This window comes from Monodelphis domestica, chromosome 4, assembly GCF_027887165.1.
Source record: "Monodelphis domestica isolate mMonDom1 chromosome 4, mMonDom1.pri, whole genome shotgun sequence".
Classification (NCBI taxonomy): Eukaryota; Metazoa; Chordata; class Mammalia; order Didelphimorphia; family Didelphidae; genus Monodelphis; species Monodelphis domestica.
Window position 1 is genome coordinate 450625967 of NC_077230.1, and position 72089 is coordinate 450698055.

Sequence of the window (72089 nt, forward strand, 5' to 3'; positions counted from 1 at the left end):
AAGCTTATTATGATAGTCTCATGAGATAACACATGTAAAATGTTTTGCAAATCTTTAAGTGCTTCGCTCTTATTATTGTTATGTCCTAACTTGAAATTCTGAGTGGGTGACAGACCGCTTTTCCCGGCAACAGTATGATTTGTGGTCTGACCATATAGCACTTTTATTCTTATCTTCTTTGGCAGTGGTCGAGGGGTTTTGAGGCTCTTTTGAGTGGTCTCCAGGCTTTCCCGAGGAATTCGCTTATTTGTGTGTTGGACAGTTCACGTTCTTGGGTGCTCGTCTTTAAGTGCTCCCTTCGTAACAGCCACCACAATAAGAGCTTGCAGGTTGAGGCGACTGCAGAACGTGATGCATTTCAGGTACCAGCCTCGGAGGGACAAAAATCTTTTAGATTTATAGCGAGCGTTTCTGACTCCTGGCCACAGAAAGAGAAAAGACACTTAAGTGGTTTTCATGGAGTTATACTCTGGAAACGAGGGTGGAGGAACTGGAGAGAAAAGAGGATTATGATTGGCTGACGGAAGTGAGCCTTCTGATTGGCGGCGGAAAGGCTACCTTCTGATTGGTAGAGGAAAACCCTTTGATTGACGGGAGAACAGCGAGCCCTCTGGCAGCGGAGGGATCGTCCTTCGCTCTACCTCTGCTCTCCCTGGCCTGCTACTGGAAACGAGTTTGAGTGTAATGGTTGTACGCAGTTTGAAGGGCCAGAGCCCTGGGACCCAGGCTCTGCGGGTAACCAGTTTGTGGCCAGTCAGAAACTTTGGGAGAATACCCCCTCCCTCTTGAACTTGGGGCAGAAGGAAGGGTGGAGTTGAGAAGGCTCCTTAAGAATTCTGGGAAACGTTAGTCTGGCACTGCTTGCGCGCATGCGTGCTTCCTCGACCTTTCAAGGTGCGCGCGTGCGCAGGGCCTACGTCCTCAAACGCAGAAAAGGTCCCAGAGCTAATGAGTTGTTCTGCATACGGTTCCGCGTGATCTGGTCCTCTAGGCTCGAGGTTGTCACTGGTGCTGGGGGCCTCCGCTGTTACGGCCGGGAGGGTAGACTTGGAAGGGTGGGGCAGGGAACAGCGGGTCTGACTGGAGAAGGGGAGAGGGTGAGTGACTACCCGAATGGGGGAAGGGATATTCGCAGCGTGGAGACTCCTTGGCCGTGGAAAGAGAGATTGGGAAGGGGACTGGAGTAGGAGGGGCGAGGTGGGGCTAAGGGGAATGCTGCATTCTCATTGGAGGAGCAGATTCGATTGGAAGAGCGGGACCCCCCTCAAAGCGGGTGGCAGGGAGGAGTCTTGATCTCCCAAGTTCTACCCAGTTCTACTGTAAGTCGTTTTCGTCTTCCTTGACCTTTGTATGACGTTTTGCCGGTTGCAGAACTCTTTAAAAATATCTTATTTTTCATTTAATTACAGAGTATTTCAAAAAGGCAGAAATAGGGTGGAAAGAGAGGAGTATTTATTGCCATATTGATGTTTCCATGCAAGTTTAATGTTTACTAAGTGATTTTCTAGTACCAGGCCTGTGAGATAGATAATTCTTTTATTATTTTTGCCTATTTTACAGATAAGGACTCTGCAGCTCAGAGGAGGTCCAAGGTGAAGCACCTAGTGATTGTCAGCACCAGGATTCAAATCTAGGGCTTTCCTGCTATACACTCCTCCATCTTAGAAGAGAGGAAATGAAGAGAATAGAATTGAACATTTTTAATTCTGTTTGACTTTGTAAACTGCTTTGGGAGAGATGGCTTTGGGTGACGGGGTTTGTTGACTCAGAGCTGGAAGTGACTGGCAAAGGTGACTGGGCCTTTACTGGCGTTTTCACTTAGGGATCTGGGGATTCAAACATTATGAAGCCTGGTTCTTTTAAAATTACTTTAATATTTATGTCCCTCCTGGCTGCTGTCTCACCAACATGGCTAGCCTTTCAATGCACTCAGATATATACCATCTTTAACATGCAGAGCAAATTAGACATTTCACATTTGAAAATATGACATCAATTTGATTTTTTATACCAACATTAGATACTGTTTTTAATGGAACTTTAAAAAAAGTTTCAGTTAAATATTTAACTATTTAATGAATTTGTGCAATAACTTCCAATTCCTTGATTCAAAGTCCTGTTTGCCATACCCAGCTTTTCATGTGTGCTTGTCATTAGGCCCATCTGTAAGGCCCATCCCATTCTGCAAGGAGAGGTTGGGGGACTAAGGGTCTTTATGTTTTTCAGTGCCTGCATTTGTTTGTGAATGTCTATATCACCATATATCTGAGCCTATTCCAGGAACTCTTTTTACAACTCCCTAAAGAAGTCTTCCTGATACTCAGTTTGTGGGCCATTTGTATTTCTAAGAACTCTTCACAGTTCTTCTATGGTCCATGGTTCAGACTATGCATGATATTGAGGCTATTGGGGTCATCTCTATCCTTTTTTGCTCACAATTCCCCTTTGTAATGTACAAGTGTCCATTTTGGGTCTGTAAAAAGTTAGTCGCCTGCAGGGCATAGTTTTGAATTTCTCAGTGAAGATTTCAGCTGGAGAAATAATGCCCCTGAAGAAGGTGACAGTTGTGTATCCAGACCCCTACATTCCCACTGCACAAGATCAAGATAGTGTCTTGGGAACGGATGTCCTTTGGGATCAAGAAACCCTCCAAGAAGAAGAGAAACTTGATCTTGAGACTTCTCGACAGTGTTTCAGGTGTTTTCGATACACAGAAGGGGTTGGGCCCATTGAAGTTCTGAACCAACTTCAGGCACTTTGTCTTCAGTGGCTGAGGCCAGAAATTCATACAAAGGAGCAAATCCTGGAGCTAGTGGTGCTGGAACAATTCCTGACCATCCTGCCTGGGGAAATCAGGACTTGGGTAAAATCACATAATCCGAAGAAGAGTGAGGAGGTGGTGGCTTTGGTAGAGGATTTGGCCCAAATGCTAGAGGAAGGAGGTGAGAATTACAACATGGTGGGCTGACTAAGGGAAAAACTAAGCACCCTAGAGTGGCCCTTCCATAGAGAACAAGTTAGGAGTATGGGAAATGAATAATAATTAAGGGTTCATGGTGGTTCCTTTAGGAGAGGAGAGACAATTCTCTCACCTCCATCAAAATCTTTAAGAAGCTCCTCCACCAAGGTTTTATGCTTTTTCATGTATACTCTTCTGGTTGGACATTTAATCTCAGCTGGAGTTCCATGGATTATCAAATGCAGCATCAGTATATTTATGCTATATTTAATTTCCTTCCTTCCAAGCTCTTTATAGAATCTTGCGAATATGGTTATAATCATTTACAATGAGAGAACTGAGTAAGTGTTCATGCTCCTTGTCCAAGGTCATAGATGACAAGCCTGACCTAACATGAGTTTCCTAATTTTCATTCCATGAATTGTTTTTAGACCATATTATCTTTCTGATAGCCAGGTAAATGTCTTTCATGTAGAAAACTTCACAAAATAAGCACATTTTCCTCCTTATATGTCTGAAAAAATAAGAAAAGTCCTCAAAAAGATAATACTTTTTGTTAAATGAGAATCATTGGCAAAGAAGTTGATTTTATGTATTCTATATTACTTAGCAGTTTTAGGATCAAACTACATATCCAATTCATGTCTCTTTGATTCTTAAGCTCACTTCTGTGCCTTAAAACAACCACTCTTCACAAAGATTGAGATGGCCACTTAAGCCACCATGTCATATCCTTGTGATTAGTTCTTGGGAGCTGTTAGGGCTTGTATCTCCACTCACTCTAGTCTGTTCCTCTGTGATTAGGATGGGAGCCATACTCATCTGGGTTGTGTGACAGTCAATTAATATTCATTAAGTGCCTTCTATGTGCTGAGATACTGTCCTAAGCTCTAGGCATAAAAAGGCAAGACTGCTCTCAAGGAGCTCATGGTCTCTTGGGAGAAACAATATGAGAACAATTGCATGAAAAAATATATACAGGATAAATTGAAAAGAGTCAACAAAGGTTCTAAAATTAAAGGTGATTAGGAAGGACTTCCTATAGGAGGTGAGATTTAACTGTGACCTGAAAGGAAGCTGGGGAAACAGGAGGCAGAGATGAGGAAGGAGAAAATTCCAGGCATGGAATTTTCCAGTGAAAGTGCCTAGTCAGGTAATAGAGTGTCTTGAGGACAGCAAGGAGGCCACTGTCTCTGGATCACAGTATGGAGTTTGGGGAGGGAAGAATAAAGTATAAGAAAACTAGAAAGGAAGGGGTGGAGGCAAAGTCTGAAGGACTTGAATGTGAAACAGGATTGTGTATTTGATCCTAGTGATAGGGAGTTATTGGAGTTTATTGATTGCATGTGGGGAGGGACATAGTCAGACCTGGGCTTCAAAAAGATCATTAGTTCTACTCCACTGAGTGAAGGATGGACTGAAGGGGATAGAGACTTGAAGAGGGAGGAGAGAACCAGCCCACTATTTCAGTAGTCTAGGTGAAATAATGAGGGTCTTTTCTCTTGAGTGGTAGCAGTGTCAGAAGAGTTCTGGTTCCACAATTCTTTCTGGATGTGAATAGCGTTCTTTCTCACAAGTTCCCTTGGATTGTCCTGAGTCATTGCATTGCTGCTAGTAAAGAAGTCCATTACATTTGATTGTGCCATAGTCTCTCTGTGTACAATGTTCTGGTTCTGCTCCTTTCACTCTGCATCAGTTCCTGTAGATCTTTCCAGTTCATGTGGAATTCTTCCAATTCATTATTCCTTTCTGCACAATAGTATTCCATCACCATCATATACCACAACTTGTTCAGCCATTCCTCAATCAAGAGGCACCCCCTCATTTTCCAATTTTTTGCCACCACAAAGAGCACAGCTATGAATATTTTTGAACAACCATTTTTAATTATTTTTTTGGATATAAACCTAGTAGTGGTTTTGCTGGATCAATCCAGCTTAGTTCAGCAGTATATTTGTATGAGTAAAAGCAGCAAATAGTAGGAGTGATTCAAGGCTGAGGCTTGACCCAATTAATGATAAAATAAAAGTGCAAGGGATTTAAAAGAAGAGGACAGTGTAGAGTTGAACTGGTTAACCTAGGGGTCAAGATCAGAAATGAGGGAGAGTATAGCAAACCTAGAAGAAGGAAGGCAGAAAAGGGGAAAAAATGAGCATTTATATAGTACCTATTATGTTTGAAGTACTATGCAAATATATTTGATCCTCACCACAACCCTACAAATTATCCCCATTTCAAAATTGAGGAAAACAAGATCAATAGAGGTTAAGTGAATTCCTCAAGATCACACATCTAGTAAGCATATTGAAGCCAGATTTTAACTTCAGTCTTTCAGATCTAGGTCCAGAATTCTATCCATTGTGCCTCCTAACAGTTGTGGAGGGTTTGGAGGTTGAAGATTTAGATGATGAACAGGATTTGGGTTTGCAAGCTTGAGGGAGAAGTAAAATAATAGATTATGGTCAGATAAAGGAATTTCAGAGTTGATGAAATAGACATAGTACATTTGTATGTGATAGCAAGATCAAAGTCATGAACATCTGTACTAAAGTGGGGTGAAATGAGTACTTATGTGAAATAGGAGGAAGTGGAATATAAACATTCTTGGAGTATGTATAATGAAATCCCCTGTGGAGGAGCAAAGGCACTGTCTGAGCCAGGCACTGAACTATTGAGGAAAAAGTGGACTGGCGGTTGATGACAATAGCTACTGGAATTTTGACTGAGTATAGATATAGAATGAATGAACCTTAAAGGAGGAAAGGTTACCCACTGATGGTGGTAGAAGGAGAACCTTGAAGTGGCAGTGGGGAGCAAGGAATATTGAAGTTTCTCTACCTTAACCAATGAACTGGGGGAAATGAAAGTGCACCCAATGTGGCATCTCAAGGGAGACAGTGATCATCAGAAGATGAAAGGAATGGGAAAGGAAACAATTTAAGATGAAATCAAAGTTTGTTGACTGTAGTAGGTATTCCAGAGCCAGTGGAAGGATCTGGTAGCTTTAAAGTGGGACATTAGTGGATTTGGATTGAGGGGAATGGGAATGTGAGATTGATCTGGCAATTGGGAACAGGGTAGAGTAATGAGGCAAGGTAGATTTAAATTTTCCTTACAAGTTTAGTCTCAGGGTTGAGTCCCTTCAGAGCCTTTGTTACTTTAGGGGAGAGGACAAATGCTTGGGCCAAAGGAATGCTGTTACTTCCCTTCTCCCAAGGAAGGAAATGGGTAGGGAGAAGAGGAGGTATCTGGGAGTTATAAGATAATACTGATCTTCCTATTTTCCTTCCTAGCTCTGCCTTCTAAGGACTTTGCACTTGCCCAAGAAGGAAACACTGAGGAGGGACACAGTTCTATATTTTTAATGGACAGGGCCCAGGTAAGTTGGAATTTCTGTATCCTTTAAATGCTAGATCATTTCTTAGAGCTGATAGAGCTTTTCTTGTATAACTTATTGCCCCAGTATAATCCCTTTTAGAGAACTGAGCTCTAGTTGCCTGTCACTCGGGTGACTAACTGCACCTTCCTGGAAGAAGCACTCCCTACGGCAGGGACCCCCAAACTTTTTACACAGTGGGCCAGTTCACTGTCCTGTGTACCCTTGGAGGGCTGGACCTAACCCTAAATTCGTGCAGTATTCACAGTGTGGAATCCCCTCCCCCAGATTGCTGCTCACCATGCTGATAGCTTCCATTGTGTAGCCACATAATCCTTTGCGTGGCGCCTAGCTCAGAACTAGACGTCATGCAAAGGATTATATCACCAGAAGTAGTACTTGTAGTATGTGAAGTAGTATGTGAGCGATGCCTCGATTTGTGGTGCTGCCACATACAATGTTCCTCTCACTGACCACCAATGAAAGAGGCGCCCCTTTCAGAAGTGCGATGGGGGCCATATACATGGCCTCAGGGGCCCGCAGTTTGGGGACCCCTGCCCTATGGGATGGCTCTACTTGATCAGTGCTTCTTCCTTTATTTTTTTCCTCCCCTCTTTCCAACACTTACTCATTCTGTAACTCCTTCAAGCCTTATCAGTGATCATTGTACTGTGCCAAATACTATGATATTTGTAAAGTTGGCATCAGGAGAGAGCCTTTTTTATTCTTTGAGCTCCATGTAATTGGGAGATACATGTGAAGTGGAGAGAAAACCAATGCAGAGTAACACAAATGAAACCTTTTAAAAAGGATACAGGGAAATGTCTGGGTAAGAGCCAAAATGAGCAACAAGAAATAAATTCTCCATTTGTTTATCAAGAGAGAAATCAATTTAGGACAGAATGAATAGAGAAGATTCATGAAACATGAAAGATAATTAGCAGAGGAGATTGGTTGGAGAAGTATTATAGTTGGGAGGGAAGATTGGCAAAATCCAGTGCAAATAATAGCCCAAGTGTATCACATGGTTCATGTTAAGGAGTATTAATACATTTGGCTAGAATAAGACTACAAGACTATAAGAAGCCTTCAGTGCTTCATATGGAGTTTGAACTGTTTGATTTTTGTTTTTTATTTCCCCAGCAATGGGAGACATTGCTAAGAGGTGAGCCCTTTTTGTGTGGAAAGATTTGCCAACAGATACCTGCAAGTAGACTAGGCTGCATTGGGAACTATTGGGTTTCCCATTATTGGACATCTTTGGTCAGAGGTCAAAGCTGGAGGAACACTCCTCAGGTCTACTATAGTGGAGGATGGGGTGGGAGTGCTTGTTTGGGCATGGCTAGATTAAATGGGTTTTTAGGTGTCCTCCAGTTTTGAGATTCTGAGACTGAAAGTCTAATTTCTCCCATAAAATCTTCCATTATTATTCTAACGGGTTCCTGTCTATCTTCTTTGAATTCTTGTTTGTCTTCTTTGATGGATCCGGGGTATTCTTTCCATTGTTGCAGATCATAACCCAGCCATACTTTCTCATTCCTTGTAGTTCTTGTCCAGGTCTTTATAGAAGTCTTCTATGCAGTGTCCTTCCTACATACACAAAGTCTTCCTCTAAAGTTCTTGACATTTGGTAAATTCCAGTGGAATATGTAGTCTGTCTGTTAGTTGGCCCTTGCTCTTGAAAGCTGAAAGACCAACTTCCTTTTTCAGTCATACATTTCTTTTATCATTCTTTGCATTTGGTAATATTTACTCTTCAACTGGTGCCTCTCCATTGCTTTGGGGATGACATAGAATTAATACTTTAGAGACTTTGATTTTCTGTGGCTCACAGCCATATAACATCCCCTGAAGAATATGGATGTTATAAAGGTGTGAGGGAGACCAATGGTTCATGATAATTTTCACAGTTTCCCAAGTGCAAACCAACCTGATCTCTTCCCCATTCCTCTTTAGGCCCTGTTCATTATCTGTCCACAGGGTCTATCCAAGACATATGTACTGATGGAATAGTTTTATGGGTTATCTTTAAAGTTGTGTGTCATGATCTGGACATTGGGCTTTCTTCTACTTGGATTTTCCTGTGTGGGTCTTATTGGGAGGCTCTATAGAGTTCAGGGGTTTAATGAAATTAGTACATCATGTACAGAGAAGATCATCAGAAGTTCCTCAGTATCAGGAAGTCATTGCTGGATGATCTCTGTATTAGTGCACATATTTTGGGTAAATATCAGTCTCCTTGTTGATTGGACGATATTAATAACTGGAGGGCAAAACAATGTTTTCTCTTCTATCTTTCATAGAATTTCATGTCATTTTGATGTAGACATCATCAGTGCTTGTTAGAGGAGATCTCAGAAAGTGACATTTTGTCCTATTGAATGAAATGCAATATTATAGTCAATCTGCAAGAAGCAAAGTGGGATTTTCTATTTTTTATACCTTTCATGCACTTGCATGACTATAAAGATGTGACCTGTTATGTAGTCTGCAGTATAATCTATAATTTATGGAAGCCTATTGTGGGTTTTAAAATTAATAATAACTAAATATTAGATTTTATAAAGTTTTATTAATAATAACTAGCACAAAAGAACTGCTTGACTTCAATCTTGCAAAATGTGGGGATGCAGGAAAATGGAATTTTGGGAAATACTAAGGGATTTCTGGGGGATGAAGTCCAAAGGCTCAAAATCTCCATTTATACACTATCCGTTACCATCTTATATCTTTAATGGTGGCCTTGATACATCTGGTGGTTATTTTTATAAATATTTGCTTTTCAGAAGGCATGTAAGTTGGTAGTTAATTTGCACATACAGGTTTATTGAAATTTCTGCTTCTCTGGTTTCCTCCAGAGAGCTGTCTCATAACATTTTTCTAAAATTAGGAAAAAAAGGAAAAAATGTTCCACTGTAATGATTGGAATTCTGGAGAGGCAACATTTCTTAATTTTACAATTATTTTATAATTGAATGGCCAAGACATCCTAACCTGGTTACCTGACTCTCTCTACAACCTAGCAGGGTCAGAAAGGAGTTCTTTCATACATTGGCATAGGTTTATGTATCATGTGTGAGCCCACTTCTCAGTTGTTCCCCTCAACATCCCAAGACATCTCTCATTGGTAAATAACCACTGAGGAGGTGGCTATAGGGACCTCAACTCCTTCCTCATTTCTTCATCACAAGAGGAGGTGGGTCTTTGTCTATACAAGGAAGACTCCAGGACAGACCTCCCCACCATGTGGCTGGGTCAACTTACTTTTCAAAATGGGTCAAACTACAACTTGGCTTTAAGCTTTTTAAGATCTTAACAAAAGAAAGGAGATCCTAACCCAGTTTCATAGTCTGGGGGAGAAACTATTTCCACCTGACCTTAGAATCAGGCTGTTCTTTGGGGGATAAAGGGAAAATTATTTCACAAAATGTCATAATTCAGTATTAATTTTCCATACCATAAAAGTCAACAGTCAAAAAAGAGTCTGATGTTTTGTACAGTTTTCAACACTTATGGTCCCCCATTTTTTCAAAGAAGGTAGAAAGGTGTTTTCTGACTCAGTAAGTCATTTAAGTGTGGTTCCTTCCCTGGTGATATAAAATGGCAAAAAACTATGAGCCTTGTTCTTAAAGAGCTATTCTAATGGAGGTAAAACATGGTGGACCTATAAGATATACAGTGTAAACTATTGTTGAAGCCCTTGGAAGCTGCAAAGCATCTTAGTGATGGCTTGTTGGCTCATTCCCATCATAAATGCTGGGATTCTGAGAGAATTTCAGGGACTGTGAAATGATATATATATATATTTGCCTTTGAATGTGTAATTGATAAAGTAACTTCAGCAAATCTTTTATTTTCTTCTCAAAGGAGAGTCTATGAACTATCCTTCCACTTAGCTACAAATCCTTTTTATCTTATGATTTCCCTTGCTTCAAGAATTTCAAAATGACATTCATTTTCTCTAGTAGAATGTCCCATCATTGGTCACAAGACAAGGACCTCCCATGTAGAGTTCCAGCTGTGAAGTTAATGTTTGAAATACTCTAATGACTGATTCTTAGTACCTTTTGTCCTTGTTAAAGTAGCAGGCAGTGTAGTGTTCCCTGAACACTTCATATCGCCCTTACAAGCTCTACTTAAGAGATATTGTTGTGGTGTCATTTGGTTTGAGTTATCTGCCTGATTTATGTTCCCAGAATTATCATTCCTGAAATTGCAATTCCTGAAAGTATTCCTGTTATTCTGATAGTTGTTATTCCTGAAATTATTGTTTCTGTAGTTGTTATTCCTGAAATCAGTATTATTATTATTCTAGTAGGTGCCTGGAGTAGATTTCTACAATTCATCATTACATGACCCTTCTCACAGAAGTGGCAGGTCAAGGATCGAAAATTAGATTCTTGGAGAGGGGCAAGTGTTATTAGTTGTAAAAATGGAGATTTGAACCCCAGACTTCAATCCCTAGAAGTCCTTTGTACTTCCCAGAATTCCCTATAATTTCATCTGAGTGTGAGAACACAATTTGTATTTAAACTGGCTGTAATGCCTACTTTGGGCTCTTCCTGTACCCAGGTGAGGACTCAGATGAGATTATGGTTTTGCTGTCTCTCTCTCTCCTCTATTTCCCCCTTATCTATAACTATTGTAGTTTTCCTCTTAGAGGGTAAAATTTTGTATACACCTGCAGTTAGAAATTTTTGGGGTGCAGGATGCTTATGTTTAGTGATCAGTTGGGGAGACCAGTTCCCCCATCATCATCAGGGGGGATTGTGATTTTTAAATTCTCTCCATCTTGCTTGGTCTAGCACCCAGGAATGCGCACACCCACACTACACAGGCATGTGCTAGCTAATGACAAATCAGAAACAACTAACTGCCCCCCTGGGCTGTCCTAAGCCAAGTTTGAATTGTTTGCGTGCTTACTGAGGCAGTATGGGTAGAAACCGGTATGATAGGAGTATGAAGTTTCCTTGGGGCTGGTGTTGGTCATGGGCTGGGAGAAGGGACAGGAGAGGATGGGGTGTTGTGAGAGGGAGCAGGGGAGTTGTGAGAAAGAGCAGGGGAGGGAGGGTTGGCCAGGAGGTGCACAACATGAGAGAGAAGTTTCTCTACTTGAGATATATGAGAAGGATCCATCTCTATTTTAGGAGAAATAGGATTTTCTTCTCTCAGTAATTTGAGAACCGGTTTGCAAAAATTTGAGTTAGAATTAGACATTTCAGGAACAGGCATGCAAAAATTTGAATTAAAATTAGATATTTCAGGAATTTGAATGGGATCCTCCTCTTCTTCTGAACCATGCAAAAAGTGTTTGAAATTTCCTAATTGAATGTGTACTGATGCTTGTATTTTTGCTTGCATTTTCCGATTTGCAGCCTTTTGTGTTTTAATATTAAGAATTAGGAATAACAGATTTCCTAGCAGCATTAGGAAAAGGAGGCACTTGGAAACCTTAAAGGTTTCCAATTTGGCAAAAGCCATATCGTGTTGCATGTATTTATTCATTTATTTAACTGTCTATTTATTTGTTTATTTACATATTTATTTGTAATGGTGTAGGAAAAAAATTTTTTTTTGCTATGTATATTGGGCAGAAAGACAGCACTGCAACTCAGCAGAAAGGGAGAAAACAAACTTAGTGCTCAGTGTTGGCCTCTGGTGGCTAGAGGAGCAAGTTGCTAATGGGGAATGGGCGTTGGAAAGGGAATTGTGGGTAAGGGGGTGGAGTTAAGGCATTGGGTGGTGCCAACCAGAATGGAGGAAGGGGGTGGAGTTAAAGCACTCCTGGGTGCCTTGGTCTAGAGGTAAATTGGGTTTGGGGACTTGAGAGTTGCCTATTTAATGGCAATTTTGCTCCAGAGGGAGAGCTAGGCAGTTAAGGTTGGGGGCAGTCAGGGAGTTTTTGAAGCAAGCTGGGGTGGGTGGAAGAGGAAGAAAGACCTGGATCCCTGCTGTTTTCTTTAGTCAGACTCCCTGCTGGGTCTTAGCTTTTTCTTTATGTATAATTAGGCTAGGGAATGAAATTAAATCAAGCCAGACTTTAGGGATAGTTAGATAGATTTATTTGGGCTAGGAAAACAAAGGTTTGGGAAAGCTAGAGAAAATTAGATCTCCAGCGCCAATGTAGGGGCAAAAGGCTCTCCTCTTGTTCTCCAGAAAGGTCACCGAAACCGTGCTTCCCTCTTCTTTTATACTTTCTCAGACACCTCCCACAAAGGAAGTGGGATGTGTCTGATGAAGTTGGGGTAGAGAGTCCTGGGAAATGTAGTCTCCCAGGGTTCAGACCCATTTTAAAATGCACACTTACAAGCACAAAGATGTGGGTTCAAGTCCTACCCATGACATACTGGCTGAGGGACCCTGGACAAAATCCCTTAACCTCTCAGTGCCCTAGACAGCTCTATTAAAGACTTTTAAGTTTCAGGGATAGTGCTGACCAACATTCATAAAGGGTATCCCAGTACTAATGAAATCACAAATCCAGTCTCTCTCCCCTATACAAATGCTATTTGTTCTTATGAAAAGATTCCTGGCAAGAGTATTTCTTATTCATTAGTAATGGAGAGTGAGTCCTATGCTGTATGCTCCTACAGAGGTCTTCGGTGTCATGGAAAGAGCCTTGAACTTTTAGTCTAGAGACTCAAGTTCAGGGTCTGCTTCGCATCCAGACTAAGTGACCCTGGGCAATTCCCTTAACCTCTAAGTGCTTCAAGAGATTCTCTCATTAGAAATTTCAGAGCATTGGCTAACAGCACTGGTAGAAGTAGTTTCAACTCTAAGGAACTCAGAGGACCACAACAATAACAAATAATTACAATATCTCCCTTGCAGTTTGCTACCTTTAGAGCATTTTATACTTGAGTCTATTGTTGCAGCTACTTGGAAATGAATATTCAGAGTGGGATTTCTGATCCCAAGACTGTATCACAAAGTAGGAGACATGCATGTTGTCTGTGGTTTGGAGGTCTGAGCCTCACTCGGGTAGATATTGTTTGAGGGGAAGCTTTATTACTAAGTCAGGAGTGTGCACAGCCCCTAAAATCTCCTATTAAGTCAAACCTGGAGTCTGTTGTGCCCATGTGACTGGGAGTGCTCTGGGATCCCTTCAGAATGGAGCCCCACTTTCTGTGCATGCCATAATCCTGGCTTTCCGTGCAATGACCAAGTGAGGAATGATGTCTGATGGGTAATCAGGAACTTCTTTGGTGCTTCAGGAAGCACCAACTTTCCAGGATGTAGCTGTGGATTTTACCTGGGAAGAATGGAGGCAACTGGACCCTGCTCAGAGAGATCTCTACAGGGATGTGATGCTGGAGAACTATCAGAACTTGGTATCTCTAGGTAAGGAGAGCTTCCCCCATAACTCACAATGAGTATACAAAGTGCTCAGCTCAACTGAATTTTGACATGAGGTGTAGGGAAAGAAGACTCTTACACCCCTGGTATAGATGTCTGTTTCCATGGGGAAAGTCTATGTAAAACTGAAATTAGGACTACCATTGTGCTATCCATGACATAGATCCTTCCTGGTCTTCTTCCCCATGTTCCAAGTTTTCTTCTTCAAAATTCCAATGTCTTAAGGCATAAAAAACTTCCTATATAGAGAGGCAGTTGATGGAACTTTGATTCAGATGATTTGGATTCAAATTTCAGCTCTCCTACTGAAGAACTGTGTGACCTAAGCAGTCCCTTCACTTCTGAGCCTCAGTTTCTTCTTCTGAAAAATGTGTAATATTTGCATTACCTCAAAAAGTCTCAGAAATTTTTGTGATGCACAAATGAGATACTTTTTAAGTGCTTTGTAAATGAAAAAGTGCTATATAAATAAAAGGTGGTATAATTGCTTATTATGAATACTATTATTATTTCTGACCCCAAATCCATGTTGTGATCACACACACACACACACACAATTTAGAGGGGCTTTCCATACTAGGGTCTCTTGAAGCTCTGGGCCCCTTTGGCAGTTTGGTGAAGTCTCGGGATCCCTTCTCAGAATAATGTTTTAAAATGCAGAAAGGATTCCTGTGCCTCAGGTGAAGGGCTCTTGCCTTAGACCTTCGCAGCTCCTGTTCTTTGCCTGCATCAGAAGGGGTGAGAGTGGCCTGAGCTGGCTCTGTATTTCTGTCTCTTAATGCCGCTCCCCTTTCTTTCTTCATGGCCAGGTCTTCCTGTCTCCAAACCAGACATAATCTCCCAGCTGGAGCAAGAGGCACCGTGGAGCCTGAAGAGAGATGTTGCCAACGGTTCCTGTCTAGGTGAGTGAGTGAGATCTGGGCAGGGGGAAGCAGGGGCTCAGCAGATTGGCCACGGATGAAGCCCTCTTGAGATGATGAAGAAGGAGCCTCCCTCACAGTGGCCTGGGAATTTAGCCAAAGCCTGAGAGAGTTGTTTCTTTCGCTGCTCTTAGGGGAGAAAACATTCCCTGCCTCACTTCTCTGAGCATGCAGCGAGTGCATACAGATGGGCCAATATGGGTGTGACCTCTGCTTCAGAGCACGAATTTGGTTACTGCCCTTGGGATGTTTCAGTGTGGTTGGAAAGAAAAGTATCTTGTGTGAAACTTAAATAGTTTTGTGTGATGGGAGAGAGGGATTAGAGGATTCATTTCAACAGCTCAATTCAGCCATGAAGTTCCTCCTCCATGTAAGGCACTGTGCTAGGTACATAGACTCAAAAATCAAGCAGGCTGGGTGGAATAACACGAGGACATAGACACCTGTGTCATAGTAGGACACTGAGGAGGAAGAAAAATAACCTCTGAGGGGATCAGAAAAACGTGGGAGTATCTGAGCCGAGCTTTGGAGGAAAGGTGGGATTTTGGCAGCTGTGTGGAAGAGGGCCGGCGCATTTCAGACAAGGAGAGGGCTTGAGGCACAGCACAGGGACAGGTGGTGGAATGCTAAAGTCAAGAACTAGTTTCCAGGCCATAGAACCATTGCGATTTAGAATTAGAAAGAATCCAGCCCATGTAATATCGTAATAAATGGCAATACATTCTATCCCATCTCCTCTAACAGATTGCTACCTCCCATTCCCCATTATCCTTGCTCATTCACGTGTATTCCTTCTTTCTGTCCACTGGCTTATTCCCTATTATATTACCTATATACATTTCCATATCTTCCCTCTCCTGAAAAAATGTTCACTTGTTCCTTCCATCCCCACTATTGTCCTATATCTCTTCTACTCTTGGCTAAACTCCTTCAAAAGACATTCTACAATAGATGCCTCCACTTTCTCTCCTCTCGCTCCTTAACCCCTTAAAATATGACTTTTGACCTTATTCCACTGAATCTGCTATCTCCAAAATTACTAATGCCCTCTTGGTTGCCAAATTTAATTGCTTTTTTCAGTCCTCTTTCACCTTGAACTTTCAGCAGCCTTTCACACTGTCAGTCATCCTCTTCTCCTTAAGATTGTCTTCTAAGTTTTGAGTTCACAACCCTCCTGGTTTTCCTCCTGACCACCCATTCTCTGTCTCCTTTGCTAGATTGTTTTCCAGATCACTTCCTCTAAAATATATGTTTACACACATACATCTAAATATATATATGGATATATACATATATACCCACATCTCTATATATTTGCACATATACATATACATACATGTATGTGCAATTTTTATTTTAGTTATATATTTTTAATATGTATCACAGGTATACCTTAAGATAATATCCTGAGCCCTCTTCCTCTTCTACATTATTTCTGCTTCCATGAATTTAACTATCATCTCTATGATTTCTTGTCCCATTCTCAATGCAGACTCCAGTCTTGTGTTTTCAATTGCATTTTGCATTTCTTGAACTAGATGTCCAGTAGATATCTTAAATTCAATATGTTCAAAATAGAACTCACTGTTTCCCTTCCTGAACTCTCCTCCTGCTTCCTACCTTCGCTATTACTATAGAGAGCATCACCATCCTTCCAGGTGTAAAAAATAGACTCGAATACAGGACTACAATCCCCATGAGCCTTTGCTCCACTTCCCCAGAATGCCTTGTAATCTCACCTGGGCCGAGATCGAGAAGATATTTAAGTTGATTCAAAGGCTTTTGAGAGGCTGGGCTCTTTTTGGACTTCCGTTTTGGAGCAGACATGGCTCTTTCCATAATGTAGGTGAGGTCTAGGCCTCTGGCCTAGACACGTGTTTTTTCTTATCCTGTATTTTCTTTTAATCCTTAATTTTAATAAACCTCTAAAAAATATAATACTCCTTGCAGAGAGAAACTAATTTCTACCTGCCTCAGATGCCTCAGTCTCCCCATCTCCCCTAAATTTTAATCTTTACACAGGCCATCAGTCTCAGAACTTGGGTGTCATCCTGTATTCCTCACTATCTCTCAGCCCAACACCCACATATACAAGTAATTGCCAAAGCCTGAAGGTTTCATCTTTGCAACCCCTCTTGAATATGTTCCTTCTCTTATAATGTCACCACTCTCATACAGGCCTTCATCATCTCATTCCTTGATGTTCCATGAATAAGATACTTTATCTCTTGGTTTTAGGTGTTTTCTCTGGCTGTCCCCCCTGGAATGCTTTCCTTCCTCCCATCTCCTATAAGAAGCCTTTCCAATCCCTTTTCATTCTAATGTCTTTTTTCTTTTAATTATTTCCCATTTATCGTATATTTATTTTGTACATATGTGTTGCTTCTTGGCTCCTCCAATTAGATTGTAAGATTTTAGAGGGTAGGAAATGTTTTCCCCTTCTTTTTTGTATTCCTTCACTTAGCACAGTACCTGGCACATAGCAGGTGCTTAGTAAATACTTATTGACAGGGAAGATATAAAGATAAATGAGACAATTCCTGTTGTGAAGGAGCAGATATGATATGGTGGTTTAAAAATAAACAAAAATCATAATGCAAAATAGATAATGAGGAAATAGAGGTACAGGTAATGTATTCTTTGTAGATTGAGCACTATTGTAAGTTCTTGTGGTCATTTAGTTACTTCATAATTTACATAGAAAGGAATTTTGAGTTTGCATCCTTGTGATTGTTAAATTTATTATGGTTGGACTTAATATATTAATTGATTGTCGCCAGGTATTTAATTTCTAAGTCCCAAAATGAATTACTAAAGTAGAATGGAACTTATGGTAGTTTATTTTCAATAGAGGGAAGATATTAAGGATGAGAGAAAAGGGGAGAGAGAGAGGCAGAGCTCCACCTGCCTCTGAACCAAGTAGAAATTCTAAATCACCAACCAGAGAAAAGGAGTCTCAAGATGATGGGCCTTTCTCCAAGGTTCATACCTCCAGAAAGGGCAAGAAAACCAAGTCAACCTTTATACTCACCACAGTAACCGTCTAAAAGGAAAACAGTCTGAGGTCTCCTGCATGAGCTCCTCCAGGGGTCCAGTTCCACAGCCAAGTGTCTTCACTCCAAGTCTGAGTATCTGTCTTCCATCTCTCCTCAAGTGTCTGTCTTCCAGTCTCTCCTCTGAGTGACTCTTCTTCATTCTTGATTCTTCCCTGTGTGCCTCTGTTTCCTCTATTTAAAGATCTTTTTCTCTTGTGTCACCTCCCCTAAATTTTACATCTACAAATCACAGCAGATGCTCCTCCCCACAACTGCCCACTCAATGAATGAAGTGGGTGTTTGCACCTTTTTTAGTTAGTTATACCTTTTGTTGTTAGTTAACCCCTTTTTTGGTTAGTTCACCTTTTTGTAGTTAGTTAACACCTTTTTGTAGTTAAAATGGGTAGATCTACTTTAAATACTGAGTTAACCCTTTGGGAGTTAAAATCTAAAAATAGACAGAGGATTACAAGTTAATCTTCCCAATAAAGGAAGAGCTAAGTACCTTTCTGGTTACAATCACGAGATAGCCAAATCCAATCTTCACACAATTCATATTTTGCGTATGAATTAGCTGTCTCCATTTGTTCTTTTATGTGTCATATGTGAAGGTACATAGATGTAAGCTTGGAACCCTACAGAAGAATAAGTAACAGTGAGTTGTAAAAATAGGCAAAGCCTTCTCAGGAAATGTGATAGATGGGTGAGGTGGGTATAGGACCTTGGTGGCAAACCTATGGCAGATGTGCCAGAGGGATCACTCATAATCCTCTGTGAGCATGTTCACCATTGCCCTCACCCCAGCATAGAGTTTGCCAGAGTTCATTACTAGAAAACCAGTGAGGCTGGAATGCTCCCCTCCCCCTCATGCTTGAGTCAACTGCCCCTCTGCCCACCAGTCCCATGGGAGTGCTTCTTCCTTCCCCTGTCTGGGGCAAGATGGGGAGGCCTCACCTGTAGTGTCAGGGTTGCAGTTTGGGCGCTTGGTTTCTAAAAGGTTTGCCATCACTGGTATAGGAGAACTGTTCCTTACCTGTTTTCTTTCTTTTTTTAAAAACCTTTCCTTCTGTCTTAGAATCATTATTCAGCATCTGTTTTAAAGTAGAATGGTGGTAAGGGCTGGGCAGATGGAGTGAAGTGACTTGCCCAGGATCACATAGTTAGGAAGTGTCTGAGGGCAGGTTTGAACCCAGGACCTCCCATCTCTAGGCCTAGCTCTTAATACAATGAGTCACCTAGCTGCCTTTTGTCCTCTGTTTTCTAACCACAATAAGAAGATATTCCTTTTTTTGGTTGGTATCCAGGGAATCTTTTTTTTTCTTTCAGATTGGGGAACTAGACATCAGACCAAGGAATCATATTCAAAGAAAGATTTATCTGGTGAAAAGTCATCCCAGGAAAGACTGACAAAAGGTCGTCCTGAGGAGATGGTAAAAGATTGCGAGTATGGTGGCAGATTTAAGACAAAACATCAGAGGAACCTGGAAAGAGATTCAAGGCAAGTACTAATCATCCACAATACAGTGAAAGACCATGAGTTTAATACATTGCAGAGAAATTGCAGTCCGAGGCCAATTCTTGCGACACAACGAACTGTGCCTACAGAAAATATTTTCTGTCAACATAACACACGGGAAAAGACCCTCAAGAAGTTGTCTGACCTAATTAAACGTAATAGAATTGCCTCAGGGAAGGAATCTTATAAATATACTGAATGCAATAAAGCCTTTATTTACCAATCAGATATTCAGTATCCTACAATACCCAATGAAGAGAAATCCCACACATGTAATGAATATGGAGAAGACTTTAGTCAAAGGGAATACCTGATTCAACCACAGAAAAGTCATATTGGAGAGACTGATAATTATAATGAGTGTAGGAACGTCTTCAGCCAAATGGCATACTTTACTAACCTGGAGGCAATTGATACTGGAGAAGAACCCTGTAAATACAGTGACTGTGGGAAAACCTTCTCTGATGATTCATCTCTTACTAAACCTCAGAGGATTTGTATAGGAGAGAAGTCCCACAAATGTGATGAGTGTGTGAAAACTTTCAGTAACAAGTCATCTCTTATTCAACATCAGATAATTCATAGTGGGAAAAAATCCTATATATGTAATTCATTTGGAAAAACATTTCACCAGAGCACAAATCTTATAAACCATCAGAAAATTCATATAGGAAACAAACTTGATAAGCACGATGAATGTGAGAAAGCCTTTGGTCAAAATTCATCCCTTTCTGAACATGAAAGAAATCATACAAGAGGGAGAGGTTACAGTTGTAATGAACTTGGGAAAAACTTTAGCCAGAGAGGATGTCTTAGTAAACAGAGAATTAATACTGGAAAAAGCCCATGCATATTTAATGTAGGTGGAAAAGTCTTTAGCACCAGTTCATCCCTTATTCAGCATCAGGTCTCCCATACTGGGGCTAATCCTAAATGTAATACAGGTGGAAATGTTTTTGGACAGAGTGCTAGTCTTATTAAGCATCAGAAACGGGTTATAGGAGAGAAGCCTTATCATTGTGATGAATGTGGGAAAACTTTTAGCCAAGGTAGGTGCCTTATTCAACACCAGAGAATTCACACTGGAGAAAAACCGTATATTTGTAATATATGTGAGAGAGCCTTTACCCAAAGGGGAAACCTTATTAAACACAGGAGAATTCACACTGGAGAGAAACCCTATAAATGTAATGAATGTGGACAGGCCTTCAGCCAGAGTTCGTCCCTTACGGAACACCAGAGAGTTCACACTGGTGAGAAACCCTATCAATGTAATGTGTGTGGAAAAGCTTTTAGTCAAGGTAGGAGCCTTACTCAACATCAGAGAATTCATACTGGAGAGAAACCCTATAAATGTACCAAGTGTGGTAGAGCCTTTAGTCAGGGTAGGAACCTTGCCAGACACTGGAGAATTCATACTGGAGAGAAACCCTTTAAATGTAATGAATGTGGGAAAGCCTTTAATCAGAGGGAGCATCTTACTAAGCATCATAAATTTCATACCGGATAAAGTTCTTATTAACATCTTAGAAAAGTCATTAGCCCAAGTATAAACTATAGTAAAGATCCACAAATCAATACTAGAGAGAGACCTTATAAAGTAATGGATATAGGAATGGCTTAAGCCAGAATTCATCCTTACTGAATGTTAATTTTTCCTATAAAATGAAATTTCATTTTAAAATTTAATGAATGTCAAAAAATTATTTAATGAATGTCAAAAAATAATTTAATTATTCTAGAACACCAGATCTATGCAAAAAAGAAACTACATATATAATGAATGTGGAAAAGGTATCAGGATCAGCTCATCCTTTACTGCAAATCAGCATTCTTCATGCCAAAAAGCAGAAATGAAATTGCTGTAAAGCCAATTATGTTTCAGTCTTCATAATAGACTTCAAATTAGAGTTATTCTGTACACACAAGTAATTTTTGCTTTACAGAAGTGGATCTTCTGTAGACCTCTTTGTAAAGCTCTTTTTATGTGCTGCAAATTTTCCCCTCCTCACCCACTTCACTTAGCTTAAGGGCATACACAAAATAATACCTTTATGCAAGTCATAAAATGTACTAAAATGCAGACATGTTCTGTACCATGATAATAAAGGAAATGAAAGGTAAAGCTAATGAAAAAGTTTGCATAGTATTATGCAATAAAGTTTACATAATTTTGCAGTATGTTGCCCCTTCTCCATCCATTGCACCTAAATTTTCTCATTGGTGATTGGGTGCACAACTTTTTTTTATGAAGCTGTTGAATGAAAATCTTCATTAGGACTTCACTCTAATAAATCAGGTAGTAGGCTCAGGAAAAACGAGAGTTTAACTGAAGTGAGGATAAGTCTCACTTCCTTTGGGAGTTTGCTGAAAATTATGGAATTATGAAACAAACTAAGCACTAACTGAATGTAGAACCAAGTTTTTTTTTTTTGTCAAGTTCTGTGTGAGTTATAAAATTATCTGTGACAGTCCTTGTTCTCTTGGGACTTATAGTCAAACATGGTGATGTGACAGTGATGTTATAATGCAAAATAACTTTACTGCAAACTGTTCCTTTGCTACAGTTAGTCACCATCCCATCTCTTCTTTTCTCTGATCCAAATCCTGTTCCTAATTATCTACCTGGTTCATCAGCTTCCTCTTTATCCTAACAACTGCCCTTGTATTTGGAGGCTTCAGTAATAGATGCCTTCATGTGCACTGGATCATACTGGCCTCCCAGTTCTCACTTTTCCAGTTCTCTCTTAAATTCTAATGATTTCTGTCTTCTTTCCAACTTAGCCAGGTACAAGGATGTCTGTACTCTGCTTGTGACTATAACTATGATTTCTATGATCCAGAGCTCTCATTCATTGCTTAACCAGAAATTCTTACTTTTCGTCTTTACTTTGCCTCACTTTCCTAAACAGTTTTCATCCTTATCAATACCTTTCAGGCTTACATTGAAATGAAAGGGTTTTGTTGAGGACTTGCATTGGAAAGTAAATTCCAAATGAGGTTAGAATCAAAGAGGGATGGAGCTGTAAACCCATGTCTTTGAGCCCCAAGACTCCTTGGGGCCTCCTTTTCACATAGGAGGTACAGAGGGCAATAGAGTTCTTGTTTTGCCCACCTTGAATTCCCCCTGGCTCAGGCTATATTACTGGATATGAAGTTTTGAGAGTAAAGTAAAATGTTAAAGAGAAAAGCATTTTCAGAGTTCAAGAGAGTCCAGCTCATACTTGACCAGGATCCATTGCATCAGTGGGGGAGGGAGTGTTGAACATCTGTTATACGTAACTTCCTGAACTAGTGTTTTCACTGGATCGAACAGAATTGAACTGGCCTTTAGTCCCTGAAGATGACTCAATTACACTGGGCCATCTGTTTGTTCCTGAGGTGACTTCTAGAATAACTTAGCGTGTCCCCCCTGCGTAGGCTCATAGTCATTTGGTACCAGCTCTGGTCCTTAGTGTTTGGTTCTTGATTGTGTTCATGCTTGCCAACATTCTAGGAGAGGGCCATGGGGAATCCTTTTTCCTGGTATGGCATTTAGATTTCCAGAAGTGACTAAATCTACTAAGGCTCAAATTTGCAGTACACAAAGTAGTCCTGAAGTTTGTTCCTAGAAACAGGTCAGATTGATGAGGGAGGAGTTGATTATTTTTAGGAATGTGTGTTCATTGGAGGATCTTCCCCATGGACATTACTTAGGACCAATATGTGAACTGTATGAAGTGTAAAGAAATGTTGTTTATTGGACTGGGGTTTTGCCAGGAAATAGTCCACATCTTCATTATTCTTGTGTCTGCCAGAGCTTTCTCTTCTTCCTTCCAAGTTTCTGATCAGGAAGATGAATTTCATCTACGTTTAGAACAGATAGGGAGCTAAAAGGACTTTGGGAACTGAGACCATAGACTTCTTTTCTTCTGGGAGCATTAATCCCTGATCATTTCCAGGACTCCACTTCTTCCCTTTTTTTCTCTTGCAACCCACATGGCTTGGAATTTCAATGCAGTATAACAACCATTAAGCCACTACGGTGTGCAGAATATAGGGCTAGAGGCCAGGTATAAAGGTGAATGACAAAAGAGCCCCCTGGTATGGAGTTCAGAGTCTGTTGGGGGCCTGGCTTGCAAATAGCGGTGATACAGAGGGTCAGATGAATTCACAGTGATTTTCCCCTTAACTTTCAAAAAACAATCTTCAATCAACAATCTCTTATAAATGATTTCTAAATATGCACAAAGTTTGTGTGCTATCAGTGCTTTCTGTTAGAAAAATTTTTAGTCGCTAAACATATCAAGAAGAAACTTGACTTAAAAAAAATTATGGGCCAAGCTCATTATTGAATTTGAGCACAATAATATTGGCAAATTTGATAGAGCAACATAGTTTAATTGTGTTCATTACAAGCATAGTGCAAGGATAGTTCAATGTTAAGAGAATTTCCCAACATAATAAACCATATAGACAAGAAAAATCATTAAAATTATATTATTACAAAGGTATGTATACTCAGCCCTTGTTTAATATAATATTCTTTCTTGCGTATAAATGAATTTAGTTCCATCAATTCAGAAATGATTTCCAGTGATACAGATCCTACGTATCCATGGCTGCCAATCCTGTGTGATTTTTGCCCATGCTCTCCCAAAAGTTTGCCTCAGAGGATCCACCCAATGTGCTGGCAGCCTTCCTTGCTTTCTCATGACATTGTGAGAGTATTAATAGAGTACTGTTGCTGTCCACTTGTCATCCCTCATTCTTTCCATATAGAAAATCGAATATAGTTCCTTGAGGAAATCCTTTATTCTTCTTTGGAGTTTTTCATTGGTTATAGGCTGCAGCTATGTAATGCCAACTCTGTGCTCTCTTTTGGCTTCTGTGTGAAACTCATAATTAGCCCTTCAGAGACAGTGATGCTCCATTATTGTGAAGTGGCAAAGATATAGTCCATTCTGGCAAATTTCTTTTCAAATGCCTGCTTATTTTCTCCTACTGTCTTCATCAGAATGCCTTCACTTTGATTGATTTTCAAAGATTTTTGTATAGATAGAGCAGGCATATAGATCAGTAGTTAATGACTTTGTTTTTGGGTGATTAAAAGGGGAGGGCTAGGCAATTGGGGTTAAATGATTTACTTAGGAGCACACAACTAGGAAATGTCTTGAGATCACATTTGAACCCAGGTCTTTCTGACGCCAGGGCTGGTATCCACTGTGCTCCCTAGCTGACCCTAGCTAATGATCTTTTTAATCCTCTTTTGGGGGTATTTGAGATTTTTTCCATGCCTTTGAATTATTCCCCCTCTTTAAGCTATCTTCAGACCCTCAATGGCTTCACAGTTGTGTTGTATCCAGCAATATTCCTTGCTCAGATCTGACTGCTTTTCCCATCTTTGTTATCTTTGTGCAATTTCTGTCTTCTCTATAAGCACTTCTAGGGACTGTGATGTTAGTGTCTGAGTGTGGGGATTCTACTGTCCTTCATGGTGAAAATGATTTGTAGAAATGGTTTTGGCAAATCTTTCCCACTTTTTAAATTTGCTCTTGGGATGGCCGTTTCGTTGGATATCTTGCCAGCCTGTCTTTAAATTGGTTTTACCCTCCATTTCTTCATTATTGTCACTCCTTGTAAGATTTAACAAGTGAGTTTATATTTTAACTCAGTATTTCTAACTCAACCACTTTTCCATTTGGCAAGCAAGTCACGTTGCTGTCTAAGGCACTTTTGGGGCTCCTTTGGTGTTCCTGTTGCAGTTAATTTCTTTTGGTTAAACTTCTGCGTGAAATTATACTTGGTATTGATGTAATTTCTTTTGTCTTATTTCCCATTTCTAAATTTTCAATAACCTGTTTATATTCAGGATTAAATCACTCTAATTATATGCCATATCTCATTAAGGCAGCTATGTGGCTTACTGGGTCAACAGTCAGGAAGATCAAAGTTAAAATGTGACCTTTGATACTATCTGTGTAACCCCGAGCAAGTCATGTAACCTCGGCTTCAGTTTCCTCATCTGTAAAATGGGGATAACAATAGTACCTAACTCTCAGGATAGTTGAGAGGATTAACAAATAATAATTTTAAAGCACTTAGCACAATACTTGGCACATAGTAGGCACTATAGAAATGTTAACTATTATTATTCATCATTTATAGCCTTGGTCTCCCTCTAAAGAGCTGTCTCAGGGATCATTCCCTAGCCAATAACAAATGTTTTCCTGTTTTTTTAGATGTAGCCAGTTTCATTCTTGATGGCATTATTTGTTATATCCAGTGCTTCCAGGCTTTTTTTTTTTTAAGAAAGTCTTAGTTGCATAGAGAAGTAAAGCTTCTGCATAATCTGCATGTCTTTGACCTCGCTTATTCTTTCTCCTGGACTTTATTATTCCATGTATTTATCCCCATTTTCACCTTCTCTTCACTTTGCATCGAAGTTACCAAATCTTAGAGATTATCACCAATTTTATGGGAGGATCTTATATTCTTTATGGTATCTAGCACTTTGTCCTTAGCAATGGTCTTTCATGATGGCCTTTTTACAATACTCATCTTATTACTCTAAGATGACCAAATGTTCATTCAAATAAATGTTTCTTTTTACATTGTGAAAATTTTAATAAATATCATGTAAGGAGAGCTAGGCAATTGGGGTTAAGTGACTTGCCTAGGATCATACAGCTAGGAAGTATCTATGGGCAGATTTGAACCCAGGCCCTCCAGACTACAAGCCTAGAGTTCTATCCACTGAGCTACCTAGCTCCCTGACTTTATCCTACAATTTTCAGGAGAGTACACACACAAATAACTCCCAGAATAAATCCTTAGGGAATACAAATGGAAAAAGTGCCCCACAATTGGACTCTCACCATGGCACATATCTCGCCGAGTTCCCAAATGAAGTTTTAGGTTTTTCCTTCCAATATTGTTTTTATGGCCAGTTCTTGTTTTTTGAATTCATTTTCTCTGGTTTTCCAGAGAGATGCCCAAACTGAAGCATCATAACTAATGTTTTTCTTTGGAGTGTGTAAAGATGATATAAACAAATGACTGGGGTTTTACTCGACCCAGTCAGGCAAGATGGCCTTTTCAGGGCCAGAGAGTGAAAATGGCTGTTTTCATTCAGTAGGCAATCACTCTGACTCCACTTCTCAGGTAACAGGTTTATTGTGGGCGTTGTTATTGTTGTTGAGAATGGGGAAAGGTATGTGGGCTGTGGATTTCCCCTAACTACTAATAAAGTTATCTATATCCCACCATCTGACTCTTCACAGAGTCTCTTTGGCCCTCAGCTGACCCAAAGCTATGCTCTCTATTCTCTCTACCTTAATTCTCCCCTTCTGTAACACTAAATGAATACACAAATCTTTCTGTCTATGATTACTAATATACCAGAAACAAATCTTAAAATTTTCCATTAAACATAATTTTAACCATAGCTTTTACAAGAAACTTCATTTAAGGAATAAACCTTCTAATGCAGTTTAAAACTCTAGTTTGAACCAATTCAAACCCCCTTATCTTAGGTTCTATACTAATTCTTAACCCTATAGTTAAATTATTACCTTCATTTTATAACTAATTTCCTTATCCTACTTTGTACGTGGTCTTTCTACATATATGATACATACAAGAAATACTTCCATAATTACAAGAGTTTTATGTTACAAATATGTATAGATATATATAAATCTATGTACATATATCTACAAAGTATATCTTACTATCATCATTTTTCCAATTCTTTCTATGCTCTATGACTATTTATACATTTTGGATCATGTTTTCCATCAGAAAGACTCCTACTTATCTACATGGGGTCAACAAAATATATACATAATATTTTGTGAATCATGTAGTCTATTTTGTGTAGTGTTAGATGTGATACTTACAGATGTTCTTCAGAAATCCACTTCACATGTTGCCTGATGGAAATCTCTTCTCTCTTCCCGGTTACATGCATGTTGCATATCCTAACATGTCAATGTGTATACCTGATTTTCAGCGCACTGTCTCACATATGTCTTGTTCCCCATCTATCTGCTTCATGTTTACCAATTTTCACTGTGTGCTCTTTTTATTGTCTTTTCTGTCCTTTCATTTCCAAAGTCTCTGTTTTCTTTCTGCTCTTGCAGCTTTCCTTTGAGCTTTTCCTCTGCACTGGTATATCTTCTGCTAGAAATGCTCCCTCATGGGCTTTTTGACTGATGTTTCTCAGCTTTTGTCTTCTGCTGGATAACTTTCAGGTACTTTTTCCTGTCTCCTAATTCTGTTTCTGCCTGATTCCTTTTCTCATTTTCATCTTTCTCATCCCTATTTTTACTTTGATCTTCCTCATCTTTGTGAGCTTTTTGGATTTTCACGTTGGAACAGTGAAACCATGCATCTTTCCCTATGACTTTTGTAGATGATGGAATTGTGAGCAAAACTTCATAGGGGCCCACCCATTTCTCTTCTATAGCTGATTGTCTAGTAAAGTTTTTTACATACACTTTGTCTTCAGGTCTTATACTGTGCAAAGAATAATCCAGAGGGATAGTCTATTGGATTACATCCATTTCATGTAGCTCTCCAAGTCTGGTTTGCAGTGATTTTATGTAAAGCTGCCAGCTGACAATCTCCTAACATAGTTATGAAACTAGGTTGACACATTTTGGCTTGTAATGGGGCATGTCCATACAGCATCTCAAATGGAAAAAGATGCAAATCTCCCCTTGGTCTTGTTCTTATGTAGAAAAGTACTAGAGGTTGTATTTCAATCCATTTTCGATGAATCTCTGAACAGACCTTCCCTATCAAAGTTTTGATTTCTCTGTTAATCTTTCTCCCTGTCCAGAGCTCTGTGGATGGTAAGGAGTATGAAAACTGGCTTTGATACTGTAATATAATTAGGAAAGGGGAGAATGGGAATGGAGCCTCTTCCTTTTAAGGCAGGGACAGAGTGAGGAGGTGATGTTGATAAGCCAAGGGAGAGGAGGATGGGTTTGTCTTTACTCCCTAAGCTCTCCCTTGACAATCCCTCTCCCCTCCCCCCATGGCAGCCTTAACTCCTAACTGCTAGGTTCTTTGAGTGTGGTGGTAAGCCTCTTTCTTTCTGGGGAAAGAAATGTCACTTCTCTCCCCCTCAATCTCAGGATTCTCTCTAGTAAAGGCTAGAGTCAGTCTCTGGGTCCTATTAACTGAATTTATTTGAGGGAAACAGGGCAGGAAAAAGGGTAGGAAATTGAGGTTCAAGAGAGAAGGAGGGAGAAGGGTTCACAAGCTGTCTAATACCCTTCCCCCCTCCAAAGTCAGGCAGATCAGGTGTTGGTCAACCTGAACCCTTTGGGATCAGCGTAAGGAACCCTGATTTTCTGGCTACACGAGTGCCCCCAAGTTCAAGGTTCAAAGAAGTTGGTGGAGTTCTTCTTTGTGGACAGCTTATATTTCAATTCCTGTCCACTGGCTTGTCTTCTTGAGAGGATTTTGGGGTCAGGAATCACAAGGAGAGAGATAACTGAGTTGGAGATTTAGCCAGAGCCTACTTCTATGGTGTGTTTCCGGACAAGTCTCTCTCCAACTGCCTGGATCAGCTCACTCCCCCCTCTCTCTTCAAAGTTCTGTGTTCCTTTCTGCCCATCCCCCACTGCTGTAGAATCCTGCAGCTCTTCCAAGTTTATTTTCCTCCCAAGATCTCAAACCTCTTACAATACCCAAATTTTCATATATTTGTTTCAAAATGGACTGTGAGAAGTGTGATCTATGGTTTGAGTCCACAAAAGTTGGCACTCCAAACCCAAGTATTATCTCCTTCAATAGTACTTTTTCTACAAATGCTGCATTGTTCTTAATAGCTGGAAACTCTTCTGGCCACCTCCTGAGTCTATCAACTATTACCAGACAATACTTAAACTCTCTAGCTTTAGGCATGGCGATGAAATCCATTTGTATGCTTTCAAAAGGAGTAAAGGCTAACTATTGTCCTCCAAGACCTCTCTTCTTTTTCTTTTTTTTTTTTAACTCTTACCTTCCATCTTGGAATCAATACTGTGTATTGGTTCCAAGGCAGAAGAGTGGTAAGGGTTAGGCAATGGGGGTTAAGTGACTTGCCCAGGATCACACAGCTGGGAAGTGTCTGAGTCCAAATTTGAACCCAGGACTTCCCATCTCTGGGTCTGGTTCTCATTCCACTGAGCCACCCAGCTGCCCCCAAGACCTCTCTTCTTAAACAGCCCTTGATTGTATCTCATACAAATGTTTCATTTTTCACAGACTTTAATAGCAATTGATGAAATTCCAGGCACCAGCCAAAATCTCTGGATATATCTACCATAGGCGGGGTCCCAAAGTGTCCTTCTCATGTATAGAGTTGCCCACATGATAAAAACAAATTTTAGGCAAAATGGATTTCTCTGTGTCTGCAAACCAGATCCCTCTAATCTCCTTGGCACCAAAGTTCTTTATCCATGTTTGGACTTCCAAATCATTGTAAGCATTTGTTAGATCTGCTTCACCAATGATTGAAAGGCTTAGAACATGCATTGGTCTTTTTCTTGTGGCATATTTTGCAGTCACATCTTCCCTTTGATTTCTGCTAGACACAGAGTGTGTCCCAAAGCTATGAACCCAGCAGTGGATTACAGCAACTTCTTTAGGCAGTTGTATTGCTTCTAGAAGTTCTGCAAAGACTTTGGCATAGGCTGTCTCCTTTCCTGCACTGGTTAGAAATCCTCTGTTCTTCCAGATTTCCCTGGTCACATGTATCACACTGTAATAAAGGAGGTTTGGGATATTAAAATAAAGATCCTATCCACTGTCTCAGATGATTTTTCAGTGGAGTTCACAAGGAGTTTCCGGAGAAGGATCTGAATATGGGAGAGAGTAGGAGCTTGAATGAGTTAGCACTTACTCTTCTTTTACTCTTCCTGAGAGAGGCTGCTGTAAAGGTATATTGAGGTTCCCTGAGGAGAAAGGGTGGTGGAGAGTTGAAGATAGGTCTCCCCTACCAAATAAACCCAAAGGTAACCCCAGATTCCCTGGCCAGAGAGGATCTGGAGACAAGCCTCGATGGAAGCTTTGCCTCTGCATGGCTCTTTGTTGATCTTAATTCAGATATCTTCTCAAATATAAACCAAGGAGCTTGACAAATCTGACTGCGGTTTATAAGTTTTAATGATGAAACTAAAGGCAAGTTGGGAGCTGGAAAGTGGGACTTGGTATCCCTAATGGTATCCTGATATGGTCTTTCACCTAGGCAGCTTAATTAGGAGACCTAGGTTTCTCTGTCCCGATCCCCAACTAAATAAATTCAAACTATTTACTATAGTTATCTAGCCTAAAGAATCTATAAACAGATAGGTGCAAGAGGGCTGGAGGGGAAAGGATCTGGGCTCTCTCCTCAGTGAGTCCATGGCCCCCTTTCAGGGTTTGAGGGACCTTCTCCTCAGTAGAGATGTTGTCGGAGAGATTCAACAGATGATGGCTCTGCAGAAGAACTTGAATATTGACACAGGATATACTCTTATGGCTCTCGATAAGATCCTCAGCTAGGAAACACATCCAGCCTGGTCAAGGTCTCAGGTCAAAGGGCCCAGAATTCCATATAGATCTTTCTCAGGTCACTTTTCCTTTCCTAGCATGCCTTGTTCTCCAAACGAACATTTCTGCCACTCACCCCTGATGCAAAGATTCCAATTTCCTCAATTGCACTGATCTAATTACAGCTCCAAATGCATATCTGGAGTCTATGAAAATGTTTACTCTCATGCCTTTCCCTATTACAGGTGGTAATGATTATTCATGAAGTAGACACCGATGCTTCTTAGAGGATGGTATTTGATGGTCTAAAGGAGCTAGTTGAGGAGGAGTTGAGGTGTTGAATGGTAGAAGCCTAGATGAAGTGGCTCCTACTCTCTCTCTTATACTTGCTGGGCTGAACTATCAAGGGGTGCTACCCAAGAAATTGGGATTCCCCTGTTATGAGAGGGTGGTGGTAAGATGAAGGAAAGTCTCCCCTATCAGATGATGTAAGGGATATCCCCAAATTACCTTGAATGAGACGGCCAGAAGGATACGTCTCCCTCGAGTCTTCTAACTCAACAGGGGAGGGTATTGATCTGCCCCCCCCCCCCCCCCCCCCGTTATGGCTGATCTGTAGCCTCAACGAGCTGCTTTCCCCTAGCCGCTTGAATAAGCCTCTTGAAATTATCTGGCTGCGAGTAAAATGATTTAATGGACAAGGAATATATGGAAAGATGGGGAGCTGGGTTGAGGAAATCATGGTCCCGGATTTCTAACCCCAAGAGGTCCTTGGTTCTGGCAGCTACAAAGCTAAATCCAGAGTTTCACCACCCCTTCCCTCTATCTCTCACTCCTAATTTAGTACTAATAGAGCCAAGGAATAAACAGAGCAGGTGCAATAGGCCAAGGGAGGGTGTGGCCCTCTCTGGCTGAGAGTCTTAGACCCTCACAGTTCCAAAGAGACTTGACACTAGTAGATATTATCCAAAGTACAATGATGGTGAAATACTCTTCAGCAGAAATCCTGGAGCTGAACATTTGGAAATCTTTAGTCAGGCTCTTGGCAAATCTCTGGTGAGACGAGTCGCTTCTGCCCACCTTGAGATCTCAACACCAAAAACCCCGAGTTCCTCTTGGAGCTCCCCCAGGTTAACCTTCTTCTCCCATGATCCTCTGTTACCTCTTCTTTCAATGTTCCATCTTTTCCTTTGCAACCTGCCCTTACAATTCCTGCTTTTTGTTTTGTGTGACTTTCTAAAAGTCACACCGGGTTAAACTTATGGGAAATTAGTAAGCTCTAAACCTAACTAATGTTTCCATTCCTCAAATAACAAATCCATATCTTACCCTTTCTATCTAGTCTAAGCTAAAGCTACTTCCAAGGATGGAAAGTTTTGGGAAGGGAAGATTTCTTTGGCTTACATAAAATTTCAATGTTTAAAACGGGTTCAATACAGTATTTCATATAACAATACTTAATCATCTAATCTAACTAATGCAACAATGTTCTTATTCCTATTTTGTTTAAACCATGTTAACTATCTATTAGCTAACACAATATTATCTTATCACTCACCTTCCTCTGTTCCGTAACTATATATTTCTGGCTAATAGAGTTTTACTGCCTTACTCAACTGTCACAGCCTGTCTTACTTATACTGATGCTTAAGCGGTCCGTATTCTGGCTAGCTAGGTACAGAATTTCCCCAAGTCCCTGGTTTATGCTTTCCCTGTTTCTATGACTATGCTCTCTATGTATTGTTACATTATATAACCATATCGCTAACCCTATAGTTATTTTTTAAACTATGGTACATCATTTATACTTTTTACAACATTGACATATATACAGTTTATATACCTAGCCCTTGCTTTGGTGTTGGTCAAACTGAAAACCTGCCGATCTTTTTATTTGATTAAGACCTTATCAGACTTAATATTTCCATATGTACATATTTACACTTTGTGCACGTGGACACCTGTTTACTCAGGGGCCTAAAAGATCAATTCGTGTTGTGTATGTGTTCCATTTATGTGTGATGGATGCTCTGAGTTGCTTGTTGTCCCTTTGTCTACAAGTTGACTGAAGATCTCAGCTTCAATTTGGCTGTGTTGCATACAATTTCCCGTAAGTGTGAAGTTGTTTTGTTTTGTTTTTTGTTGTTATCAGCTCAACACTTTATGTATAGTCCTTCTCCTGTTATCTCTTCATGCTTGTAGGTGAAATGAAGCAGGAGTTGGAGGTTACTTCTACAGAGAAAGAAAGGAGATTTTCTCTCTCCTTTCTCAAGGGATATTTTAACAGACTGTATCCCTTGAGCGCTAATGGGAGCACGAGCTGAGGGGAAAAGTTGACACTTCCCCTGCCAGCAGTTTCTGAGGAAGACTTCTGTTTGCCTCCTCAATGGAGTTGTGTGGCAGGCTTAGTCTGGGTTTGCCCCAGAAAGAGACCAGACTCAATCTTTGAGTCTTGCCTCCAGTCACCCAACCTCCCAGGTATTGAGGAAATTCAAACCCCAAATCAGACTTGAATACTAAGGTTTTAGTTGAGGGATAGGGTAATGGGTTGAAGGAGAAAGGGGAAAGGCTGCCCTGTCAGGTTGTACACAGAGTCGCTGTTCAAGAGGGTGATGCCCATGGCCACAAATGCCTCAGCCCCTTTCCACAAACTGACTGCTCTTTTTAACCCTCTGCTATTTGTTATTCTTTTTTTTTGTCCTTCCTTTTCTTTTTTTTAAATTTTATAATATTTTATTTGATCATTTCCAAGCATTATTCATTAAGGACAAAGATCATTTTCTTTTCCTCCCCCCCAACCCCCATAGCTGACTCGTGATTCCACTGGGTATCACATGTGTTCTTGATTCGAACCCATTGCCATGTTGTTAGTATTTGCATTAGAGTGTTCGTTTAGAGTCTCTCCTCTGTCATGTCCCCTCAACCGCTGTAGTCAGGCCGTTGCTTTTCCTCAGTGTTTTTACTCCCACAGTTTGTCCTCTGCTTATGAATAGTGTTTTTTTCTCCTGGATCCCTGCAGATTGTTCAGGGACATTACACCGCCACTAATGGAGAAGTCCATTACGTTCAATTATACCACAGTGTATTAATCTCTGGGTACAATGTTTTCCTTCTTCTGCTCCTCTCATTCTGCATCACTTCCTGGAGGTCGTTCCAGTCTCCATGGAATTCCTCCACTTTATTATTCCTTTTAGCACAATAGTATTCCATCACCAACATAAACCACAATTTGTTCAGCCATTCCCCAATTGATGGGCATCCCCTCATTTTCCAATTTTTGGCCACCACAAAGAGCGCAGCTATGAATATTCTTGTACAGGTCTTTTTCTCCATTATCTCTTTGGGGTAAAACCCAGCAGTGCTATGGCTGGATCAAAGGGTAGACATTCTTTTGTCGCCCTTTGGGCATAGTTCCAAATTGCCCTCCAGAATGGTTGGATCAGTTCACAACTCCACCAGCAATGAATTAATGCCCCTACTTTGCCACATCCCCTCCAGCATTCATTACTTTCCTTTGCTATCATGTTAGCCAATTTGCTAGGTGTGAGGTGATACCTCAGAGTTGTTTTGATTTGCATCTCTCTGATTATAAGAGATTTAGAACACTTTTTCATGTGCTTATTAATAGTTTTGATTTCTTTATCTGAAAACTGCCTATCCATGTCCCTTGCCCATTTATCAATTGGAGAATGGCTTGGTTTTTTGTACAATTGATTTAGCTCTTTATAAATTTGAGTAATTAAACCTTTGTCAGAGGTTTCTATGAAGATTTTTTCCCAATTTGTTGTTTCCCTTCTGATTTTAGTTACATTGGTTTTGTTTGTACAGAAGCTTTTTAATTTGATGTAGTCAAAATTATTTATTTTACATTTTGTGATTCTTTCTATGTCTTGCTTGGTTTAAAAGTCTTTCCCCTCCCAAAGGTCTGACATGTATGCTATTCTGTGTTTACCCAATTTACTTATGGTTTCCTTCTTTATGTTTAAGTCATTCACCCATTTTGAATTTATCTTGGTGTAGGGTGTGAGGTGTTGATCTATTCCTAATCTCTCCCACACTGTCTTCCAATTTTCCCAGCAGTTTTTATCGAATAGTGGATTTTTGTCCCAATAGCTGGGATCTTTGAGTTTATCGTATACTGTCTTGCTGAGGTCGCTTGATCCTCCTTTCTGTCTCTTAGCCAGTACCAAATTGTTTTGATGACTGCTGCTTTGTAATATAGTTTAAGGTCTGGGACTGCAAGGCCCCCATCATTTGTGTTTTCTTTTTCATTATTTCCCTGGATATCCTTGATCTTTTGTTATTCCAAATGAACTTTGTTATTTCTAAATAACAAATTTTTTCTAAAATCAGTAAAGAAATTTTTTGGGAGTTCAATGGGTATGACACTAAATAGATAAATAAGTTTGGGTAGGATGGTCGTTTTTATTATATTGGCTCATCCTATCCATGAGCAGTTAATGTTTTTACAATTGCTCAAGTCTAGTTTTAGTTGTGTGGAGAGTGTTTTGTAGTTGTGTTCATATAGTTCCTGTGTTTGTCTCGGGAGGTAGATTCCTAGGTATTTTATTTTGTCTAAGGTGATTTTGAATGGGATTTCTCTTTCTAGTTCTTGCTGCTGAACTGTGTTGGAGATATATAGAAATGCTGATGACTTATGTGGGTTTATTTTGTATCCTGCAACTTTGCTAAAGTTGTTGATTATTTCAATTAGCCTTTTGGTTGAATCTCTAGGATTCTTTAAGTAGACCATCATGTCATCTGCAAAGAGTGATAACTTGGTCTCCTCCTTGCCTATTTTAATGCCTTCAGTTTCTTTTTCTTCTCTAATTGCTACTGCTAGTGTTTCTAGTACAATGCCAAATAGTAGAGGTGATAATGGGCATCCTTGTTTCACTCCTGATCTTATTGGGAATGCATCTAGTTTATACCCATTGCAGATGATATTAGCTGATGGTTTTAGATATATACTGTTTATTATATTTAGGAATGACCCTTCTATTCCTATGCTTTCTAGTGTTTTTAATAGGAATGGGTGTTGTATATTTTATCAAAGGCTTTTTCTGCATCTATTGAGATAATCATGTGGTTCTTGTTGGTTTGCTTGTTGATGTGGTCAGTTATGTGGATGGTTTTCCTAATATTGAACCAGCCCTGCATCCCTGGTATAAATCCTACTTGATCATGTTGGATGATCCTTCTGATCACTTGCTGGAGTCTTTTTGCTAGTATCCTATTTAAGATTTTTGCATCTATATTCATTAGGGAGATTGGTCTGAAGTTTTCTTTCTCTGTTTTTGACCTGCCTGGTTTTGGAATCAGTACCATGTTTGTGTCATAAAAGGAGTTTGGTAGAACTCCCTCTTTGCTTATTATGTCAAATAGTTTGTATAGTATTGGGATTAACTGTTCTCTGAATGTTTGATAGAATTCACTGGTGAATCCATCAGACCCTGGGGATTTTTTCTTAGGAAGTTCTTTGATGGATTGTTGGATTTCATTTTCTGATATGGGATTATTTAAGAATTCTATTTCTTCTTCTGTTAGTCTAGGCAGTTTGTATTTTTTGTATATATTCATCCATATCACCTAAATTGGTGTATTTATTGCCATATAATTGGGCAAAGTAATTTTGAATGATTGCTTTAATTTCCTCTTCATAGGGGGTGATGTCCCCCTTTTCATCTTTGATGCTGTTAATTTGCTTTTCTTTCTTCCTTTTTTAAATTAGATTGATCAGTACTTTGTCTATTTTGTTTGTTTTTTCAAAGTACCAGCTTCTTGTCTTATTTATTAAATCAATAGTTCTATCACTTTCGATTTTATTAATTTCTCCCTTAATTTTTAGGATTTCTAGTTTGGTTTTCTGCTGGGGGTTTTTAATTTGATCGCTTTTGAGTTTTTTTATTTGCATTTCCAATTGATTGATCTCTGCTCTCCCTAATTTGTTAATATATGCACGCAGGGATATGAATTTACCTCTGATTACTGCTTTGGCTGCATCCCAAAAGCTTTGAAAGGATGTCTCGCCATTGTCATTTTCCTTGATGAAATTATTAATTGTTTCTATGATTTCTTCTCTAACTAAATGATTTTAGAGTATCATATTGTTTAATTTCCAATTAGTTTTTGATTTGGTTTTCCATGTACCATTACTGATCATTATTTTTATTGCCTTGTGATCTGAAAAGGCTGCATTTATTATTTCTGCTTTTCTGCATTTGTGTGCCATGTTTCTGTGACCTAATGTATGGTCAATCTTTGTGAATGTGCCATGTGGTGCTGAGAAGAAGGTGTATTCCTTTTTATCCCTATTTATTTTTCTCCATATGTCTATTAATTCTAATTTTTCTAAGATTTCATTCACTTCTTTTACCTCTTTCTTATTTATTTTTTGATTTGATTTATCTAAATTTGATAATGGTTGGTTTAAGTCTCCCACTAATAGGGTTTTACTGTCTATTTCTTCCTTCAATTCTCCTAGTTTCTCCATTAGAAATTTGGGTGCTATATTATTTGGTGCATACATGTTGATTAGTGATATTTTCTCATTATCTAAAGTCCCTTTTAACAAAATATAATTACCTTTCCTATCCCTTTTGATCAGGTCTATTTTTGCTTTGGCTTTATCAGGTATCATGATTGCCACTCCTGCCTTCTTTCTGTCAGTTGAGGCCCAGAAGGTCTTACTCCATCCTTTAATTCTGACCTTGTGGGTGTCTACCCGCCTCATGTGTGTTTCTTGAAGACAACATATGGTAGGGTTTTGGATTCTAATCCATTCTGCTATTCGTCTACATTTTATGGGTGAGTTCATCCCACTCATGTTCAAAGTTATGACTGTCACTTGTGGACTCCCTGGCATTTTGATATCCTTCCCTAATTCTAACCTTTCTTCTTCAACTCTACCTTTTAGTCCAGTGATGTATGTTAAATCAGTCCCCCTTGTCTCCTCCCTTGATATGTTTCCCTTTCTAGTCCCTCCCTTTTTTGTGTTCCCTTCCCCCTACCCCCCTTGGTTTTCCCTTCTCCCTTCCCTTGTTGAGTAAGATAGAATTCACGATCCCAATGGATCTGGATGTTCTTCCCTCTTAGAGTTGATTTCCCTGAGAGTAAGGTTTAAGTAAAAACTCTCTTCCTCTCCTTCTTATAGGAGTTTTCTTCCCCTCCCCTTCCCATGTGAATCTTTGTGTGAGAAAGGTTATTCTATTTGGTCTTTCTTTTCCCCCTATTTACACATTACATTTCCCCCACATGTTAGTATATATAGATTGATATAAATGTAGTCCTTATAGAAGAGAGTTTGAGTAAAAGAAAAAGATAACATTTTTCTCCTTTTCCCTTTCCTTCATATTTATTACCTTTTCAGGTATTCCATGCTCTTTGTTTTTCAATATCGAACTTTCCACAGAGCTCTGGTCTTTTCTTTGCAAAAACTTGGAAATCTTCTATTTTGTTGAATGCCATACGTTCCCTTGGAAGTATATAGTCAGTTTTGATGGATAGCTGATTCTTGGTTGAAGGCCCAGCTCTCTTGCCTTTCTGAAAATCATGTTCCATGCCTTATGGTCATTCAGAGTGGAACTTGCAAGGTCTTATGTGACCCTGATTGGCATTCCTTTATATCTAAATTGTCTTTTTCTGGCTTCTTGTAAGATTTTTTCTTTTGCTTGAAAGCTTTAGAATTTGGCAATTACATTCCTGGGAGTTGTCTTTTGGGGATTTAGTGTAGAGGGTGTTCTGTGAACTCTTTCAATGTCTGTATTGCCCTCTTGTTCTAGGATCTCTGGGCAATTTTCTTTGATTATATCTTGTATTACGATGTCGAGTTTGCTGTTTATTTCTGGCTTTTCTGGTAGTCCAATTATTCTTAAATTGTCTCTTCTCCCTCTATTTTCCAAGTCTATGACCTTGTCAGTGAGATATTTTATGTTCTCTTCTAATTTCTTGGTCTTTTGGCTTTGCTTTATTAATTCTTGCTTGTTGTCTTTGAGTTGCCTAATTCTGACCTTTAAAGCCTGGTTTTCCTTTTCACTTTGGTCAAACTGGTTTTGTAGATGCATGAATTCCTTTTGCATTATTTCCCACTTTTCCTCCCAGAAGGCTTCCATCTTTTTGATCCTTTCCAATTCAGATTCTTCATGGGTTTGTGGAGAGTTTCCATTTCCTTTGGAAGGTTTCGGAGCATTTTCTTGTGTTTCCTCTTCTATCTCCTCTGTATTTCGTATTTTTGCTCCATAAAATGTGTCCAAAGTCGCCCCCTTCTTCTTGTTTTTCTTGGAATTTTGGGGCTTTTGTGCTTCTGTGGAGTTTGCCATCTCTATCTGAGTGGGGAGGACTAGCTTTTCTTATCTCTGTCTGGTGTTCAGAGGTTTTAGCCCTAGGCAGATTGTCCGTTCTATGCAGTTGTTGTTCTGTCTTCCCCGGGAAGCCAGGAATTGCTGGTGTTTCTGTGTTACTGCCCTCCTCAGTTCCCTCCTGATGCTTCTCAGTTGCCTTACTTCCATGCTCTGAGCCTGGCTTGGCTCTTTCCTCGGGGTGTTTGTTTCTGTGCCTTAGCCAGCCAGAAGAGCCAGCACTCTGAGTGGGGAGGGGCCACGGCTTCCTGGAGCTCAGAGGGCTCCTGATAGGATTACCTTTCCCTGGGTTGAACTGAGTATGCCCTGAGGCAGGGACCTTCCGCGAGACTCGGATGGAAGGATCCAGCCAGGGGGTTACAAGCTCTCCCCGTCTCTCTCTGTTTCCCTGCTGTCTGTGTTGGGTGCCCCCTTGTCTGAGTCAGGTTGTTTTCAGGAAGCAGCCTTCAGAATAGCCGGCCCTGAGGCTCTGAGGTTCCCTCTGCTGCCTTGGACTCAGCGCTCTGGGTTGGGGGGAATGGGTCCTGGGACCTTCCTTCTGCCTGTCCCTTAGATCCGAGTGATCTCGGGTTCTGGCTTTGGGGGGCCGTACCTTTTGATCCAGGTCCAGGAGGAGGATTCCCAGGGTCTATGCTGTTGTTCGTTTTGAATTTCGGTGCCCTAGGAGCATATAGTTTGAGTTCGGTAGGGAAGGGTTTCCGGAGATCTGAACTTTAGCTTTCTCTAAGCCACCATCTTGACCTGAAGTCTATTTGTTATTCTAAGAGCTGAATCATAAAACAGTTTAGGGAAGGCAAAGGAGAGGACCAAGAGGAGCCAGGAGGCTGGTGTTATGTTTGAGAGAGTCGAAGCCAAAGACTTCATCTGGGTCAGTTATTCTTGATGGCAGGTGAAGGAAAACAGCAGGAAGATGTCGTTGTCAGAAACAGCTTTGGGATCAAAGGCAGGAAAACAAGGTCTTCTTCTTGTGGCTTTGAGGGGGTGGTCCCTCAGCCACTCAGAAAGTGAATGTGTTAGCTTCTAGTCCTGAGTTAGAAGCCCTGGGGCTCACCAGAATCTTCCTCAGCCAATGGTTCTCTTCCACAATCCTTTGCTGTCCAAACTGTCACCTTAGTGCCTGTCAGTCAAAACTGCAGATTCCAACAAAGATCCCCTTGCCATCCTTACAAATCCCACTTCTTGTTATGTGCATTCTAAGCCAAAGAAGCACTGGGATTATTTAATCTAAAATTTAATCCTTAAATGTAATTCTTGCTATCTAATGTTCTTATCCCACCCCCAAAAAACAAATCTCTTTCTAAACCCATTTTTACACTTAACTACCACTAAATCTAAGAAGGATTTATGGAAAGCTGGGATAGGAGAGACATGTATGGGGGGGTATAATTTGAACATTTGAGAAAAACAGGTTTTGGACAAACATTCTCCCTAACAATTTGTAACAATCAATTTATTGCAAGTTGGCAACAATTTTCTATTGCTACTTTTCTTGAACCATGTAAATCTTGCAAAAGTTAATACTATTCTGTCTTATTGATAGTCTTATACCTATCTAATACAATATTTGTTATCTTACTTTCTTTGTTCTGTCTTATTTCCTACTCTGTCCTTCATTTCTGACTCTGAGTTTTTTTAACTTCCCTAATTCCCTAGCTACTCTGTCCCTAATCTGGCATCATCCAATATATTTTACGTTACATACTGTTATTGCTATCTTATTCCTAAGTCTATTGGTGGTAGTAATTTATGATCCATGTAATTTTCACTGTATAACATTTACATACTGTGTTTCTGTTTCCCTTATATTGGTTGGAGTTATTATAAACTGGTCTTCTCCCATTCCCCTGGTCATACTGTGCCTTCTGTGGGCCCAAGCCTGTTGCAAAGGAAGCAACGTTTGGGAGTTGCCTGCCTGCTCTGTTGGAATTGAGGGCTAGGCTGTTTAAAGGTTTGCGAAGATTGGATTTGGCTCTCCTGATTGTAACATTGAAGGTACTTAGCTCTTCCTTGATTGTGAAGATTAAATTGTAATCCCCTGTCTATTTTTAGATTTTAATCCCCAAAATGTAAAACACAGTACTTAAAGTTGAGTGGAAATCTACCCATTTTGGATTTTAACCACAAAAATGTGTGAACACTCATTTCATACATTGAGTGAGAGGTCTGTGACTCACGTGTGAAAGAATGGGCAGTCCTGGAGTGGAGCATCGGCTGTGATTGGTAGACGTAAAAATTTAAGGGAAGTGACACAAGAGAAAAAGTTCTTTAAAAGTGGAAACAGAGACACACACAGACACTGGAAGAGAGACTTTGAGTGAAGAGGGACACTTGGAGTTTGAAAGAGACACTCTTGGAGTGGAGCCTGCTGGAGTTGAGGCTGATAAAAGAATCTTCTGATTGAACTGACAATGTGGTGAGTGTAAAGGCTGACTTCCTTCCTTGCTTTTGAGGCGTGACCCTCCAGGAAAGACCCATTGTCTTTAAACATTGAAACATCTCTACTAGGACTTTCAACTACAGCTGTCTAAAATCCTCAAGGGGCATTGTGGATTTGGACTTTTGGAACATAGCCACCCAGATCCTTTCCTGATATATTCTCTATTTTCTCTCTCTCTCTCTCTCTCTCTCTCTCTCTCTCTCTCTCTCTCTCTCTCTCTCTCTCTCTCTCTCTCTCTCTCTCTCTCTCTCTCTCTTTGCTGCCTTGTACAATTACAAAACAAAACATATCTTTCAGCATGCTTATGTAATCTATTTGCAAACTCTCAAATGGACAATATGCCAAAGGTCTACCAGCCAAACCTTTCTTTCTGAACGCACCTTGATTGAATTTTTGGCAAACAGAACAACTGGTACAGATCACTCTTATATCCACTAACCACTTGGCTGAACTTAGGTCTTGCTCCAGATTTTACCCACTCTTGTATTGTGTTCAAATCAGGTGCTTGAGCTCCCTGACAGCAGCATTTGTACAATTATTAACATTCTTCCCTCTTTGATAATTATTATTATTATTCCATTTATTATTTCTCCATCCATTATTATATTGCCTATTGTATCCATTATTCCTATTTATTAGTCTACAAAATTGTCCTCTGAATCTGTACTCTCTTACAAAATGCCCTACACGATTACATAAAAAATACCTTGGAACTCCTTATCTCTTTCCTTTTGGTATGTATTGATTATTAGATTGCACAGATCTAAGTGCTGCCACTGCTTTTATCTCTTTGATCTCACTATCTCTGGCTTTATTCTTAGCATCCCTTAATTTCTTTCTCAAATCTTCAATCACTGTATCTTTGTCTTCATGAGATCTATCCTCTATCTAAACACAAATATGTCACTTTTCTTTTTAACTCTTCCAAACTTAGCCCTTCATAGTTTGGACAATTACTCTTTAAAAACTGCTTTATCTTGGGACAGACATTTTTAACAAACAATCTTTAGATGTGGGCAATGGTGTCTTCTGCCAACACATCAATTCCTAAATTTAATTCAGCCATTTCTGTAATTCTATCCAGGAAACTAGTTGGTGTTTCATCCTGCTTTTGTTTTATACTTTCAAATTTTGACCATGCATTGGGAGTACCTTTTCATTACTTCAGTTATTGATCTTCTGGCTTGCTTCATTTATCTTTAATCAGTAACAGAATTCATATCTATGTCCTCATAATCTTCAGGCCATGAGGTCAAAGGTGGATTATTTATGGTCTCTTCAATAAATTGGTTTCTCTCTCTTTTAGTAAGCAATTCCTCCATTAGCAAGAAAAAATCAGCATAGTCTGGGTCAAAGATTTTAATTGCCCTCTGAAATTCTTTTATGACTTTATTTGACTCGTCAAAAAAGCACGAGGGGTTCAATGCTTGATAGTTTCTAGGTCTTCAGGAGTGAATAACTTATGGGTCTTAATTTTAAATACTTCATCCAGAGTAACCACTGGTATATCTCTGAGAGGGAACAGAGTGGCTTGGGTCTTATTTATTTCTGCATTCTCTCTTTCTAATCTGGATAGTTTTTTTTTTACCATTTACTTCATTAACTTCCTTATCCATAATATTTTCCTCTAAATCATATTTAACACTATTATTTTGTATCATTTCATCCTTCATATATTGTTCCATAACTTCAAGTTTTTCTTTCATTAGCAACATTTGTTTCATTTCTAAATCTCTTGTGTAAAAATTAAAATTTAGGGAAAGCTGATGCAGGTAGAAATTAGTTTCTCTCTGCAAGGAGTATTATATTTTTAGAAGTTTATTGAAGATTAAAATATAAAGAAAACACAAGTAAGAAAAGCATGTGTCTAGGCCCAGAGAGCCTATTCATGACCACTCACATCTTGCCTGCTAGGTGGAGAGCTGCGTGTGCTCAGAAGCGGAAGTAGAAAAAAAGGCAGAGCCTATTCACCACCAGGTTAAATACCCCATCTCGCTCTCGGCCCAGGTGAGGTTTCAGTGAGATTAGAGGGCATTCTGGGGAAGTGGAGCAAGGACTTCTGGGGATTGAAGTCCTGGATTCAAGTCTCCATTTTTACACTTATCAGCCATTGTACAATTGCTCTTATTTTATGGAATTACTTACGGAATTAACAATTCCAAAAACCAGGTTTCTGCATTTATATAACACCAGCAAACATAAGCATAATAGAGGTCCATAGGCAAAAATGGTTCTGAGTGTTAATGACATAATCGGTTCTAGCCACTTATAACCTAGCATCATGTAACACAAGTTTGGAAATATTGTGAAAATCCCATAAGGGATATACAGGAAACAATCATAAACAAAGAGAAAAATAACATTTACCATGTTTCCTGACATGATGCTATATGTATAAATGAAGGTGTTATATAGGATAGGATACGTGGTGTTAGTATTCACCTTGATTACTTATAGTAATCGTCAAGAGAACAGAAACAACAAAAAAAGTGTAATATAAGGGCAGGGAGAGAATGGAGTCTACACCCCACCCCCCACCCCCCAGCTGAGTCAGGGCCAGAGTGAGGTAAAGATGGAATTGAGTCAAGTAGAGAGAGAGAGAGAGGGGATGGATTGTCTTCCCTCTCAGCTCTCCCTGACAAACCCCACTCTGGTTGCCTTTCAAGACCTTAACTTCTGTTCCCTCAGAGATGCTGGCTAAACTGGCTTGATCCAGTTAGCTTCTTTTTCCCTGGGGAGAGGAATGTCACTTCCATCCCCCCAACTTCAAGTCTCTCTCAAAATGTGATTGAGTCAGTCACTTGTTCTTATTAAAATTGTTTTATTCTAAGGGAACAAGGCAAGGGATAGGGGAGATGAGTTTAGGTATGAGTCAGAAGGGAAGAGGGAGCAGGGGGTCCCTAGAACAACTGAAACCCCTTCTCCCAAAAGTCTGGCAGATCAGGCTTTGCTGATCTGACCCCCTGGGGTCAGTTAGAAGAAGTCCTGGCTCTAACTGCATTGGCAACTGTAACCAGTCCAGGACTTTAGGGAATTTGGATGAAATTTTTCTTCTAGTGAACAGCTTCCAGTTGAAGTCCTATTCATTTAGTAGTTGTCTTCTTGGGGTATTGGGTCAAACTTTCACAGGAGGAGATGAGTGCTGGTTCAGAGATCTACCCAGTTCACCTTTCTGGTAGCTTCTCCAAGAGAAGAAGACTCTTTTCAACTGTTCAGATCAGCTCACTTCTTCTTTTCTCAGAATTCTCTCTCCTTCCTGTCCTTTCTCTGTTCCTGAAGAATTCTCTAGCTTGCCAGATCTGTTTCTCTCTTCAGATCTTACAAATCTCTTACAAAAGCAAAAAAACAAACAAACATTTTTTCTCCTAGCACATGTGCTTTTTACCCTTTAAATTTTTCCTTTTAAATTAATCCTTTTAATTTTTAAATCCCCCCTAGTGTCAATCAAAGTCAGCATTCTATGTTTCAGCACCTTGGATAGCAACCAGGTGCTGAGAAGGAAATTAGAATGTTATGGGGTATTTCAACTGCCCTTCTTACTATGGCCTAAGCCAATTTTTGTAGATTTGACCTACTGACTCACCAACTGAAATAATATATATATATATGTATATATATATATTTATACATATATATATAATAAGTATATAGATAAATAAATATAACTTTATTTAAGCTAAGGAAGGAAGGGAAGGGAATTAGGAAGTTCTCATCTTAACCCCCAAAGTCAGAGTACTAAATCCCACTACTTTCTATAACTATTCTAATTAACTCCTTAATTACTACTTAAGATTCGGAGAGGGCTTATAGGTACAGGAACAAAGGCCAAAGGTAGTCTCATAGACTGATGTCCTCTTGGGTCTGGCAGAAGTCCCAGTAGAAACCAGTAGCAGCACACAGGATCAGGAAGGGGAGAAATGACTTCACTCAAACAGTCCACCTATTTCTTTAGGGTTCTGGAATTTTCTCTCTCTGCTTTAGTACTTCCTGCTTTCAGCTTGCTCCTGCTAAAATCCTTTATAACACTTTGTGTCCATCTTAGTAATCAGTCCTTGATATAGTACTGTCAGCTTATCAATTTGTTTTATGGCCAACACTAGTCTTGGGTCATCACTGGTATTCTGCTTGCCCCTAATCAGATTTAGTCCCTTCCTCAAGTACTTAAAAACATTTGCCAAAAGAACATGTGTGCCATATGGAGCAAATAAGAATGACCATAGATTTCCAGCTTCTTGTTTGATCCATTCCCAGAGCTGCATTAATTGGATCATTGGTCATAGGTAGTCAGTAAAAAGATTCCATATGGTATGTTATAAAAGGAATTTGGTGAGGAATGAACAAGAGGGAAACATATAAAAAATTCAGATTTATTAGTTGGGAAGGGGAGAAAGGAACAGGGGTTAGGGGAATTACTACAAGTTATCTTAAACACCAATTTCTATAAATCATCTAAAACTATCTTATTCTAAGCTAAGCAGTAAGTTTCCCCAATAACCAAGTCTCACAAATGGAGTCCAATCAAATGGACCAGGATCTTCAGTTGATAACTGTCCAAACAGGTCCAGTGGTGAAGTGTGTCCTCAGTCTTCTTTACTCAAGCTGGCAGCAGCAGTTCCAAGATTCCTCTCTTCAGTTGGTATCAGGAGAAGCAGAGACCTGTTTTTCCAAGCCTCCAACCTCAGGTCCTTCCAGGAGAGAAGTGCCCATACAGTTGGGACTTAGAACCTTTCCCTGGATCTCCAACCTTAGGCTCCCATGTGACTCTCAGTCACATGCTCCTGTCAATCACTCTGACATATGCATTACTCAGTTTGTTTTTTGTTTGTTGTTTGCAAAACGTCCTTTCCCTATCACATTCCCCCCTTTTGCATGAAACAAAATTGTGTTGGAAACACTATTTTTGTATTTGTACACAATCTAAAGTACTTACCAATTAACTAAACTAAGGAATCTACCCAAAATAGCAAATAACCTACACTTAGCTTCTTAGTCTAATTAATACTGACCTATTCTAGGGAATTTTAACAAGGAAAAAGGAAATGGAATTAAATAATGAACAAGTACAAATGTCGAACAGAAGCAAAATCAGAACAGCAAATAACATCAGACAAAAGATAAATATAACTTCCATGCAAACATTAAACTTAAAATACTCTTATCAGCTAATACAGAAAATTGTATTTACTACTATTGCAGTACATTAACATTAAACTTATATAAAAATTTTTGAAAATTACAATAAACATACCATTGTATAAGTTTTACACTGAAAATCAAACCAAACATTAAACTCATTCATGCAAATACATGTAACACTAGATATAAGTGAGCTATGTACATAATTTACATATATATACATATAGTACATACATGCAATGTATGTATGCTATCCATATTGTAAAAATTAAATTAGTCTCTACTGATAAAGATATATTTTATGAGTTTTATTAAAGATTATTAGAAATCAAGGAAATAAGAAAATACAAAATAAGGAAAGCACATGCCTAGGGCTGATTAGCCCATTCACAATTCACTTACTACATCTTGCCTGCCGAGTAGAAAGACGCATGTGCTTAGAAGCAGGAGAAGAGAGAGCTTGGGAGACAGAGAGTCCTTTAAATACTAAATTGTGTTCTTGCACTCAGGTGAGGACTCAGATGAGATTATAGGGAATTCTGGAAAGTACCAAGGACTTCTGGGGATTGAAGTGCAGGGTTCAAATCTCCATTTTACATCCCCCCCTATGATCTTATTGGGAAACCAGTTTTCCCCAAAGTATCATGGAAACATAATCAACTTAAAGATTACAATAGTTTGAGGATAAGAGGAAAAGAGAACAAAACCAATGATTGCTAGGCACATTGACAAAAAGCCAGTTAGGGGGCAGTCCCCTTTGATATAATAGTATATATACAAAACACATGCATTCAAACCCCACACCCAAAGTTCATTCTTGATCTTTTTTGTGCAACTTGTGGTCTAGGAGGCATCTTCATGGTGTCTTCTCCAAACAGTTCAGTTTCTGGATTTGGAGAAGTATCATGTTTCTTAACCTAAAACTTCTCTCTCAAGGAATTAAAATTTGTAATTTAAAATAATAATAATTATACATCCCCCCTCCCCTGAAGAGGGTGATTGAAAAACACAGGGATCACTTAGGGATGCATGGCTGAGTTATGAGGTATATGAATCAATTGGTAAGAGAAATAAAAAAAAACATTAAAAATCCAAATAAAAAAAGATAATTTCTGGATGAAATATAGATTATCAAAGTCTTATGTGTAAAAATTCCAAGTAAAGGAAAAGTAAATCTATATAACAGGACCTTGAATCAGAGCCCAATTAAAATGATATATGCAAGTAAGCATTTACCCAGTCAGTAGCCAGGACTACAGAAAGTTGACACATGAAAGATAGAAAAGTGACTAGATTATAGGAGCCAGGTAGGAGCTAAATTTGAGATACTCATCTGTAAGTATTTTCACAAAGAGTGTGGATACAAGGAAGGCCTATGACTTAACATATGTCAAGCGTCGCAACCTTGAGTCCACATTAATATTTCCTGTGTGCTCTTTTTGGCACCATTCAGGTTTAGCTTTGTGCTTCTTTGGCCCTGTGCAATGGCTCTTTTGTAGATCTTGTCCTGGAATTGGACAGAATCATTAAGCAAAGTCCCATGATTTTTTTTAAACAATTAGTAGCATCATTTTTATTGTCTCAAGCTTTTTGGACATGCATTGACATTATAGCAAATGTATTTTAAACTTATATTACTGCTAAATAAAAAAAATAAAGAAAATCTTAATACTGGTGACATGGGCTTCAAATATAAAAAGGAGAGAAAAAATAAAAAAAAACCTGAAATAGTATATTGCACATGCAAGAAAAATATAATAATAAAAGAGTTTTAAAATTCAAAAATATAGCTTACAATCATTGACACACTGTGTCAGGTAAGAAAATATAGAATACAAGGCTTTCTCACCAAAAATGAGATCCATTTCCTCTTCATGTCTGGCCATGATCCACTGTGAGTACAAGCAAATGAATTTCACAAGGTAACAGTTTTTTTAAAATAAAGAATAGTAGTACAAATATGTAGGTATCAATATCCCCAAAATTCTCAATAGTCCAGTTAATTACAATAGCAAAAAAACACTATCATTTTTACATGAGTCTGCTGTATGACATTTAAAGAAAATGGATACTTATCACAAGTTTTTACAGACATAGCAAATCTTTCAACCTTGGTAAACATATTTAAACAAAGTAAAACTCATTTGGGTCTAGAACATCATCAAGAAATCTAGATACCATTACAAAAAATGTGGCAGAGGAGTCTAGGAAAAACCCAAACCCCTGTACTGTTGATATTGGGTAAAGTGAACTTAAGAGTTATAAATGAGAGAAGCTCCTCTTTTGGGAGTCTTCTAGGGGTACAAGTATGGTATGAGACTGTGATGCCCCATCCATTCACATTTTTATAAATGTGGGAGGTGGGGATTAAATTTCTATTTCACTGCAGCTACTAAAATGGACCTTACCTCCTGTTAGGGGCAGGCAAAATGACCAGGGATTGTTAAAACAATTCTAAAAATCATTTCTAAAGACTCCTTAAAATCAATTTGAGATATTTAGCTCATTAAATTTTCCAAAGGTTGTTATACAATTGTAACCAGTTCTGATGAAGTCCATCTATTCTCTTTGTGACAGAAAAAGGCTGTTTTTATATATGGGCTTATTCAATAATATTTGTTCTGTATAGTTATAGGGGAAAAGCAACAGAATTTAACAATAGTTAATACCCAGTACATTAAAATGATTCAGTGTAATAGAATAGTATTGAATACATTAATATATGAACTTAAAACCAACAAAATTAAATCTTAAAACAATCAGCAAAATGCACTAGAAAACAGAGATTTTTATAAAACATTGGATTCTGAAATGCCTTAAAAATATAACCTCCAGTCTCTTTAAAGTTCCTTGTTTTTTTTTTATCCATTTAGATGCCTATGGTCAGAGGGCAGAAGATTGGTAAGGGATAGGCAATGGGGGTCAAATGGCTTGCTCAGAAGTGTCCGAGGCCAAATTAGAACCCAGGACCTCCCATCTCTAGGCCTGGTTTTCAATCCACCTAGCTGCTCCCCCCATAGTAAGGATGGGTTTTGGGAATCTCAGATTGGGCCAAAGAATTGCAGGGAGTTAGAAATTCTCTTCTGATTCTCAGGTGAGATAAATAAAAGGACCAGTGCACTCAAAAGTTATCCTTTGAAATAAGCCGCGCTCGTAACTTCCTGTTTGGAAAAGTCTCTTCCTTCTCCTCATTGTCCCCCCTTGTGGTCCCCTGCCACCACGTGGAGGCTAATTGTAGCCTAAGGAAAAAACACCCCCGTTTTTACCAGCTGGTGTTTGATTCCAAAGACACAAAGGGCAGCTACCAGCAGACTAGGGCGGAGTGATCTGGGTTGGAGGCCAGAGTTGCTGGGGCCGGGGATCTGCTGGGCCAGGTGAGTGAGAGAGAGGCCAGGAGCAGGAGCTGGAGCCAGAGCTGGGGTGGGCAGGGCCAGGACCAAGTGAGCTATGTTGGTCAAGAAGGTGTGGAGAGGCAATCGGGGATAGCAGGAAGCAAGAGCAGGCAGCAGGAACAGAGCTGATCAAGAGGCTTTTCTGAAAATCCTTGGAGGAACATGGCTTAAAAAAAATCTAGGCATTAGTCACAGTAGAGAAAAGATTTAGTAAAGTTAAGATTCAGGGTATTTCGTCACAACAGGTGTGGTCAGCCAAACTGTAAAAGTTAAATTAGTCACTACTGATAAAAATATTATTTTTATGAGGTTTATTAAAGATTATTAGAAATCAAGGAAATAAGAAAACAAAATGAGAAAAGCATGTGCCTAGGGCAGATTAGCCCATTCACAATTCACTTACTACATCTTGTCTGCCGAGTAGAGAGACACATATGCTTAGAAGCAGGAGAAGAGAGAGCTTGGGAGGCAGAGAGTCCTTTAAATACTAAATTGTGTTCTTGCACTCAGGTGAGGACTCAGTTGAGATTATAGGGAATTCTGGGAAGTACCAAGGACTTCTGGGGATTGAAATCCAGGGTTCAAATCTCCATTTTACAATATGCACATATACACACTTATGTACACTTCATATTTGCATATATTTTACATATATACATACACTATAATGCAATTAATTTACAATCCTATTATACACCCTATGAATATATATTTACATATTTATTTACAGTTTTGTTTGATATGTGATATCATATGTTTGTGATGTGTAATGTAGGATATAGTACAAGTCAGTTTCTAATTTTCTTATCTTACTTAATCATAACTAACTAGTTCCTATCTTCAAAATACTTCTAACTAGATTTCTATCTCTAAACTAAATCTAAATAATGTCTAACTACATTTTGTTAGTAACTATCTTATCTATAGCTAATCATAACACTGTTAGTACCCTAACTATATATTGTTTCACTCATTTAGGTAGTGATTCAGTTTAATCTAACCATGTTTATATTTTTGTTTACGTTTTATTATGTTATTTTTGCCATGCCATGTTGTTTTGCTATTTTAATGTCAGTAGTACTGTTATGTAAGGGTTATGCTACTGTTATATGCAACATACTTACCCCTACTTCAGATATTTCTTACTCTTCTCTCCTCCTCCTTGAACATTCTTCTGCAATTCCATAGTAGTAAATATATTTGTGTTTGTATGTGAATAAATGCTGTTATTTTGTACTATAATACACCACCCCAAAGTATCAATTCATTAATCCATTTATCCTGTAATCCTCATCATTTCAAATTTCACAAAGTCTTTAAATTTATAAAATTTCAGTCTTTTAAGAATGTCCATTAATTCCTGAATTCTCCTCTTCATCTGCATTGTCCTCTTCTATCATCTTCCGCAGGAATGATCCTCTCCTTACTGATCTTTTTGACTGTAGACTCAATTTGACTTTTTGACTGCAGACTCAATTTGACTGACGATTCTATCTTTCTGCCATCTCTTCTTCATTTTCTTCTTCAATGATTTGTACATTTTCATTATTTATACCATGTGCTAATTTTATATGTGAACAATGATACCATGATTCTCTACCCAAAACTTTTACTGAAGATGGAGAAACTAACACAATAGTGTAAAGACCTAACCAACTTTCTTGTGTTGCTGATGTTTTAGCAAAATTTTTTACATATATCATATCTCCTGGTTCATAATTATGAAGAGAATAATCCAAAGGACCAGTTTGAATGAATACTCCCATATCATGTAATTCTTTTAGTCTTTGTTGTAAAGCACTTAAGTAAGAAGCAAGTTGACAATCTCCTCCTAAGAGAGATGTACAGACTATCTTACAAATTTTTGCTTGTAGTGGAGAATGTCCCAAGAGCATTTCATAGGATGATATATGTAAATCTGCTCTTGGCTTCATACATAAGTAAAACAAGGTATGGGAAAAATCTCTGACCATTTGAAATTTTCAGCAAAGAGCTTCCCCACCATAGTCTTTATTTCCTTATTTACGAGCTCCACTTGCCCTGAACTTTGTGGATGATAAGGAACATGATATTTTGGTGTTACTCCTAGATTTTCATAGACTCTTTTCAGGATGTCATGAGTGAAATGCGATCCTTTATCAGAGTCTATTGTTAGTGGTACTCCAAATCTAGGTATAATTTCCTTAATCAATGCTTTCACCACAAAGCTAGCTGTATTTGTATTTGATGGAAAAGCTTCAGGCCATTTGTTTAATCTATCAACAATTACCAATCAAATTTTTATCTTTCAGCTTTTGGCATGCTGATATAATCAATCTGTAGACTCTCAAATGGACAATACGCTAAAGGTCCTAAATATTTCTCTCTGAATGCCCCTTGATTGAATTTTTGGCAAACAGAACAGCTTGAGCAGATCTTATTTGCTACAGTACTTATTCTAGGAGCAACCCATTTTTCTCTTTACCATGTCAGTTACAGCTTGAGTACCAAAATGACCTTTTGTGTGAATGGATTGACACAAATAGGTATACAGATCTTTTCGTAACAGTGGCTTTCCTGTATCTGTTAACCATATACCATGTTCTTTTCTTGCTCCAAACTTCTCTTTCCATTTTTGTATTTCTGAGTCTATATAAGCTTTTTCTGGTGATCAGATTCTATAGTTGATATGTTCATGACATACACTGGGGAATTTCTGACAGCAAACTTCGCAGTTATATTAATTCTATGATTTCCTTTAGCAATTGAGTCTCTGCTATTAGTATGACTTCTGCAATGGATTACCACTAGCTGGTTAGGCTTCTGGATAGCATCCAACAACTCAGTTATAATTTCTGCATGAGCAATTGGTTTTCCCGATGCAGTAATAAAACCTCGTTTCCAGATCTTTCCTATAGCATGACACACTGAAAAAGCGTAATGGGAGTCTATATACACATTTGCACCTTTACCATCAGCCAGACGACATGCTTGCTTTAAAGCAACCAACTCTGAGCTTTGAGCACTAAGGTTACTAGGCAATGATTCATACCACAGTGTCTCAAATTCTGTGATAACTACAACACCTATACATCTAATTCCATTACACAAATATGAAGAACCATCTGTGAATAAAACCAAATCTGGATTTTCGATTGGAGTGTCTTTTAAATCCATCCTTGGCATATCCACTAGATCTACTGCTTCTACACATTCATGTGTAATGGTTCACCATTCTTTGGCAAATCAGGAAGAAGTGTAGCTGGGTTTAATACACTATACCTTTTCAAATCAATGTTTTGACTACCTAGAAGTATAATTTCATACTTATTCGTTGGTCTGAATATGCTTGAGTATGAAATTTCCTCATTAGTGCTTCTATTTGATGTGAACAAAATACCGTCAATGAACATCCCAAAACTAAGTCTGATGACTTATGAACTAACACAGTTGCAGCAGCTACACCCCTTAAACAAGGAACTCTTACCTGCAGCAATTGGATCTAGCTGACAACGATAGTATGTAGTGAAAATTTCACTTTTGAAGGTTGTTATAATATTAAAACTATGGCTGCCAAGGAATTTACTTATGAAATTCCTAAAATGAAACACTCAAGTCAGAATGGAATTTATGGTGGTTTAATCACAATGGGAGTAAGGAAAGGGAGAGGGAGAGAAATAGAGAGGAGAAAAGGGAAAGGGGTTACTCAATCTCTGGCCAGAGGGAGATTAGGCCCAAAGGGCCAAGATAGAGATGGAATCAGTCCTTGACTTACATGACCGATCTGAAGGGAAGCTGTCTGCGGGCCTCCACCTTCCTCAAGCTCCTAGCACGAATTGCCATCTATCCCTGTCCACAGGAAGTGAGCGAATTCCAGAGACTGTTCCCTACCTCACTTCCTGTGCCTCACAAAGCTTGGCTTAGGTCAGCCCAAGTGGGCAGTTAGTTATTTCCGATTTGTCATTGACTAGCGCATGCCCGTGTAGTGTGGGTGTGCACAATTTTGGATGCTAGACCAAGCAAGATGGAGATTTTAAAATTCACAAGTATCCAATTGGATGATAACTTTGTCCTAAAGTCTGTGTCAGTACAGATGCAATTCCTTTCATCTCATTCACAAATAATTGAAAAGGTTTAGTATAGTCTGGGATTCCAAGAGCTAATACAGATAAAATCGCTGCCTTTAGCTTACTTAAGGCTTACAGATGTTCAGGTTTGAGTTTCAGAGGTTCTGGTTCTGTATTCCTGGTTATATCCGTTAAACATTTAGTAATTTCACTATACCCAAGTATCCATTGTCAGCAGAAACCAGTTGTCCCAAGAACAGCTCTGAGTTGCTTCTTGGTCTTAGGTGCACCCAGTTTCTGGATATCAGCTATTATTTTCTTAGTGATATTTCTGGAACCCTCTGACAACACAAAGCCAAGATATTCAACTCGAGGCAAAACCCACTGAAGTTTTGCTTTAGAGATTTTATGTCCATATTTATGTAATTCAATCAAAAGAATCTTGCTAGCTCTTAAAAACACTTTAGCAGATGGAGATGCTAGGAGGATATCATCTACAAAATGTACTATTTTACTTTCCTTGAATGTTATTGTTTTAAAGTCTCTTCAAAATTTGAGAGAATTGACTTGGGCTATTGCAATACCCTTGTGGAAGACGAATCCACGTCTGTGCTTACTCTCCCATGTAAAAGCAAAGATATTTTGAGAATCCTCGTGAATTGGTATTGAGAAAAACGCCGAACATAAATCTACCTCGGTGAAATATCTTGCTTGACTTGGAATGGATGATATTATAGCAGCTGGGCTTGGCCCTATAGGATTTATCTTTATTACATGATCATTTACAGCTCTCAAATCCTGTATGAATCTATAGACAATTCTGCCATCCTGATCCAGCTTTTGCTTTTTTATTGGAAGTATGGGTATATTGTATTCTGAGAAACATGGTATTATAATCCCTTATTGAATTAGGGATTCAATGATAGGTCTGATCCTGTCTATAACTTCTTTACTCAAAGGGTATTTAGGAACACAAGGAACTGGTCCTTCCTTGGTTCTCACTGTTACTGGATTTCAATACTGATTTCAATAGGCCTACATCAGTGGAAGACTTTGACCATAAGTCTTCTGGTATATCCTCAGGAATAGGATAGATGGAATCCAACTCATTCTCTGCACTGGCCGAATCTAAGAACAGCAATGGAAAAGCTTTCAGAGATTCTTTTGGGAGGTGTAATGATATATCCCGAGTGTAAGTACATTGAATTGTAGCTTGTAATTTACAAAGCAGCTCCCTCCCAAGAAGGTTCATTGGAAGTCAGGCATACAAAGAAATGCATGTTTCACAGATAAAGGACCCAGAGTTAACATTTTAGGTTGTAATTTTGCTACTCTCTGGTTTTCCAGTAGCTCCAATCATAGTACCAACAGCTTTACAATCTTTAGGAAGACTTTGCAAACTGATTTACTGGCTCCAGGATCCACCAAAAGATCATATATCTGATCCCCTATAGTTACAGAAACATAGGGCTCATTACTTTTTGGAGGTTGGAAGGTTACAAGAATTGGTGCAAGCATAATAACATCAGTACAAACCTCAGTCATCTCCTGTCCATCCTAGTCTACATCTGCTTGAATTACATGACTTTCCCAGGATTTTGTATGATCAGCTTTTATATTACTCTCATTTGTCCTTAAATTCTCCATCTTAGTATCATTGTTCCCATTTACAATTTCATTATTATTATTTAGTTCATATTCTTCATTAATTTCTCTTATTCTACATTCATTAGTATTTTCTATTAAATTTATATTACAATATTTTTTCTCTGTACAATTATTTACACTAATTGTATCCCCTTTGATTCCATTAATTCATTTGTATCACCATCTATTTTATTTTCATTACTCCCAATTTCATTTATTCTTAACTCATTTTCATTTATACCACACTCATTTCTTGATCCATTTTCATATGCCCTAATGGGAAGCCTTCATAAGGCACTAGTACTCTTACTCTGGTCACCTTTTACTACTTGGCTGTATTTTGGTCTAGCTCCAGAATTTACCCATGATTGCATAGTACCAAAATCTGGGGTTTGTTGTCCCTGGCAACAGGCATTCTGGCATTGATTTGTATATCTATTTTGATTATTATTATTATTGTTGTTCCATCTGTTGTTATTATTATAATTATAATTATTATTCCAATTATTGTATTGTCTATTAAATCCATTATTCCTATTTAGTTGTCTTCTAACTTGATTTCTGAATCTGTAGTCTTGGTACAGATGACCAACCCAGTCACAAAGGAAACAGTGCCTAGGACTTGATCTCCTCTCACTAGGCTTATAGTTATACTTTGGCTGTACAGATCTCAAAGCAGCCACAGCCTTTATTTCTTTAATTTCACTTTCTTTAGCTTTCATTTCAGCTTCCTTTAATTTTCTTTTCAAGTCCTCAACAATGGAATCCCTATCATCAAATTTTTCATCTGGATCATTTGTCAAATAAGTAGCTTCTCTCCTTAATTCATCAAGATTGAGTTCTTCCCAATCGGGGTAATTTGACTTAAAAAATTGCCTGACTCTTGGGACTGCATTCTTCACAAAGACCTGTTTGATGTGGGCAGTAGTTTTTTCTTCAAGTGTATCCATTCCTAATAGAGTTTCAACTGCCTTGGTTATCCTTTCCAGGAAAACCACAGGAGCTTCAGAAACCTTTTGCTTTATGGCCTCAAACTTTGACCAAGCATTGGGCCTTTTAGTATATCTCCCCGTAACATCTATGATTGCATCTCTTCAATTAACATATCAATTAACAATCATCTGCAGTATCCAGCTTCAAGTCCTCCAGCCAAGATTGTTACAGAGGATCTGTTCTTGTCTCCTCTATAAATTTATTCCTCTCTCTCTTAGGACCTCTTTCATTAATAAGGCAAAATAATTAAAATCAGGATCATATAAGTCAATTGCCCTACTCATTTCCTTAATCACTTTATTTTCTCGTCACTAAAATTTGGGGTTCTCCTTTTGATGGATTCAAGGTCCTCCGGGGAAAATCTTTTGTGTGTTCTAACCTTATACACTTCATTTTGTGTAACCACTGGCATATCTCTTAGGGGACATAAATTCATTATTCCTACTGCTTCTTCCTGCTCCAGCCTATTTAGTCTTTCCCCTTTATTGTTTATATTATTATTATCATTTACACAGCCCTGGTTCATATTAATGCTATTTATAAATGGCTCCAGTGTATCCATTTGTTGTTTCATGTGCACAACCATAAGTTTTAAGTCAGAATCCCTTCTAAACCAAGCTACTAGATCTTTTAAGTGATTTACACAAAGGCACACAGAGGCATGAGACTTGTACACAATATACCCGCGGATAACAGTAAGGGGTACCTAGTCCATTATATCACACAGTTTCATATCCATTACTGGCTTCATACAGTCCATTTTGAATATATATAGTGATAGTAATTAGGGAAGGATGCCAAAAAATAAGGAATATACATTACATATTCAAACAATAATATTAGCATAGTACTAAACATGCCTGCTGACATGTTAGCTTCCATAGTTAAAGTATTATTCAAAATAATATTGTTACAATATACTTTATACATACATCCAAGATGGCTGCTGGGGGTCTGTGATGCAGTCAAAATAACACCTCTGAGTAAGCCATACCCTCCGAGTTCTATTTGGCTTTCCCCCTCAGCTTCTAGCTGTCTAGAGATGGTTTAGAATGTTGGCTACTTAAGTATAATTCAGAAATATTATACATATAATAAACATTTAATACACATGTAATAAACCTGGCTGGCTCTGCCAAACTGTTATAATAGGAATTTGATGAGGATTGAATAAGAGGGAAACATAAAAAGTTCAGATTTATTGGTTGGGAAGGGGAGAAAGGAACAGGGGTTAGGAGAATTACTACAAGTTATCTTAAACACCAATTTCTATAAATCATCTAAAACTATCTCATTCTAAGCCAAGCAGCAAGTTTCCCCAATAACCAAGTCTCACAAATGGAGTCCAATCAAATGGGCCAGGATCTTCAGTTGATAACTGTCCAAACAGGTCCAGTGGTGAAGTGTGTCCTCAGTCTTCTTTACTCAAGCTGGCAGCAGCAGTTCCAAGATTCCTCTCTTCAGTTGGTATCAGGAGAAGCAGAGACCTGTTTTTCCAAGCCTCCAACCTCAGGCCCTTCCAGGAGAGAAGTGCCCACACTGTTGGGACTTAGAACCTTTCCCCAGATCTCCAGCCTTAGGCTCCCATGTGACTCTCAGTCACATGCTCCTGTCAATCACTGACATATGCATTACTCAGTTTGTTTGCAAAATGTCCTTTCCCTATCACAGGTATCATATAACCATAGGAATAGTTGTGCCACCATTATGACAGATGCACAGGCTACTATAACTTCCTGGTACATGTTTCTTGCCCTCAACCCACAGAAACTTCTTCAAAGAAAAAAACCCCTGCTGCTTTGACTTAAGTCTGGCCCTTTAAGAACCCCCCCCCCCACCCCTCCCCAGGAGTGGCTGGCTGACTATGGCTTTTGTTGGCTCTAACTGTTAGTAACTCTAAGGTTCTAGCCTTGCTGGCTTTGCTACCTGTAAAAAAGAAAGGAGACTTTCCTTCTTTTTAATGGAGGGGGTTGGATGGTTGTCTCACCGGAAGGATGTAATCACCAGTGAAACAGTTGAGTGAACCAAGTGGAGAGGAACCATATGGAGGTTGAGGTGAATCCTGTTCTTGGAGAGAAGATGGCAAGATCTCCCCATCCCCAGGTGAAATGAAGCAGGAGTTAGAGGTTACTTCTAGAGAGAAAGAAAGGAGATTTTCTCTCTCCTTTCTCAAAGGATATTTTAACAGACTGTATCCCTTGAGCGCTAATGGGAGCACGAGCTGAGGGGAAAAGTTGACACTTCCCCTGCCAGCAGTTTCTGAGGAAGACTTCTGTTTGCCTCCTCAATGGAGCTTTGTGGCAGGCTTAGTCTGGGTTTGCCCCAGAAAGAGGCCAGACTCAGTCTTTGAGTCTTGCCTCCAGTCACCCAACCTCCCAGGTATTGAGGAAATTCAAATCCCAAATCAGACTTGAATACTACGGTTTTAGTTGAGGGATAGGGTAATGGGTTGAAGGAGAAAGGGGAAAGGTTGCCCTGTCAGGTTGTACACAGAGTCACTGTTCAAGAGGGTGATGCCCATGGCCATAAATGCCTCAGCCCCTTTCCACAAACTGACTGCTCTTTCTAACCCTCTGCTATTTGTTATCCTAAGAGCTGAATCATAAAACAGTTTAGGGAAGGCTAGGGGGAGGACCAAGAGGAGCCAGGAGGCTGGTGTTATGTTTGAAGAGAGTCCAAGCCAAAGACTTCCTCTGGGTCAGTTATTCTTGATGGCAGGTAAAGGAAAACAGCAGGAAGATGTCTTTGTTGGAAACAGCTTTGGGATCAAAGGCAGGAAAACAAGGTCTTGTGGCTTTGAGGGGGTGGTCCCTCAGCCACTCAGAAACTGAACTTGTTAGCTTCTGTTAGGGATATTTAGGAAAAGGGGGAAGGGTTTATACAAAGGGAGAAAAATCACATTTAAATAAATGAGTTTATTAATAGAGAAGGGAGTGATGGGAAAGGAATAAGGGGAAAGGTGTACACATGACTATTTGCCCCAAGATATTTAACCTACTATAATTAATTTCTAAGCTTAATCGTTTTCTAAACTAAACTGTACTAAAGATTACTAAGGATTAATAAAAATAAGTCCTAATAGAGAGCCCAGATTCTCACTTAGAGTCCTTTGATGCGTCAGGTAGCAGGAATCCAAGTTATGGTGTCCTTAGATGATCCAGGCAAAGTAGAGATTCTCTTTCCCAGTCAATCTGTCCACTGGGATGACTGGAGATTTCCTCTCAAACGTCTTCTAGTTGATCCTCATAGGCAGGCTGCTTGATAGATGGTTTGTCCAGGAGAGTCTCAGATTCACAGCTTCAATCTTCACCTCCAGCTCCAGACTGATGGTTGGAGACCTCCTCCTTCAACCGCTTAGAACTTTGACTCAACCAGCTCTTGGAGAATTCTATGCTGTCACTCAAACTCTTGCTACACTTCCAGCCCTGAGTTAGAAGTCCTGGGGCTCACCAGAATCTTCCTCAGCCAACGGTTCTCTCCCACAATCCTTTGCTGTCCAACCTGTCACCCCAGTGCCTGTCAGTCAAAATGTAGGATTCCAACAAAGATCCCCTTGCCATCCTTACAGCATAGATCAAAGTTTTAGCTGTCCATATCAGCTTACATGGTTCTTTTGGATTACAGATCTCATTTCTTCATCTTTTGATCCTCCTCTTCATCTTTTCCTCTGTTGTAATCTAATAACTTGATTTTTGAAATCTCTTCTTTTTTTGCTCTTCTCTTGCACTGGAATCTTTGTGTGTTCTTATTTAGTTTGAGTGAAGTATGTCTTTGTGTAGCAGGTATATGGTCTTAGTCCTCAGCATTTTCTGTTCCATTACATTCTTGGCTTTCTACTTCTGGGTGTTGTCTACTAGTCATGGCTTTTTATGGCTTTACATTGGAAACATGAAACCAAGAATCTTTTCCCAAAACTTTTACTGTGAATGGAGTTGTGGCCAGGACCTCATGTGGTCTGCTCCATTTTTGGTCCATCACTGACTTCCTGTTGAAGTTTTTTATGTAAACAGTGTCATTCAGTGTAACGTCATGCAGTGAATAGTCCAGTGGTACCATTTGTTGGATTAGTCCCATGCCGTGCAAATCTTTTAGTCTCTGTTGCAATGCCTGTAGGTATTTGTGCAGTTGACAGTGCCCCCCTAACTTGGATATGTATGTTGGCTTACATGCTCTCCCTTGCCAAATTAGAATGACACTAATGTACAGAGCTTTCCTACTAGTGTCTTCACTTCCCGGTTCAATCTTTCAACTTGACTGGCACTCTCTGGGTGGTATACAGCATGGTAATTCCCTTCTACACCTATATCTTTGTACACTTCCTGCAAGATTTGGCATGTGAAGTGAGTCCCCTGATTCTGAGTAAATTCTACTTGGGATACCAAATCTAGGAATGATCTCTTTCAGTAAGGTCTTTACCACAAAGGCAGTAGTGTTCTTTTTGGCAGGGAAATCTTCTGACCACTGTTTGTACTGGATCCATGGTTTCTGATTGTGATTGTGTTTCCATTTGCATTAAGTTTGTACACTCTGGGATACTGTTTTCTTTTAGTATCTCTATGTTGCCACAGTTTGGTTCATTGCCACTTAAAGATGTTGATTCAGTATGATTCTTTGTATCTTGTATTGAGTTTGACATTGCTTCTTGGACAGGTAATGATTTTTGTGCTTCCAAGTGTGTGTTTTGTTGAATTGTTACAAAGGTATCAAACGCTGCAGTGTACATTTTTGTGAAACTTGCATTTGAGTGTCTACATTGTCACAAGATAATCAGGAATGTATGGTTGTTCATAAATCCCCTTCCAGTACGGTGGTGACATGATAGATGTGTGAAGATTAAATTTAACTCTCCCGATTGTGAAGATTAAATTGTAACTCCTGTCTATTTTTAGATTTTAATCACCACAAGTGTAAACACACTACTTAAAAGTTGAGTGTGGAGATCTGCCCATTTTTAGGTCTAATCACCAAAAGTACAAACATCCCACTTAATCAGTAAGTGGGAGATCTGTGACCCATGTGTGCAATAGTGGGTGATGAATCAGAATTGACTGCCTCCTGGGCAGTCCTAAAGCAGGACTTCAACTGTGATTGGTAGACATAGAATTAGGGGAAAGCACAGGAAGTGATGCAAGAGAAAATGTCTTTAAAAGGGAGTTACAACTTCCTGAAAGGAGTTCGACTGGCAGTTCTTCATTCTTTGAAGTGGAGACTGGTGAAGAGTATGCTGACTGGACCTGAGACCTTGTTTCCTGGTGAGGCTGTTTTAAAATCTCTTCCTTTGAAATGAAATGTGCTGAGTGAAAAAACTGACTCTTAACTGCTGGATTTTTCTGAAGAGACTTCCTCAGGTCCTCAGTTTTGCCGAGGCCTAGGGACTAACTCTCCCTGTCCTGGGTAAATATGTAGCTGTTTGATTTGTCTATGGGTACCAGGGATTGTATAGTATTAATCTCTGTATGTCTCCCAGTATTGGCTATGTTCTCCAATTCCTACTCATTATATTCTGCTTTTTCATCCTGATCTTTAGGTTTTCCCATGTCTTCCTGTTTCAAGCCTTCAGGGCTTTTTTCTATGTCAGGTTTCAGTGAAGCTTCACAAGTATCTTGGCACTGTGATGGTAATGCGATAACACTTTGGCTTGCAAGTATCTTCATAGATGTCTTTGGTTGGAACTCTTTGACTGCAGGATTGAGGTCTGAAATCATTCCTGTGTCAATTTGATCCTTATTAGCTCTAGCATTTACATCTACCAAGTGTGCTGGAGGTCTGCTTGTTTTGATGCTTGAAGCTGTTGCTTTTTCCACCTCACTTGACTCTTTGCTAAGTTCTCTGTGCTTTCATTGTTTTCCTTTGTAGTATGTACTTAAAGTCTGCAGAACACCCTAACAACTATGTTTCTTCTACTGTGCCATGGTTTAGATCACTTTGACTTTGTGCTGAGGTCTTTTGAAAGTTTGTTTCTATGACTGCTACATTTTTGTATTCCCTGGTTCCTATGTCATTGCAAGGTAATACATTCTCCATGTGTGTTTTGAAGTGTTTTGTCATATCTTTATTACTTCCCTGCACCCCAATCTCTTTCTCTTTTATTCCATAGATCCTATTCTTGATCCGTATTACATATTTTTGCATTTGTTACTCCTCCTTTCTTTGTTCTGTGTTTTGACTTTTGTTTTACCATCCCCAATGCTTATTGCAGTGACTAAGTATTCTTCATTATGCTTCTCTTTCCTGCAACCGTTTTTGCACCTTTTGCCTGTTCCCTTTGGTGTTAATGTATTAAAAAAGAAAGGGAGGCTTTCCTTTCTTTTTAAATGGAAAAGGCTAAATGGTTAGTCTCACTGAAAAAATGTAACACCAGTTAAACAGTTGAGTAGAGAAGTAGTGAGGGAAATACGAAGGTTGAGACATGATTTGCAGATGGAGGGAAGATGGCAATCTCTCCCTCCCTAGGGATAGCTGAAACCAGAGCTTGAGGAAACTTCTAGAGAGATAGAAGGAGACTTACTATCTCTTTTCACAAGGGATATTTTAAGACTATCCCCTAGAGTACAATGTGGGCACAAGCCAAAAGGAAAGATCTCTGTTCCCTGTCAGCTGTTCAGAGCAAGGTTTGTGGTCAACCTTCCTCTATGGAGATCTGTGACAGACTAGTCTAGTTGTGTCCCAGACAAGGACAGTATTCAGTTTTGAATCCTGTCCCCAATTTGCCCAACCCTTCCTCTTGTTATGGAGACAGGCCAAACCCAGATCTGACTTAAACTAAAGATTTATTTAGGAAGGGAATGGGTAAGCTTTTGAAGGGAAATGGGAGCAGGGTACCCTGTCAAGCTACCCTCCTCTCCCCAGTAGCTGGATCAAGAGGTTGGGGTTAGAGTCCCAGAGGACTCTTTTTCTAGCAGACTGTGTTCTTTATTTCTATGCTAATATATCTTATCACTAAATTTAAGTCAATTCAAGGAAGACAAAGGGGAGACCCAGAAAAAAGTAAGAAGGCCAGCTCAGTTTTTGAGAGAGTCCAAGCTAAACTTCTTCTGAGTTAGTAGTTCTTACTGGCAGATGGAGGAAAGTAGTAGAAGATTCCTTGATGGAAATACTTCAAAGATAGACAGGAAAGTCTGGGTCTTTTCTCTCTTGTGACTTCCGATGTCCCTCAGCCACTCAGAAACAGAACTAGTTAACTTCCAGTACAGTGCTAGAAGCCCTGGGGCTGGTCAGAATTCTCAGCTAACTATTCTCCATCCACAATCCTTTGCTGTCCCAAACTGCCACCTCTATGCCTGTCCCTCAAAACACAGGGATCTGCCAAGATTCCTTGCCATTCTTACAAATGCTATTTCCTGGCTTCAAAAACTGGCATTCTTGTTAGAACCTGAAACCATGTGGGAAAATTTTGGCTTGGCACCCTGGGAAATCAAAGACTGCATTGTACCCAGATCGGGAGCTTGGCTATGAAATTTGCAATTATGATGACAACATTGGGATTTGAAATAGAAATGGGTAATCTGTGTTAACTATTACTTATTGAAATAGAAATGGTAATCTGTATGACACTATTACTTGTTGCTGCAGTGACTGGATGCTCTGGCTTGTGACTAGAGAGTGCTGCTGCTATAGGACACTTGGTACAGTAGTGCTGTTACAGGGGGATGCTGCCACAGGGATACTGCTAAAGGAGAATGCTCTGGGGTTTGCCTGCTGATCCCTACTGATGACTAGTGGATCAGTATTTCTCCTAATCGCCTACCCTTTCTCCCTCCCTCCTGTACCCTTTCCTCCCTGCCTCCCTCACCTCCCAGTTCTTCTTGAAGCCTTTGGCTTCTTCCCTTCCCCCTGAGTGAACTCTAAAGATACTCTTTTGTTTTCCTTTTCAAGTCAAGGGGTTTATTGGGAAACAGGATGGGAAACTGAGGTAAGAGGGATGAGGGTGTCCCTAATCTAAAATGAAGATTGTGAGGACTTGGGAAGTCACAACTGTGACAGAGAGACAGTCAGAGATGGAGGACAACAGTTAAAATCTTACTTTTTCACAAAGCCACCAAAAAAAGTCTCTCCTTCAGGTTGGCTTTCCTCCAACTCTTGGTCAGTCAAATCTCAGAGAGAGAGCAGAGTTTTCTCCCTTGGTCAGAGAGCCCAAAAGCCAAGGTAGCCTTTCAAGGGTCCTTCACCCATCAACTCCCTGAGGAAGAGAGTCCCAGTTTCTCAGTTTCTCCTGGCCAGCTCAACTGCCTCCCTCCTTCTGGGAACATTCTGTTTGGAACCTTCTTCTTGATTGACAGGCAGGTCAGGTCCCCAGTTTCTTGCATCTTGGCTTACAAGTCCTCTCTCTCTCCATGCCTCTACCACAGATTGGTTGTTATTTGTTGTGTTGCTTCTATTATTTTTGTAGTTGTTGTTGCTGTAAGACCTTCTGTTATTTTTTTGGTCAATCTGAACTTTCAGATTGCAGAACTGGACTATGTGGCTAATCTTACCACATAAAAAACACCTTTTTGCATTATTTGATTGCCTGTTTTGCTGGTACTGCACTCTGGGTTTATATGTCTTTAGAGTTGCTAAGTTTTTTACTTCCTCAATCTCCTTTTGCTTAATCGTTGCATTGGCCTCTTTTAATTGTTGCTTTAAATCTTTAATCTGTTCACCTTTCTCCTGGCTCTGTTCCTTGCTCACGTTAAAAAGATACATGGCAGATTCCCTAAGGTCCTCCAGACTTAATGTTTCAAATTTGGCACAGAACTGCTTAATGTAGGTTTTTATTGATGGAGTGCATCCCTTTATGAATTGCCTACAGACATGTTGTAGGGCTTGGTCACTTTGTTCTGGGAACCCTAAGATTGTCTACTGCTTCAAGTAGGCAGTTGAGATAGAGAGACAGATGTTCTGTGAGTTCTTGCCTCATCCTCTCAAATTTTCCCCATGAATCTAGACATTTAGTGGATGATCTCATACTTTCAAGGAGATCTTCATGGGCCTTACATAAGTAAATCAGGTTCTGGTTGTGTGAGAGTTCTAGGTCACAATATTCTTGGGGCCAATCTGTAAGATTTGGATCCTCCCGAGTACGTTGAATGAATTATTGCTTCTCAGCTGGAGTAAAAAGTTTCCCCAGAAGAAGCTCAACATCTGCAAAGGTTGGGTCATAAAGCCTTAGTCCCCGTTTGAACTCCTTAATGCATTTGAAAGGATTGAGGAAAAATTTGGGCATATGACGTTTTAGGACCTCCAAATCTGCAGCTGAGAAGGGCTTGTGGATTTTAAAGTGGACAATCCCAGAATCTTCTCTTAGAGTGGCGTGGTCTTGGATAGGTAAAATTTTTATTGCACCCTTAGCCCCTTCTGTGTTTTGTTTGTCCTTTCCCTTTTCTGTTTCCTTGGGTTGGTCACTGCTTTTGTGCAGTTTCCTGTGCATTGACTTTGCTCTCTTTCAACTCTTGGCACATTTGTTTCAGGTTGTCAATTTCTTTTAATGCTAGTGCCAAAGTTTATTCATTGTTATTCTGTACCTTCTTTGCAATTATCTTGTAGACTACAGCTCTTAGACAAATGAGATGCCATAGGGGGATAACTGTTCCATATGCCACAGGAAGAATGACCATTCTTGTCCCATCTCAACTTTTATCCATTCATAATAATCAAACAGGTGTAGCATTGGATAGAGGTATTCAGGTTGTAAAAAAGAAGGGGGATTCTTCTTTTTTAAATAAAGGATTGGTTAATTTGTCTCACTGGTTAAGATGTAATACCAGTGGAGAAGTTGAGAGGACCAAGTGATCAAGGAAACAGGGGATAAGGTAAACTCTGTTGAGAGAGGGAAAAATGGCAGGTTCTCTCCCTTAGGGTGGAGAGCAGCATGGGATTGAAATAAACTCCAGAGAGAAGAAAAGATGAATCTCTCTCTCTCTCTCTCTCTCTCTCTCTCTCTCTCTCTCTCTCTCTCTCTCTCTCTCTCTCTCTCTCTCTCTCCTTTTCTCAAGGGATATCAAACAGACTATATCCGTTGAGTCCCTATGAGAGCAAAAAGTGAGGGGATGAGATGTCAATTCCTCTGTCAGCCACTTCTGAGGAAGGATTCTGATTTACCTTCTTCAATGGAGATGTGTGGCAGGCTTTGCCTGGCCTTCCCACAGAAAGACATTAGACTCAGACTTTGAGACCTGTCCCCAATCACCTAAAAACCCTTCTTGTAGTAGAGATAGGCCAACCCCAAATCTGACTTGAAAACTAAGGATTTATTGAAGGGATAGGGTAATGGGTTGAAGGAAATGGGAGTAGGTTACCCTGTCAAGTTACTCATGCAGCACCTGGATCGAGGCCAAAACCTGAGGCCACAAACACCTTAGCCCCTTTATCAACTGACTGCTCTCTTTATGATATCTATGCTAGTATATCCCAAAAACTAAATCTTAAATCAGTTCAGGGAAGGCAAGGAGAGACCAAGAGGAACCAGGAGGGCTGAGCTCCAAGTTTTGAGAGAGAGAGTCCTAGCCAGCACTTCCTCTGTGTCTGTGATTCTTGGTAGCAGGTGGAGGAAACAGTAGAAGGATTTCTTTGGAGAAAACAGCATTAGGAATTAAAGGCAGGAAATTCAGATCTTCTCTTGTGGCTTGGGGGGGGGCGCCTTCAGCCACTCAGAAACGGAATCTTTCAACTTTCAGTCCTGTCACAGAAGACCCCAGGCTCTTCAGAATGCACCCCCAGCCAACAGTTCTCTCCCATAATCCCTTGCCATCCAAATTGCCACTCCAGCTCTGGTATCATAGAGGAGAAATGAGGGCGACTCTTTTGGGTCTCCTCTCTTACTAATGGAGAGGGGTGAATGAGGTCTAACCCACTGGATGGATGTATTTATCCAGTGAGAGGTTTAAAGGGAGATGTGGAGGAAAAGGGATGTGGGGGGAAACTGAAAGTCTGAGGAAAATGGCAGTCTCTCTCCTTCTTCAAGTTTGCTGATCTTAGAGCTTTGGATTACTTAGAGAGAGGCAGAAGGAATCTGTTTAACTCTCTTCCCAAGGATACTCCTCTAACTATGTCCCTGAGTCTTGAATGTGGGCTCAACTGCTGGGAAAGATGTATCCCAGACAGTCTATTCAGGGGTAAGGGTTTGTGCCAAGCCCTTCCCTATAAAGCTCAGTGACAAGCTGGATCTTTGCCTGTCACAGATGAAACAAGTTTCACTTTGGTCTTGTTCTCAATTCAACCAACCTCTATCTTCTCATGAAAACCTTGGACAATCTTAAAACTGACATAAACTGAAATTTATTTGAAGAGATGGGGAATAAAAGGATTGGAGGATTAAGGCAGAAGAATGGAGGGATAGGAATGCCCTAATAAAATATTTCCTACAGTAGTTGGTATTCAAAAGTCCTTGAATAGAGGCTTTGTGCCTCAAGCCTTTCCCCAACATCCAGTTTCTTATATCTCTACACTACAATAACTTAAACTTAAATCTCTATAATCCATCCAAGGAAAGGCAAAAAAGGGGGAGGCTCAGGAAACCGCTCCTTCTCCTCTCCTTTCTAGGCTGGAAGTGCCTGTCAGTTGCTTCAGCTTCCAGAACTGCCAGGATTTTCTTGTTCCTCCTCCACTGCTCCTCAGGCTGATCTGTCAATCAGACTGACTTTTCATTCCAACAACGGGGTCTGTCTTCCTTATATTTTATACCATGGGGTCAAAGGTGGATTATTCCTGGTCTCCTCAATACATTCATTTCTCTTTCTCTTAGTGAGCAGTTCCTCTGTCAACAAGAAAAAATCATCGTAATCTGGGTCAAAGATTTTAATTGCCCTTTGGAATTCTTTTATGACCTTATTTGACTGGTCAAAAAAGTGAGGGGTTCTATCCTTGATTGTTTCTAGGTCTTCTGAAGTGAATAGCTTATGGGTTTTAATCTGAAATACTCCATCCTGAGAAAGGAATGATATATCCCTCAGAGGAAACAGATTACCTTGGGTCTTATTTAATTCTGAATTCTCTTTTTCTAATTTAGATTGTTTTTTAACATTTACATCATTTGCATCGTCAACCATACCATTTTCCTGTAAACCGTATCCAACACCATCGTTTTGTATTATTCCATCCTTAAAAGTTTGTTCCATAGCTTCAATTTTTGCTTCTATTAACAATAATATTTGTTTCATTTCTGAATCTCTGGTCAGCCATTGTACTATTGCCCTCATTTTATTCATAATTGCAAAAAACCAGGTTTCTCTGTTTAAATAGCACCAACAAACACAAACCCCCAAGAGGCAAATAGGAACAAATAGTTCTGATTGTTATACACATAATTGGTTCCATCCAAATATAGCCCAATAGCATGTAACAGAATTCTGGAAATAATGTAAAAATCCCATCGGGGATGTACAGGAAACAATCATACAGAAATGGTAAAATCACATTTAACAGAGCTCTTGTCATGATACTGTATCTATGTAGTAGTAGTCTCTCGGTAACCGAGGATGACGATTGTCTTTGTGCGCTTTCATCTGTGATGTAGATGAGTGTGCACAAAGACACTTGTGCATGAAGGAGATTTAAGTGGAAAAGCCGATGCACAGAGATAGTCCCACTCTCTCGGCGTTGGAAGCCTGGGTCCAGTGGCACGAAAAATCTTTATGCCTGGAGACTTCCTCAGCTGCATTGGACGGCCGTGTTGTCCTTTGTGCTCCAACACGCCCTGAGCACTCCACAGTGCTTCGCTGCGTCGCCCTTTCAGCTGTTGAACCTTCTTTTTGGTTTCATCCGCCTATTCAGCCGAAGCAGTCTTCACATGCTGGGTGAGCAAAGCCCTGGTTCACCAGGGGTCGACGACCCGAAGGATACCCTCACAAGGTTTGGCCGGCCTGTCGAAGCCATTGCCTGGGGTGAGGCCGCTGCCGCATGCTAGCAGCTACTAGGAGCCACAAGTGAGAGCTGGGTGTCAGGTGGGGGTCAGAGGCTGGAGAGTTGCCCTAAGAGGGCACGACAAGCCCTCCATACCAGAGATGCTACCCCTCCCTGAACACCCCATACACCCCTGTATCTATGTAATATTGTGTAATACCAGTATAGGATAGGTGGTATTAATATCCACTTTGAGTACCACAAGAATCACCAAGAGAACAGAAAAAGTAAAAGGAAAAAAAAATTTCCCCTTAGCACATGTGCTCTTTTTTTTGGTCTTTTTGTCTTTTTGTCCCTTTAAATTGGCTCTTTAAATGTTAAAACCCTCCTTGTGTCAATCAGAGACAAAATTCTATGTTGTAGCACCTTGGACAGCAGTCAGTTGCTCCCAAGGGAAAAATGGAATCCTGCAGATTTTCAACTGTCACTCCTTGTATAATCCCTACAGTCTAATTGTCTCGGCTTGCCCCACTTAACTTGCCAGCTGAAATGGGTATATAAATAATGGGTATAAATGATAAATATAACAAAGTAACAGTTTATTTTAGGAGAAGAGAGGAAGGGAAGGGAATTGGGATGATCTTTTCTTATACCCAAATTGCCAAACCCCACTATCTAATAATTTCACTACCTACAAATCTAGCTAACTACAACTAATTAAATTTACTCCCTTAGTTAGTTTATAAATTTGAGAAAGACTTGAAGGTTACAGGAACAGGGGCTAAAGGAAGTCTCACTGACAGTTGTCCTCTTGAGTCTGGAGTAGATCTGTTGGTAAACCTCTCAGCATCAGCAAGATTCCCAGGGATAGACTGGATCATGAGGAAAAGCCACAGGATAGAGAATTGGCTAGCTATCTAGGTCCACCCTAGAAAGACTAGACTTTTACTCAGCTCCTGGCTGCTTAACTTTCCTCTCCTTGAGAAGAAAAACTGTGTGCTCTTCAAAGTTCCAGAATCTTCCTCCTGCTTGCAGGATTTCTGTTCCTGCTTTTTTAGCATTGCTCTTGCTAAATCCCTATAACAGTTTAATGTTGGGAATGCTACTCTGTTTATATTATCCTCTGGTAATGCTCTTGGATGGAATTCTTTTACTTTTGGATTTAGAAAATCAATTGATATTTGTTATTATTCCATATAGTGAAAAATATAGCTGTGCCATTGTAAACAGGATTGCACAGTGTAATGTAGGGATTAGGAGAAAGAATAGTGATGATGGAGAGAAAGAGGGAATGGGGTTGAGAGAGTGAAGAGATCCTTCTTCTCCTCCCTTCCTTCTGAGGGGAGATAGCCAAATCCTGTCTCCTTGAAAGGGAAGTATGTCTTCCCAAAGAATGTTTTCTGGGAGATGGGGGACAGGAGGGAAGTCTTAGTGAGATGACAAGATGTCCCCCTCTGAGGAACCTTGAGAGACAAAATGATTTCTTATGCCTCTGCTTCCCTCAGGGACATCAACTGTCAGTCCCTTTCAGGATCTTAGGGCTACCCAGCTGTTAAGGAGAGATGTCAATTTGTTGGGTCAGGTAATCTTGAATCCCTGAGAGCTAGGAGTCAAACCCCTTTTGGGGAGATGTGTGTCCCTCCCCAAATCTTCAATCCCCTTAACTATGTTGGTTAGATACTGTCCCAGACCTAAATCTTAAATAATAAGTGATTTATTGGGGTTCAAGTAGGGAAGAGGTGTCAAGGGTATCAAGTAGGAAAGTGGGTAAACAGGGAAACCCTACAGTTACTCCCTCTATCAAAATGGCCCTCCAAAGTCCAGGGGTTCAAGGCTTCTCAGCCTTGATCCATCTTTCTTGCCAACTGCCTGTTAGTTCCTGCTCTTAAGATAACTAAAACTTGAATATAGGAGTTCAGGGACAGGTTAGGGAGAGAGAGACAGAGAGAAATCCTTGGAAAGGATCTGCGATGGCTGTCTTCAAAAAAGTCCCAAACCACAGCCTCACTGAGGACTTTATACTGGTGTCATGAAGAGTTTGGTTGGAGGTATTCAGCAGTTCAGAAAGGACAGTAGATCTTCCAAGAAATAGGTTTCTCCTTAGCTTCTGGGGATCCATCTCTCTCCTCTCCTTCCCCAATCCAGAAGTGAGTTTCCAGTTGGATTTCCAAGCCTCTGTTCCTTCCTTAGAACTGTTTTTTTCTTTCCCTTCCCCCGATCTTCTTTCAGCAAGTCTCTTCAAGAGATGATCTCTTGTCCATATAACATCTCTCTTATCTTACAACAGATGATGGCAATCTTTTGGTACATATTCTGCTTATATGTACCCTCAATTTATCCCTTTTTACTTCAAAAACCTCCCATAGGAAAAAAGTTGCATTTTAAACTGCCCCCTAGGCACTTCCCCCCTTGGGATTCTTCTGTGTTCCCAAGATGGCTACCCCCCCAGTCTCTTTTAACTGTCACTAACTGACAGTGGTGGTTCTCCTACCCAATCTGGGGTGCCAATTGTAATGGAGGAGAGAGAGGAAAGGAGACTGAAGGGATTGGGTCTTCTCCATTACTTATGGGGAGAGATATTTGTACATCAATGAT

General features: G+C 39.7%; 1 protein-coding gene across 5 annotated transcripts; it reads left to right on the plus strand.

Moving 5' to 3' along the window:
• The first annotated feature begins 536 nt into the window (after positions 1–536).
• Positions 537–47701, plus strand: LOC100016469 (zinc finger protein 260-like). Of its 5 annotated transcripts, none has more exons than XM_056796929.1 (6): positions 537–735; positions 1561–1790; positions 6253–6338; positions 13550–13676; positions 14501–14593; positions 18973–47701. In XM_056796929.1, exons 3-6 carry the CDS (start codon positions 6324–6326, stop codon positions 20670–20672), a joined length of 1935 nt encoding a protein of 644 aa, XP_056652907.1. In that variant the 5' UTR covers positions 537–735; positions 1561–1790; positions 6253–6323; the 3' UTR covers positions 20673–47701. The 5 variants fall into 5 exon arrangements, with proteins under 5 accessions (XP_056652907.1, XP_007492253.2, XP_016277809.2 ...); XM_007492191.3 differs by having other exon boundaries at positions 538–735; positions 1561–2942; XM_016422323.2 differs by lacking the exon at positions 537–735 and adding an exon at positions 749–894 and having other exon boundaries at positions 1561–2942.
• The last annotated feature ends 24388 nt before the right edge of the window (positions 47702–72089 follow it).

What these genes read in the sequence shown, in the direction of transcription:
- LOC100016469 (XM_007492191.3), top strand. Translation starts at nt 2,543, where the DNA reads ATGCCCCTGAAGAAGGTGACAGTTGTGTATCCAGACCCCTACATTCCC. An exon ending in TTTTAATGGACAGGGCCCAG is followed by an intron (nt 6,339 to 13,549) that starts GTAAGTTGGAAT and finishes TTGGTGCTTCAG; the next exon opens with GAAGCACCAACTTTCCAGGA. An exon ending in TGCCAACGGTTCCTGTCTAG is followed by an intron (nt 14,594 to 18,972) that starts GTGAGTGAGTGA and finishes TTTTTCTTTCAG; the next exon opens with ATTGGGGAACTAGACATCAG.